The sequence below is a fragment of the Trachypithecus francoisi genome, unplaced genomic scaffold, assembly GCF_009764315.1.
Source record: "Trachypithecus francoisi isolate TF-2019V2 unplaced genomic scaffold, Tfra_2.0 Lachesis_group5, whole genome shotgun sequence".
NCBI classification, from domain to species: domain Eukaryota; kingdom Metazoa; phylum Chordata; class Mammalia; order Primates; family Cercopithecidae; genus Trachypithecus; species Trachypithecus francoisi.
In genome coordinates this window covers 6,568,608-6,640,696 of record NW_022681470.1, presented here as the reverse complement: position 1 = coordinate 6,640,696, position 72,089 = coordinate 6,568,608, and the positions used below count along the sequence as shown (strand labels likewise).

Sequence of the window (72,089 nt, the reverse complement as noted above, 5' to 3'; positions counted from 1 at the left end):
CTTAAAGTATAATAAAAAAAAATAATAATAAATAAATAAATAAATATGTATATGGTGATTGAAATTTACATAGGCACCAAACCAATATTTATTCTAACCAATAATTTTAGATTTGAAATGTAATAATGAAAACCTAAGTGTTATATTCAGAAAACTACATGAAACAATAAAAACATATGTAATAGGTAACTGTAAATTTGATGAACAAAAAATGTAACTATAACTTCTACATGACATATTAGTACACAGACAAATCGTTTTGTGAAAGATGATGTGTTAATACTTATCTTGATCAAAGAAGCATATTAGGCTCTACTTAAACTGACAGGAAATATGCCTTGCTGTTATATTCTGCTCTCTGGTTGGCAGATTATTAGTGTTCAAGGAGAAGAGCTGTAGAGGTGGTCCCATGTGGACTATGGTTTTACTGCACGATCTGTGAAGTGAGTTCCAAGCCTAAGGCTTTATGACATGGCAGTCCTTGAGGTCTGAATTTGGACCTCACTCGACCTCCCTGACCACAAAAGAAAAGCTGATGATGGACATCTCATGGATAATTGAGAATGTGCTCTTTGTCAGCAAAAAAAATCACCTGTTGAAATGACTATTCAGACTCCCTGTCAGGATACAGTCAAGACAAGAGGGCCTCAGTCACAATGCATATGAATGGTGTCTGCAGTGAGCACAGTCCTCATTAATCAAATAAATGGACGTTCCTATTTATAAAGCTGTGCAGTATTATTCCAGCCTGTTAGTCTTCCAGTATCAATCATGTCATTCCTGAATCCAGACATTCAACCCTACCTATATGTTAAGAAAATAATCTTCCATAGTGGCATTTGTGGGGTTCCTCCACTAGACTCCTCCCTGAAAAATTATCCCTGAATAGCACCCTCCTGGATCATCCAGTGAAAACATTGTTTCTGAATGCCTAAGTGTTGAAATTGACATATGCCTTTACATAGAACCTTCGTCCCTGTCCTGTGAACACATACAGAAGGATTAGTTTGTCAGACTATCTGATACTTCAAAAGGCTGAAAAGAAAGTATAAAGCACAGTAAATTAGGTGAGAGAATGGAGTGGGAAAGTAAGTGAAGTGTGTGTGTGTGTGTGTGCGTGTGTGTGTGTTGAGGAAAGAGCTCAAAAAGAAAACACAGAAAGAACAGAGCAGAAAATTTTAAAAGCTCTCAGGAGCAATGGTAAGGAAGGAAAAGCTTCAAATTCAGGTCAGATTACAATTAGCCAAGTTATCCTGGTAAGTAGGGTACAGAGAATCTGATATTCCATACATTATTTTTATTTGACCCTAAAAATATACATTATATTTTATAATGGATACACCTTCTGAATTATGTTATAGGTTAACACCGAAGACATGTTTCATCTACTAAACATATAACTGCTGGATAGTTGGGGTAAAATGGCTAGAAGTTTGCTAGGTAGCAGTAGAAAATCTGGTTGGGATTCAAAATATTTCAGGAATAACACATGATACAAATATTGCCTACTTAATTGTGAAATAGACTGCATTTGTATGGCTTGTGTTTTTGTACAGGATGGCTGTAGTTATTTTGGTAAATAGATACTCATACATTGTGTACACACGTGCTTTTGAGCCCTCTCTTTTCATTATTCTAGAGGTACCTTAAACAAAGGAACCATGTCTAGTGCTTTCTTTATACCTCCTTTAACTATCAGTAGTATTATACTGTGGATGCCCAAAAATGTTAACTTACCTATTTGTGAGTTGCTTACATTTATATTTTTCTTAGAGACATCAGTTTTTTACTCAATGTATAAATAACTAGGTAAGGAATGGGATGGGACATTAATTTTCTCAACAAATAGTGTGTAAAAAACTAGAAATACACAGGAAAAAAACAACAAAAAAGATGAACTCTGCCCTTCAGGTACTTACTGCCTGAGAAAGGAAACAAAGATAAAATCAGATATGGACAACCACATGTTACAGGTGCGATGATGGAAGTCAATACAAGCACCATGTAGGCATTGGAAACATTCCAATTCTAACAAATATATGCCTCTTCTTGCCAGTTACAGGCAATCATCTGCATAGGATTCAGAAAGAAAGATTTGTCTTAAGCTGAATGAAAGCAAATCTGCAATTTTTATAGGAAACTCACATGACATTAAAAATAGGAAAACAAAAACAATGCATACAGGGTCTACAAGATTTAGAAATACAGATAGGTAGAGATGAAAGGGATCAACAAAAAGGATTCATGTTTATATAACCAGTCCCAGTCCCCATTTTTCTATTATTAAATAATAGATGATTGCATGTGGTATCTAAGTCAGAAGAAACTTTAATTTACAGCTATACCATCTGTACTACTTACTACTTCTATTACGGCAACTTCTTTGAAGAAGGATTTGATTTTAAAAGGAATGGCATACCTACTTTTAGAATTTTTTTTTTCTACAAAAAAAGGCCATAGACTGGAAGAAAGTACAGAGGCACAGGTGGCTAAATAAAATTTTTCAATGAATAGAAATGAGCTAAAAGTCTCTAACATTTCCTTAAAATGTCTTATGATGTCAGAACAAATTGAACAAATAAGTTTATGTATTGCTCATGCATGCACATAATTTATTTGTGGTATAATGACTCAGATGCAGTGTTTGGCTAGTCAATTCCACTTCTGCATTTCTGTTCATTGCCTGGAAATATTATTGTTCTGCCATACCGACTTAATTATTCGTAGATAAAAAGAGATACATATTTGGAAGAAGGCAAAAACGAAAGATTTTTACAACGTGAAACAAATGATCTTGATATTAGGTGCATCTTATAGATAGCTGGCCATGTATGGGGAAAATTATATGCTGAAGCAAGAGTTAACATAAATGGGTTTGTTAATTTTACTACTTTATGTTCTTGTGAAGATAAGAGCAAAATGGTAAGGAATACTGCCACTGGTTGTTTGTAAAACTGGATCAGAAATCAGACCAATAGAAAAATATATGCTTCATACTTACCAGTACCATGTGACAATTTTATGGTGTCCACAAAACAGTCCAATTGATAGAATCTCTCTTCTGTTCAAATGGCCAGACCAATTTAAGTCAGAACCAGAATTTGTTTTCGATCTGGGTTTCTAGGACTGTCTCTGGTTCGTCCATAGGTTTTTCTAGAGGGGACTGACCAATTGGATCTACTTTCATGTGAAGATCATACTAGCCACCCACACTTACCTCAAGTGGTGCTGAATCCTCAAGGACATTCCCTGACCTCTCACTCCTCACCATCCACAGAGCTAAATCAGACTTATCTTTGTGGTAAAGAATGCAAGGTCTAGAATTAGCCTCTCCAGATCAAAATTCTGGCTCCGGGCTGGGCACGGTGGGTCACGCCTGTAATCCCAGCACTTTGGGAGGCTGAGGCCGGTGGGTCATGCAGTCAGGAGTTTTAGACCAGCCTGGCCAATATGGTGAAACCCCGTCTATACTAAAAAATACAAAAATTAGACAGGTGTGGTGGTGTGTGCCTGCAGTCCCAACTACTCAGGAGGCTGAGGCAGGAAAATCGCTTGAACCTGGGAGGCGGAGGTGGCAGTGAGCCGAGATCATGCCACTGCACTCCAGCCTTCTTGAGACTCTGTCTCAAAAACAAAACAAAACAAAAAAACAATTCTGGCTCCAAACATACATGGTTTTCGGAAAGTTATTTAAGTTTTCTGTGCGCAAGTTGACTCATCTACAATGTGAAAATCGTACTAGTACCTGCATCTTAGGGTTTTCAATGAAGATTAAATAGTGCATGGAGAAATGCTTAGCAATATATGTATATATATTTGTTTAGTGTATATTTATGTGTCTAAATAAATATAAATATACACACATATATCTGCATTTGTATTGTTCACCTTCTTTGCACATAGGCATTCACACGACTTTGTTCTTACCTTGCAAATGTTATATACAAAACATTTTCTAACATTTTCCCCATCCTTCTTCTCCATTCTATGCTGCCCTTTGCCAACTGAACACAACTAGCCTAACCAGAGAGAAAAAAACAAACCTCACATCCCAGCAACTGTCAATTTTTTGCCCATATTCATTCTTCTGACATTTCTTCCACTCTTGCAGTAGCAAAGAGAAAATTAAAAACAGGTTGGGCAACTGACAATGTGCTTTTTGCGTCACCAATTAGAATTTTGAGACTCTAGGTCATAAGGTAGGAACAGCTTCAGATGTGTTTTCAGAAAACAGAAACAAACCCACATAGCACTCTGCCTGGGGAGAAAATCATTTCTCCCATGAATACTGACTCAGTTCAAAGGCACACCTAACTCTAATCCATAACAGAATAAGATGAAAAGTTTATTCGAAGAGAATCTAAACATGGAATTGAGAGGGGGAAAGAAAATAGTCACACACAGAAAATTTATTCTGGGCCAGGTATGGCAGCTTACGCCTGTAATCCCAGCACTTTGGGAGGCCAAGGCAAGAGGATCGCTTGAGCTGAGGAGTTCGAGAGCAGTCTGGGCAACAAACTGAGAATCTATCTCTACAAAAAATAAAAATAAATCAATTAGGCAGGGGTGGTGGTGTGCCTATAGTGTCAGCTACTTGGGAGGCTGAGGTGGGAGGATCACTTGAGCCCGGGAGATAGAGGCTGCAGTGAGCCGTGATCATGCCACTACACTCCAACCTGAGTAACAGAGACCTTGTCTCAAAATAAATAATATATAAAAATAATAATAAAGTTTACTCTTACGTGTATGCTTCCACCTTCCTAGGAAAGAATCACTACCTGTCTATCAGAGTTGAATGAAAAGCATCATTACTAGCTGAATGGGAAAGGCAAAAATGGAGCTACACTTTAGGCCTCCTAAATTTGCATTCAGTTCACTCCATCTTCACTGTAGCCACTTCTGGATCATCAAAGCCCACAGTAGTGCTGAATATCCTTAGCAAGGCAGGGCCTGTAATGTGATGTGGTAAGTGGGGATAGGCCTGGTGGCCATTTTGTTTGCTTATTGGTCTAGCCTCAAAAATAAGACAAGGATTGGATGTCCTGGGGCTAATGGCTGGTTCTAAAGGCAAAACAGCCCTTGCAGGACAGTTAGGAAATAACAGTCCTTCCTCCCTTCAACACTGTGTAGTGTATCAGGAAGCCACTCACTCAGGTGAAAGAGGGTCTAGGGCATTCCAGGAACGGAGAGGACAGGGCATCTGTGAGAGACATGTTTCAGTGCTGCACAACCAGTGTCACTCAAATTGTCTCCCACCCTAGGCCCAAGGAGTTGTGCTCCCTCAGTTCCTCCTTACAGTTGCTGGGTAAAGGAGGCTGCATGGATTCTGAAAAGCAAGTCAAGAGGAAGAGCTGCTGACCTAAAAGTACTGTAGAAAACTGAGAGCAAAGGCTAAGGAAAAGGATGGCAGCATTTAACACAGATAGAAAAGGATACTTCCTGCCTTTTTCCCAGCTCACACTATGACTTTGACATGAAGTTTTGGACTGAGTGATTCTGCCCGGAAGCATGCCATCAGAGGACATGTCAAGGAGCCAGTGAAAGAGAAGCGATGACCCAGTGTGGGAGAAAGCAGTGACATATTCACATGTCCTCTTCTCCTCTTTACTGAGGCGGTGGTAAACCAGTGGCACCAGGAGCTGGGATTTGAGGGGCTGGAACTAGGTTGTGACTGGCCTGAAGAAGCAAAAGTCAGGAAAGCTTAGAAGGTCAAGTCCAAGCCACTGTCCCTTCAAGAGGGTAAGAATCCAGCTCAGGGAAGATAAACACCAGCAAGGGGTAGAGGCAGTCCTGGAGCCACAGCTCAAAGATGGAGCAAGAGGGCAAAACAAGGCAGGAGCAAACAAGAATGAGGCAGGGTGACAGCTAGAAAATAGCCCGCCTCCCTTTCCAAGCAAACAAATCATACAAGGCTTCTATGCCCAGTGAAACTTCAAGATGAAGGGAAGGGACAGGAGGTGGGGATGTGGGAGAGGGGTAAGGACCTAGGATCAGCCGGCCAGCCACAGGGTATAAAGCCAACAGATACCCAGGAATCCAAGACAATTCAAATCAAACATCACATTCAAAGGGTGCATTGAGATGATGTCTGAGGTTTGCTTCGAAAAAATGGAAGGAGGACCCACATGTATATATTAAACAAAACTAGACCTTTAACTTCAAACACTGGTATAAAAAGCTATTTTTTAGCTGGGCATGGTGGCGGGTGCCCGTAATCCCAGCTACATGGGAGACTGAGGCAGGAGAATTGCTTTAACCTGGGAGGCGGAGGTTGCAGTGAGTCAAGATCGTGCCATTACACTCCAGCCTGGGTGACAAGAGCAAGACTCCATCTCCAAAACAAAACAAAACAAGCTATTTTTTTTAAAATTCAGAACACTTCCTTCTAAATGGAGATGACAACGCCTAGAAATTGAAAATGATTTTCATGAAACATACCAGTTAGTGTGGTTAGTGAAGAAGGACACTTCTCATTCTGTAGTTCAAAATTTTCTCTCAATTTATATCTAAATAGAAGTAAGGGAATATTCAAGAAAGAGAGATGTGGTAGCAGAGCATCCTTTATGCAGTGTTTGAAAGCAAAATCAAATGATGTTTCTTTCCCAATATTAACATGCTTAAATAAAGGATAATTCTATCCTTACAGCCTAGGATCTCTTCTTTATAGCTTTTATTATCAATATTTTACTTATATTATCTTACAACACCCCTGGGGGAGAAGCAGAGCAATACTACTACACTTATTGTATTGAAGAAAATAAGGCCAAATGAGATTGGAAGAACCTGGCCAAAATCCAACGGCCATAGTGAATGGAAGAAAGTGAAAGTCAGAACTTCAAACCCAGGTCTTCTGACTCCAAACCCAGGCCCTTTTCACTATCCTGGGCAACTTTAGTCCCATCTCCTGGGTTTCCTCCAGTTGCTAGCTTGGTGTTTCACACTGGTAATTTGCCTGTTAGTCTGTGCAACCTTGACTTAACAAATGATTGAAATGTAGTCTTGTGGTATTCTGGTATTCCAGAATATGATGCTATTTTTAAAGAACCAAGTATTCTTTTGGTATTTTTCTTGATGTAGTGCCATTATTTTGGTATTTAAAAATCTAAACTCTGAATTATGTGCATTATGATATATATTCAGAGCGCTATATACCACATTTAAATTTCATATCAAATAAAGCTGCTTTTAAATAGAAAGCATTCTGACTACACCACTTCCCTTTTAAAACTTGTTCAAAATGTTATCTGGCATTAATTCCAGTTTCCTAAATGACTAGTAAGACTGAGTGTGTTAATCCATTTTCTTTGTTATAAAGGAATACCTGAGACTGGGTGATTTATAAAGAAAAGAGGTTTATTTTGGCTCACAGTTTTGCAGACTGTATAGGAAGAAGGGTGGCAGCATCTGCTTCTGGTGAGGCCTCCAAAAGCTTCCAGTCATGGTGGAAGGTGAAGGGAGAGCAGGCATATTAAATGCTGGGAGAAGAAGACAGCGAGGGAGGTTCCAGGCTCTTTTAAACAATCAGGTCTCAGGTGAACTAACAGAGCAAGAACCCACTCATTACCAGGGGGATGCCACCAAGCCACTCAAGAAGAATCTGCCTAAGTCCCACCTCCAACACTGGGGATCACATTTCAACATAAGATTCAGAAGGCACAGATCTCCAAACCATATCCAAACCATATCACTGAGCATTCTTTTTTTTTTTTTTTTTGAGATGGAGTCCTGCTCTGTCACCCAGGCTGGAGTGCAGTGACATGATCTCGGCTCACTGCAACCTCTGTTCCCGGGTTCAAGGGATTCTCCTGCCTCAGCCTCCTGAGTAGCTGGGGTTACAGGCGTGTGCCACCACGCCTGGATAACTTTTGTATTTTCAGTAGAGATGGGGTTTTGCCACGTTTTCCAGGGTGGTTTTGAACTCCTGACCTCAGGTGATCTGCCCATCTCAGCCTCCCAAAGTGCTGGGATTACAGGTGCGAGCCACTATGCCCGGCCTCTTTTTTTATTTGTAGTATTTCTATTTTCCTCAGAGTCAGTTTTAGCCTAATCAACTTCCAGAAACCTCAGATGGAATTTGATTGTTGTGGGGGTAGTGGGTGAGGAAAGGGCCTTAAGGAAAATGTAGAAGGATAGAAGTATTAGGGAGAAGAGGGGAAGAAAAGACAAAGAAATGTCCAGATTAGTGGTTTTTCTTCTCTTATTTCCTGAGAGCACCAAATTCATTTTCTTAAAAATAGACTGTTCTCTCCTAAGATAATTTATTTTAACTTCTTCACCAATTTATCCTTTTTAGAGAGATTCAGGCTGGCAGGGCAGAAGAACAACAGTCCTTGGTCTGGCCGTCTCTCAGGTTCATTATTTGCTCAGAACAAAGCGCAGAAAATGATGGCACCATGCTGATGGTATCTTCTCATAAAATACTGCTAGTAATATCAGCACTAGTGCCAGTATTTCAGGGTTATGAAAATAAATATGACCAGTTTTGTCATTTTGTTCCAATGTTGCAGCTACTCAACCTGACTGCTGGAAGTTCCAAACCAAGTACCATGGCTTCTCTCCAGGCCTCTTGTGCCAGACTAGTCACCAAAGCTGTCAAAGCCAAACATGTATGTCCCTTACCAGAGCTCCCAATCCAACTGCCACAGGCCACAGGGTGACTCCTGCTCTACTGTGACAGGTTCTTGCTCTGGCTGGGGGAAACTCAAATTCTGGCATTACTATCCTCATTCTCAATTCTGGACACTTTCATAAGTTAAAGAGAGTTAAGGCTGGGCACGGTGGCTCACACCTGTAATCCCAGCACTTTGGGAGGCTGAGGCAGGTGGATCAGGAGTTCAAGACCAGCCTGGCCTATATGATGAAACCCCAACTCTACTAAAAATACAAAATCAGCCAGGCATGGTGACAAAAGCAGAATTCATCTCAACAACAACAAAAATTAATAAATAAATAAAGTAAAGGGAGTTAAATATAGTGCAATAAATTTTGACAGAACAACCCAAATTTTCATCAGTAAGGGAGTGGTACATATTGCAGACACTGTAATTGTAAGTCATTAAAAGAGTGAGTTCCATACCTGGTTGATCCTGAAATAAAAAAAGAAATAAAGAAAAAAAAAGAGTGAGTTCCATTTACATGTACTGACATCAAAAGTCAAGATAGGTTGTTAAAGTGAAAAGGAGAAGTCTACTGTAAATGGGGTAGTTTTCTTTTTTTTTTTTTTGAGACGGAGTCTCCCTCTGTCACCCAGGCTGGAGTGCAGTGGCCGGATCTCAGCTCACTGCAAGCTCCGCCTCCCGGGTTTACGCCATTCTCCTGCCTCAGCCTCCCAAGTAGCTGGGACTACAGGCACCCGCCACCAGGCCCAGCTAGTTTTTTTGTATTTTTTTAGTAGAGATGGGGTTTCACCGTGTTAGCCAGGATAGTCTCGATCTCCTGACCTCGTGAACCGCCCATCTCATCCTCCCAAAGTGCTGGGATTACAGGCTTGAGCCACCGCGCCCGGCCGGTAGTTTTCTTGATTTCTTTCTTAGATAGCTATTAGTGTATAGAAATGTCACTGATTTTATATGTTGATTTTATATCCTGCAACTTGGTTGAATTTGTTGATTAGTTTTAACTCATTTTTTTTAGTGGAATCTTTGGAGCTTTCTATATATAAGATCATGTCATCTGCAAACAAGGATAATTTATGTAACTAAAACTCTATCACTGGTATCTGTCTGTCTTCTATCTGGTTGGTTGACGATGAATAAAAAGAGGGCTGGAGGAGTTATTGGACTAACAGAAAAGCTTAAATGCACATAAAATGAATTTAGCACATAAATAGACATATTTAGCATCCAAGTTTTTAGAAATGTAAAAATAAATTTGGAAGCAAAACGTGAATGGAATGTAAAATACTTTCAGATAGGGGGAGCAGGCAGCCTGCCAGTGCAGCAATACCAGTGTAAAGCAAGCCAGCGGAGCTAGGAGGGGCCTCCAACAGAGTGAGGCAAACTGCCTGGCCTATTAGAAGGTGACTCTTCCCAACAGTGATGACACGCTCAGCATTCTCCACCTTGACAATAGCAAAAGGCTTGTCATCTTTTGCTGACAGCCAGTTCATTACTGAGTCATATCCTATTACATCCAGTGGTGCTCTCATACCTTTTTTCCCCTTCCTTTTATTAAGAGACAGTGAGAGTTCTTTCATCTCCGGCCGGGGGGATATCAGAAGCAGGCAAGCGTGATCACTGTCCATTAGCAGCAGCGTTTGCTGACAGCAAGAGGGGCAGGGGCCCTCTGTCTTCCTGAGCTGCTGCAGCTGTGGGCTTAAAGGACATGCCCACATAACTTGATTGATCATGTCAGTCACAATTTTAAGATTTTAGCCAGGAAGTTCAATGTAGGCGCCATCATCGAAAAGATTTAACAGATGTTAATATCCATAATGTTCACGTTCATTGTATGTATTTGACTCTTAACTAGGTTTTCTAATTATCCTTTTTAAGGTAGTCTAGATATTAATCTCTTGGGTTTCTTTTAACTTTTAAGTTCAGGGGTACAAGTACAAGTTTGTTACACGGGTAAACTTGTGTCATGGAGATCTGTCGTACAGATTATTTCATCACTCTGCTAATTTTCTTAATAACCGCCAAGAGCTCACTATTCTTTTTTTCTGATAAACTCTCTCTCTCTCTCCTCTCTCTTCCTCACCCTCAACCTTGACTATTTTAATATACACCCAACCTTTACTCTGATTCCAAATGTTTATTCTGTAAATATCGGTTCTAGGTACAACAAAGATAACTTTTGCAACTTTACTCTTTTTTTTTGTTTTTTTGTTTTTTTTTGAGACGGAGTCTCGCTCTGTCGCCCAAACTGGAGTGCAGTGGCCGGATCTCAGCTCACTGCAAGCTCCGCCTTTCAGGTTCACGCCATTCTCCTGCCTCAGCCTCCCGAGTAGCTGGGACTATAGGCACCTGCCACCTCGTCCGGCTAGTTTTTTGTATTTTTTAGTAGAGGTGGGGTTTCACTGTGTTAGCCAGGGTGGTCTCAATCTTCTGACCTTGTGATCCGCCCGTCTCGGCCTCCCAAAGTGCTGGGATTACAGGCTTGAGCCACTGCGCCCGGCCAACTTTGCTCTTAGTATATTCTTACTTCTTAAAAATGAAGACGGAAAAACTTTTAAATGCTATTATTATCACATGATGTGACTGTAATACCTGGAAATCCCAAGAGAAGTAACTCAAAAGCATTATAAATAAGAAAAAAATTCAGTAAACTGGCTAGGTACAAAGTTAGTGTAAAATAAAGTAGTAGCTTTCCAATACACAAACAACAATCAAATAATAGATATAATGTAATAAAAGATGTATATAACAGTGATTAAAATATTCTTAGGAATATGCTTAACAATAAACATGCAAGATCTGTATTAAATAATTTTAATCCTGTATAAAATTTTAAAATCTGCATTTTTTTTTTTTTTTTAATTAAAAAGGTAAAGTGAGAAGCCGGATATGGTGGCTCATGCCTATAATCCCAGCACTTTGGGAGGCTGAATCGAGTGAATCACCTGAGGTCAGGAGTTCAAAACCACCCTGGAAAAAGTGGCGAAACCCCATCTCTACTGAAAATACAAAAGTTATCCAGGTGTGGTGGCACAGGCCTGTAGTCCCAGCTACTCAGAGGCTAAGGCAAGATAATCACTTGAACCCAGGAGGCAGAGGTTACAGTGAGCCGAGCTCACGTCACTGCACTTCAGACAACAGAGCAAGACTCCGTCTCAAAATAAAATAAAATAAAATAAATTTGAACAGAGATAAACAAGACTTCAACAGAACTCAATTTGGTTTGACTCAGGAGTCTTAGTATTATTATATAATGACAAACATCCTCCCTAAACTAATATACACATTTTAAGTGATCAATAAAAATAACAACAAATCTTTAAATATAAGCTGTGCTACAGTTCATAGGAGAATAATAATAATAATATTTATGTTTTTCAGAAAAAAAAATTCTAAAAAAGAAGGTACTAGTCCTTTCAGAAAGTTAAACATATTACAAAGCAATAGTAGCCAAAATGTCTAATGCATCAATAGATATAAAGACCAATCAACAGGCCGGACACAGTGGCTCACACCTGTAATCCCAGCACTTTGGGAGGCCTATGCAGGCAGATCACCTGAGGCCAGGAGTTCAAGACCAGCCTGGCCAACTAAAAATACAAAAACAATTAGCTGGGCATGGTGTCATGTGTCTGTAATCCCAGCTATTGGGAAGTGCTGAGGCAGGAGGATCACTTGAGCCCAGGAGGCTGAAGCTGCAAGAAGCACAATCTTGGTGCAACTGCACACCGGCCTGGGCAACAGTGAGACTCTATCGCCAAAAAAAAAAAAAAAAAAACTAATTAACAAAAGAGTCTAGACAGATGTACATGCATATAGGAAGGCAGGTTGTGAGAAATGGCTCCTTTGAATCAATGGGAAAGATGAACTGTCAAAGCCTAAATTGGATATTATTGAGGAACCATCTGGAGAAAGAAAATAATTCTAGGTATCAACTTCATTTCTTACATTAAAATGAATTTTAGCTGCATCAAAGATTTAAAAGTAAAATAAAAATTGGCTACTTAAAACTTTTAAATTCTTGCTAATAAACTCAGGAAAATAATTTTTGTACCACATAAAACAGACAATGGGCTAATTTCTATGTTACATAAGGATCTACAAATACTTTTTGTAAGTTTTACAATCAAAATAGGTAAACAGGAAAATGGGCAAAAGCACGATAATCCACTCACCAAAAATACAAATAGTTTTAAAATAGAAAGATGTCAAACTTTTACCCACAATAGGAGAAATGTAAATTAAAACCACAAGATTCTTTTTTTTTTCTCTCCCATCAGATTGGAAAAGAACAAAATATTTGATTAAAAGCAATCTTGGGGAGAATGTGGTGGGAAAGGCATTCCCCTTGGGAATACAGACTGGTACTATCCCAGGGAAGGGCCATTTTGACAGTATCTGTACACAATAAAATGCTCATACCAGACCAGGCGCGGTGCCTCATGCCTGTAATCCCAGCACTTTGGGAGGCCAAGGCAGGCAGATCACCTGAGGTCAGGAGTTCAAGACCAGCCTGGCCAAGATGGTGAAACTCTATCTCTACAGAAAATACAAAAATTAGCTGGGCATGGGGGCGGGCACCTGTAATCCCAGTTACTCAGGAGGCTGAGGCAGGAGAATCGCTTGGAGGCAGAGGTTGCAGTGAGCCAATATCGTGCTATTGCACTCCAGCCTGGGCAACAAGAGTAAAACTCCGTTTCACGAAAACAAAAACAAAAACAAAAAAACTCTCTTTCCCATCTTGCAAGATGGCAGGTGAAAAAGTTGAGAAGCCAGATACCAAAGAGAAGAAACCCGAAGCCAAGAAGGCTGATGCTAGTGGCGAGGTGAAAAAGGGTCACCTCAAGGCTAAAAAGCCTAAGAAGGGGAAGCCCCATTGCAGTGCAATCCTGTCCTTGTCAGAGGAATTGGCAGGTATTCTGCACCTGCCGTGTATTCCAGAAAGACCATGTACAAGAGGAAGTACTCAGCCGCTAAATCCAAGGTTGAAAAGAAAAAGGAGAAGGTTCTTGCAACTGTTACAAAACCAGTTGGTGGTGACAAGAACGGTGGTATCCGGGTGGTTAAACTTCGCAAAATGCCTAGATATTATCCTACTAAAGATGTGCCTGGAAAGCTGCTGAGCCACGGCAACAAACCCTTCAGGCAGCATGTGAGAAAACTACGAGCCAGCATTGCCCCAGGACCATTCTGATCCTCCTCACTGGAGGCTGCAGGGGCAAGGGGGTGGTTTTCCTGAAGCAGCTGGCTAGTGGCTTGTTACTTGTGACCGGACCTCTGGCCCTCAATCGAGTTCCTCTATGAAGAAAACACCAGAAATTTGTCATTGCCACCTCAACCAAAATTGGTATCAGCAATGTAAAAGTCCCCGAACATCTTACTGATGCTTACTTCAAGAAGAAGCTGCGGAAGCCCAGACCAGGAAGGTGAGATCTTCAACACAGAAAAAGAAATAGAAGATTATAGGGCAGTGCAAGATCGATCAGAAAGCTGCGGACTCACACATTTTATGAAAAATCAAAGCTATTCCTTAGCTCCAGGGCCACCTGCGACCTGTGTTTGCTCTGACGAATGGAATTTATCCTCACAAATTGGCGTTCTAAATGCCTTAAGAACCTAATTAAATAGCTGACTACAAAAAAAAAACAAAACAAACAAAAAAAACGCTCATGCCTTTGACCCATCAATTTCTCTTCTAGGTTTCCATTCCTAAATCATATTTCCACAAAGAAAATAGAAGTATACAGAAAATCACTGGATTATTTTTTATAGCCAAGGACTGAAAATAATCTAAACGTCTTTCAGTAGGAGACTAGACAAATCAACTATGATACCTTCATCTGGTGGAATACTTTGTAACTTAGAATAAAGCATACCTCCTTCTGACCTAATTGACCTGAGTTGAAGAGCAAATCATGTTATGTTAAGTGCTTACTGGTGATGGTTATGGCATCTTTAGGCAAGATGTGGAACAATTTGTATGGCATATTAGCATTTCTGTAAAAAAAAAAAAATCAGACATACCGATGGCAAGAAACTGGCAATGACAGTTAACTGTGGATGGTGACACTGGTAGATCAGGGAATGGAAATGGGTTTAGGAGAGCAGAGTGCTTTCCAATGAAACCCCTTCGTTGTATGTGCATGTTCTATCTTGTGCACATACTTCTTATAAATGAACATAAATTTAATTCATTAAAAGTTAAATACTCTTTGTGAAATAACATATGGTATTTTTTAGTCCATCCTTGTAAATGTGCCCTTCCTCCTGTATGTACTCAGTTTTTATAGGTATTAAATCAAAAGCCAGCAGAAAACATATGCATTTGGAAGTTCTTTATAATATAACTTGGCATGTCTAAGATGCGTTTCCGTTTGATTTTTAAAAATTGTACCTTGTCTTCAATACAAACGTAAATCTTTTATGCATTTATTTCGATTGATGTAAAAATAACTTCTTTTTATAGCATCAGCTTTCATATTTGATATGACGTAGCTGCCCTACTTATGAAAGGGCACCCAGAAGCCAAGATCCCTGCTGGCAGGTGCACCTTTGTAATCATAATAATAGTACCTTGCTTTTTAGAGTGTTTTGCGTGTGGGCTATCATTTGAGCTTGATCATTTTTTTCTGGGTCTAAATTATAAGCACCTCTGTCTATATGGAAAGAACTGTTTTTCACAGTTCTTTATGTTTTCATAGATAAGAGAATTCCATTCTTGGTACTGATCCACCCTTCCTCTTTCCCTCCTTCCTTCTTTCCCTGCTTCTCTTCATCCCTCCCTCTGCAGACGTATCTGCTTTTGAGTGATAAACATGATTTTTGTCTCAAAAAAAAAAAAAAAGAATAAGCCACAGAGAGGAATCACTTTTCAATGTCTGCTTGTAAGCCAGCTTGGTTCTTATACAGGGTTATTTCCTATAGATCACCTCATTGGAATTAAAACAATGGATTTTTTTCAGTTTGGGAATTGTTTTCCACCCAGTTATTTGTACAGGAACCCTAGAGAATGGGAGGCAGGTTAGCCCCATCTCCTGGTTTTTCAGAGCATAGAGGAAAAGGGAGAAAAAGCCATTATTGTTTGCTGTTTCTTGTCACCTCCTTTTTTTTTTTTTTTTTTTGATGGAATCTCACTCTGTCACCCAGGCTGGAGTGCAGTGATGCAATCTCAGCTCACTGCAGCCTCCGCCTCCCAGGTTCAAGTGATTCTCCTGCCTCAGCCTCCCAAGTAGCTGGGACTACAGGCACCCGCCACCACACCTGGCTAAGTGTTTGTATTTTTAGTAGAGACAGGGTTTCACCATGTTGGCCAGATGGTCTCGATCTCTTAATCTCGTGATCCACCTGCCTCGGCCTCCCAAAGTGTTGGGATTACAGGCATGAGCCACTGCGCCCACCTTCTTGTCACCTACTTCTTATTTAATGACACTAAATGTGTATTTTGAGTAGAAGCTGGACCTTTTTTATTTCTATTTTAGTTTTCTCTTTCTTCTAAGTTAAATTTTTAAAATATTTTAAACTGTTTTATTTAGATTTTCTGCTTTCATTTTTTTTCCCACTAAAAACAGCTTTGAATTCTCTTTATATAACGTGTTGTCTTTGAAAATAGCCTTTTATTTTTGTGCAGATTCTTCTTTCTATATCATTTCTAGACATCTAATTTAAATAGAAATTAGTTATTTTCTGTAAGGCTTTATTTCAGCCACTTTCTTCCCATTCAGAGAGCAGAAAAATAGGAAATTTAGGAAGGCATGCCAGTTTCTTTCAAGCAAGTGTTGGCCTCTAGTGGATCAAAAGTGCAACACACACTTTGTCTACTTGGGCATTCCGTGAAGAACTCTATATTTTGGGGAAACAATAGAACAGGTTGCTAGTACTGAAGAAAAAAAAGGAAAATATACTTCCTTTTGCCAAATAGCACAAATTCATAGATACAATGAAAAAATAGCATTAACAGAAGTTGCTACCTGATAAATTTAAAACTTAGAAGTGTAAAAACACATCATAAATAAAATTCTAAGTCAAATAACAAACTGGAAAACACTTCTAATAAATGTGACCTACAGATAGCAAAATACTTTTAATATATTAAGAGTTTTTACACATCAACAAACTATAAGAATGGATAAGCTTTCGCATGGCTTCCACTTATAAGACCAACTTACAAAAGCCATAGCATTTCTCTGTAGCAGCAATAATCAACTAGAAAACTATAAAAGGAGATACAATCTACAGAAATAAAACAATAAAATATATGGGGACTAACCGAACCAGAATATACAATATCTCTGGGGTGGGGGAAGCTTCTAAATGCCAATAAAGGACACAGATGAGTATATAAATATATGGTTTAAAACAGGTTGATTTAATTTTCCAAGATGTCAAAGTTTTTCGAGTTAGACTTAATTCGCCTAAATAGAATTCAATCTCATTCAAACTTCCAGTTTTCTTTTAGATACACTAAAATAAATGTATTCTAAAATTTTTTTTTTTTTTTTTTTTTTTGAGACGGAGTCTCGCTCTGTTGCCCAGGCTGGAGTGCAGTGGCCGGATCTCAGCTCACTGCAAGCTCCGCCTCCCGGGTTCCCGCCATTCTCCTGCCTCAGCCTCCCGAGTAGCTGGGACTACAGGCGCCCGCCACCATGCCCGGCTAGTTTTTTGTTTTTAGTAGAGACGGGGTTTCACTGTGTTAGCCAGGATGGTCTCGATCTCCTGACCTCGTGATCCGCCCGTCTCGGCCTCCCAAAGTGCTGGGATTACAGGCTTGAGCCACCGCGCCCGGCCAATGTATTCTAAAATTTACCTGGAAGAATAAATGTCCACAAATAGGCCAACCCTTTAAAAAGAAGAGTATAAAAACAGGACGTGTCCTGTCAGATACTAAGACATAGAACAATGTCAATAATAAAAAGTATGAATTGTGAAGAACAAATAACTAGACCAATGAAACAGAAGAGAGAGTTCAGAAACAGATCCATACACTCATGGGAACTTATATATAATAAAAATAGCACCACTAATCAATGGAGAAAAGACATAGATTTTAAAACGGACAATGTTGGTGAAACTTATTCATGTATGGAAAAAATAAAACTAGATTTCTACCTAACACCAAAAAACAAAGGTGAACTTCAACAGATTGAAAACCTAAATGTAAAAGGGAAGAAACTATAAAAATTAATGGAAGGTAACGTAACAGAATATACTGGTGATCTAGGGTTGGAAAAGACTTCTTAAACAAAATTTGCAAAGCACAAATCATAAGGGAAACAATAAATGTATTTACCTCAAACTTGGAGATTGCTATACAATAGAGGAATAATGGGCAAATTTAGCAGACACATGACAGAACAGGAGAAGACATCTCAAGGTCTGTAATTGATCTGCATCTAATATCTAGAATAGTTTTCTCCAATGGAGCTTTCTACAATAAAGAAAATGTTCTAAATCTACACAGTCCAATATAGTAGCCACTAACTACATGTGGCTATTGAGCACTAAATGAAAATAAGAAGTAGAATTAAATGTAATACACAGTACCATTTGATTTATACAAATTGAAAATGCATGTTTACAATAACACACATTTAATAAGAACTCATATAACTGAAAGAGTATTCATTGAACACAGTAGGAAGCTTGCATATGTGTGTCTGTGGGGCAGGGGGAGAGGAAAATGGGAATCAGGAATCAGGGTAAAAGGGAATGATGCTAATAATTTCCATGAAAAGAGGAGTATCATTTAACTCAATCCTCTGTAGCTGAGGTCTAACAAAAATGAAAAGAAGGAAAAGCCTTAAGAATCTAATAGAAAAAAAATGAACAGAATAGAAAGAATTAACATACAAAATATATGTAAATAAGAAAAAAACACATGAAAGTCAATGTTCAATTTCTTATTATCCAAAGAAATAAAACGGAAAAGAAGAGTGAACAACATTTTCACCCATCATATAGAGAAATAAAATTAGTAAAAATATCATTCATTTTGGGGAGAATTTTCAAAGAAGCAGGCATGAGAGCTGGTACTTAAATTGACAATCCCTTCCTGGAGGGCGATCTGTCAGGATGTATCAAGAACATTAAAGATAAAAAGAAAGCTTTTAACTCTGCAATTCCTCTTCAAGGAATTAATCCTAAGTAGATTATTGGATAAGAAAATAAAGATATAAATATGCCCACCATTAACAATAAAAGATAAATACAAGCCAAACACCCAATGATAGGGGCACAGTTAAATCATTATGATTCATTCATAATGAAGGAATATATAATAGGACATGTTCAAAGAAAATGTACTGCCCAGGAAAACACTCATGAAATACTGACATATGAGAAAATACACAACATTTTAGTTATATCTATTATAAAGCCAAGTTTATTTTTTAAATATGCATACACACACAGGCATTAAAAACAACAATGCCAGGAATACAGAAGATGTTAATAGTAGTTATTTCTGGATATAACAGTAGTATTACAGGAGACTTTTGTTTTCTTCTCGATATATTTCTGTATTTTCCTGTAGTCACTACCTAAAAATATGTGTTTCTATTATAATTAGAAGATACACATTGATTTAGGAGGCATGGAGGCATCTTAACTTGTAATAAGTGGGTAATTCGAGAAAGAAGGATGTGACATTTAGTCTAAGCACAGATACTACCTAAGGGTGACAAAGTAAGTCCTAGCATCAGTAGGAGCCAGCCCTTTACAAAATACACAGGACAAAAGAAAAGTGGGCAGGACCCATGGTCCATGAGGACTCCCACTGCAACAGCCAGATCTTTCAATGAGGCTGCAACGGACCAGCAAAACCTAAGCCACAGATGGTCTGCATTCTGCTCACGTTCACTCTCAAAAGGTCACCTAAACTGAGGATTTTCTGATGAATAGAGCCAGTGCCCTTTTCAAGAATAAAGGTGCTTTATATATAACTACAATTTCTACCCCAAACAAGATTTCTAGGTAGTTCTGATCATTTCTAGAAAGCTGTATAGTGGCATTTCACCAGTATGAGTTACAGACACCTGAAGGTTACCTGAAGGTTTGAAAAAGTCATTATAATAGTTGCAGAGTTATTGAAGATCGGCTTATAAAGATAAAATGACAATGAGATTAAGGGACTTATAACTGAGCTATGCAAGCCCAGAAATGCTTTTGCCAAAAAGAATTTACAGAATTTCAACTGCCTTACAGGAATTTTGATATGAAAAATCTAAGTTCATGCCTAAGGGAGACAGATACCCAGTGGAATGTAGTGGGTTCACTGTGACTAAGACATTTCTTGACCCAAGCCTCTGTAGCTGATGATCTGGTCTCCAGTGAGCAGAAATATCTCAGCCTAGAGAGACCAGCTATAGGTGGTGTGTGTAGAAAAGGAATACAATTCCTAAACAACTCTCAATGAGCTCAATTTTTCATTTTGGAAGAGTAATTGGGTTTATCAGCAGTAGTGGACAAAGGTCCTACCAACAGGGATACTGGACATCATAAAGGTACTCATAAAACAGTAGTGGAGGCCAGGCGTGGCGGCTCAGGTCTGTAATCCCAGCACTTTGGGAGGCCGAGATGGGAGGATCACTTGAGGCCAGGAGTTCGGTACTAACCTGGTCAACATAGCCAGTACCCCATCCTTTTTAATTTTTGACTATACATATATATATATATAAAACACTGAGTATATCTTAGATGGAAAAGGGAGATTCCAGAAACTAGGGGAGGGAACACAGCAAGGAAGACCAGAGGGCATCAGTGTGAGAATAAGTCAGCTACCCATCCTTGTCTTGTGATAAAACTTGATCATAAAAAATTAGTAGAATAAATGAGATTTACTTCTAGTTTCATTTTAAAAAAGAAAAAAAATCGATAGAATAGAAATTAAAAATACATATCACTTTCTTATAGACTGAGACACAAAGATGTATGAAAACCTACATATTTTATAAAATCATATATTTTTTAGTTTATGAAAACAAATAAAGCAGAGTAAAAGTGAGCTCTATCACAACCTGGTAAGATTTTTTTTAAGTTACATGAAACCAATATCTAGAAAACAAATTTTTATTAATATAGGGAGATGATTCATAATGAAACCACTCAAAAAAGCAGAAGAATGTTGCTCAAAGTTCAGAGGAAAAGACAGTGGGAACTTTAGAGCTATGAGTCCCTCTGTTTGCAAATCTGAAGCAAAATGGCACCCTAAGATATCATGACTGCCCACAAAGCTGGAGACCCAGGACCTGTAAAGCAAGATCACGTCCAGTGACATTTAGCTTCATTGAGTAAGACCTACTTAATCCTTGTAATCACTCACTCTGTAACTGTCTAATAAACACTATCCATGTTCCGGGCCCTTTGCAAGGTTTAACAAGATCACGGTTTCCCAGTGCTCTGATGTTGGAATTTGCCACAAGTGTAAGAAAGGTGTTTTTAGGGTGTGAAGAAAACCTTTCCCAACGCCTGCTTCCATGCTGGGTCTCCCTTCCTGCCGAAGCAGACTTAATCGTTTTCATCGTACTACGTTCCCATTTCTGTTGTGGTACCCTTTTATTTTATAGTAAGCCGTTTGGTGCTTTGGGTCTATCTCCCCTCTAAGCTGAGCTCCTCAGGCACAAGGACAATATTCATCCTTGTATTTGTAGACCTCAGGGGGCGTCTTGCACATCGCAAGCACTCTGTAACCATTTGGCAATATTCAGCTCTGCCTACAGGTCTGTGGCTCTTCCAGCCTCAGTTTCCTGATGAATCAAGTGGATCTGACAATACCTCCTGCTTCACAGAGTTGTAATGAGAATCAAGCAAGAGCCCTGTGGCAGCCCTTGGCACAAGCAGGTACTTGTGGTGACACAGGTCTTCTGGGCATTCAGCCCTTCCTCTCCTGGTAAAAACACTTTGTTTTCTTTTGGGAAATCCCCTTTTTACTATTCTTAGGCCATGTGGTTTCAGTGTGCTGAAGTCTACCTGCCCCTTCCCCAACCCTGCTTTCCAGGGTTGAGTATGTGCAAAGCCAGGTCAATTATGGCCAGTGAACATTAGCTCAGGGCTTTCTGCTGAAACAACTGGGAAAAGGTTCTCTGGAGTAACTGAGTAACTTAGATATTAAGCTTTGAGCTGCAAATTTGCCCACATAAATAGCCTGCCTGTGAACACTCTAAGGTTTCCTAAGATGCTGTTAATTACAAGATAAACCATTATTTTCTACACTACTAACAATAAAGAAATGTAAGAAGAAATTGTACATTGCATTTTGATTTCAGACATGTGAAAAAGAAAAGGAAAACATGCATTTTTAAACTGATGAGATATGGCAAAAGCAGCACAGAAGAAAAAGAGATGAAGAGTCGCCAGTTCTAATAATAATCGTTTGATCCCTCAAGTGCATCTGAGCCGAAATTCTTGAGTTATTCCTGAACTTTTCAGGAACAAGAGAGTGTATTTGTTTGCTAGGGCTGCTAACAACCACAAACTGAGTGGCTTAACCAATAAGAATGTATTGCTTCATAGTTCTGGAGGCCAGAAGTCCCAGATCAAGGTGCAGGGTTTGTTTCTCCTGCGGGCTGTGAGGAAAGGCTTCTCTCCCTGGCTTCTAAATGGTTGTCTTCTCCCTATGTTATCTCACAGCTTCCCTCCATGTGTATCTTTGCCCAAATTTTTCCTTCTCATAGAAACATCAGTCAGATTGGATTAGCTCCCCACCCCCAACCCTCCAATAACGACCTTATTTTAACTTGATTACCTCTGCAAAGACCCTATCTCCAAAACAGGTCACATTCTGAGGTACTGGGTTTGTTATATAACCTATCACAGAGGGAATGCATTCCCTTTATACAAAAACCAAGTTGAGGCCGGGCGCGGTGGCTCAAGCCTGTAATCCCAGCACTTTGGGAGGCCGAGACGGGCGGATCACGAGGTCAGGAGATCGAGACCATCCTGGCTAACACGGTGAAACCCCGTCTCTATTAAAAATACAAAAAAATTAGCCGGGCGTGGTGGCGGGCACCTGTAGTCCCAGCTACTCGGAGGCTGGGGCGGGAGAATGGCATGAACCTGGGAGGCGGAGCTTGCAGTGAGCCGAGATCGCGCCACTGCACTCCAGCCTGGGTGACAGAGCGAGACTCCGTCTCAAAAAAAAAAAAACAAAAACCAAGTTGAGGTGGGTTTCTGTCATTTGCCACCAAGACTTCTGCTCAGTAAAATTTAATTTCCTTCCCTTAGGTAACTAAAAGTTCTTTAAAATCCCAGCAAGTTTTCAGAAATGAATGATAACATGCATGAGCAAAATTTTAATTTAATCAGTTCCGTTCCCTCTGAGTCATTCCTGAGGGAGACCAGAGGTTCAGGACGAGATACTGCAGGACGAGACCCGGGCTCTAATTTTGATTCTTCCATTACAAATGAAGTTGGCCAAATCACTTACAAAAAAGAACAGCAATTTCATTTTAAAGGAAAGTAGTATGAGATTGTGAAGAGGACATTAATCTAAGGATGAAAATATCTCCTTTAGATAAAAGATTCTGACTCTACCACTTGTTCTGTGACTCTACCACTTGTTCTGTGATATTAGGTGAGCCACCGAATGATCCAGGCCTCATCTTCTGACGACCAAATGAAAATGCATGTGAAAGCTCTTGACAAACTATACATCGCTGTCCATGACTACGTTTTGGAGTTTTTTTCTCACTTCACTATTGAGTGTCACAACCCAGACACTAGACTCTATACAATTCAAATAGATTATCTCATTTAATCTTCACGATCTTATGAAGCAGTTCAATTAGGTCTATTGTTCCTCCCAGTTTTCAAATAAGGAAAATGGAAAATAACTTATTTATTTTCGTTTTATTCTGTTGATCAAATTATTGGGTCAATGTGCAATGGCTCATTTAGATTAGTGCGGTCTTGGTTTAAGTTGTTTCAGAGGTTGCATTATGCTCCGAGGTCACCGCAATCAAATGAAGAGATGGGGAACGTTTTCTTTTTTTTTTTTTTTTTTTGAGACGGAGTCTCACTCTGTCGCCCGGGCTGGAGTGCAGTGGCCGGATCTCAGCTCACTGCACGCTCCGCCTCCCGGGTTTACGCCATTCTCCTGCCTCAGCCTCCCGAGTAGCTGGGACTACAGACGCCCGCCACCTCGCCTGGCTAGCTTTTTGTATTTTTTTTAGTAGAGACGGGGTTTCACCGTGTTAGCCAGGATGGTCTCAATCTCCTGACCTCGTGATCCGCCCGTCTCGGCCTCCCAAAGTGCTGGGATTACAGGCTTGAGCCACCGCGCCCGGCCGAGATGGGGAACGTTTTCTAAAGTCAGCAAATTAACAGCTAATACATTACACAGCCCAGATTTGAATTCAAGCAAGGTAGGCTAGAGATTAAGCTCTTAACTGAGCTGGTATATAAGGGATAATGTAAGCTAGCTATGGAGATATACTGATAGATGTATATATAGAGATACAAAAGAACAATGGAAAAACTGGCCACAGATGTTTGTTAAAAATACTTATTAGATTTTAAATTATGGAATTAAAGCATGTGTTTTTCCTCTGCTTCTGAAAATAGAACTGCTGGCTGAGTAAGTCCCCCGGAGGCTGAAACACCAGTAAGTGGACAGAAATTCATTACTCTTTGATTCTGAGACCAGCTGCTTCATGCAGAATCTGGCACTTACCACACAAGGACCACTCTTAGCTTTATAATCAATGTGATGCCTTTGTTTAGCTGAGCCTCTCCATCTTGTATTTCTCCTCACTAAGCATTCTGTTGCTGGTTGTTTTTCTCACTGTGTTGATGTATTGATGTCTGTTTCATTGTTCCAGATTATATTTCACTGCGTTTTCAATAGAAATGTCCCTTTTTGCTACCTAGTGAGTGGGTGTCCTTCAGCAGCTTACCACTTTGGAACTGTTATTCTGATATCCCTTTGCAAGTCACACTTTGTCATTAAAGTCAAAAGAGCAATATCCATTTCACACCTATGACTAAGTCCCAAGTTCACCAAGAAAGTAGATAGCATTCTCTGCACGTTTTGTATTTTTAATTTTTTTAAAAACAAAAGCAAAAAGTTGAAGCATAGAGATAAACGAATTCACTTGGGCCATGAGAAAGTTGTGGTAACACTGAAAATCGTGATAGGCAAGTGTGGCACCAACAGTAAGAAGAGAAGCTTCCTCAGTCTGAACCACTGGGCCCAGGATGTATGATTTATTGAAGATCTCATACAAGAATGAAGAATTAGCCTGGCTGTGATTGCAGAGGCCCTCTCCCGCTCATTCACCTTGAGCTCATCTGGGAGTAGCTTTGAAGACCAAGGTCAGAAAAATGTATTGTTGGATCCAAACATTCTCAGTTAGGATTGTGACTATTGTCTTTTTGATTCCACAACTCCATGACAGCCTGCTACCAGCGGGAACTATGTATTCCTCCCTTCTCTGGATCTTTGCTATTCACTGGGTACATTCTTCCCACTATGTGTCACAGTGAGGAATACAGCCATTTGGAGTCAGACAGACACCAGCTTGAATCCCATTTGAATCACATCACATAAAAGCTTTAGGTCTATGACACTATTACCTGCTTCTCTCTGCTTCCATTTTTTTCTTCTGTAAATGAGGGTAGCAATAGTTATCTTCCAGAGCTATGACGAGGATTATACAAGGTAGCGCATGCAAAACACAGTAGATTCTAAAAAAAGTTGTTCCTTTTCTCTCTTTTTCCCAAATCACCCAAAGGGGATTTAGTCAACTGGTAACTTTGAGAATGTTAACATAATATCTCTCTCTCCACAGATAAATACGTATGCTAGCCACCCAAAAGTAAGTTAAAAGCACAGATTCTACAGCCAAACTACATAAGGTTCAGATCCTTTGTACTTCGCTTGTCTCACTTGTAAAATGGGGATAACAAACGTGCCATCCTCACACTATTGTTATGAGTGGTAAATAAATTAAGGATGTAAACATATACAACTAACCTGAAAAATACTAACTGTTCTCTAAATATTATAATTCAAGACTCTAACGGTAACACTTATTATTTAGACAGATATGTAATGTCAATGCTAATATATCAATCACCTCCAAGAGAGCTTTGCCAAAGACCTACGCCAGTTTCCCTCAAATGCATATTTTTGGAGCCAGAGATAATATTTTTAGAATTGTCATTCTGCATAAACACTTTTTGTAGTTTTTTTTTTTTTTGGTGAAGGACAAAAACAGAGGTTATTTAAAATCATTTTCCCTCTGCAGTAGGGAATGAGGACAGCATTTATTCCTTCTGCATTCTCTGTCCTAGATTATTCCAATAATACTCATCCTGATAACTTTGGAGTTGTTTAATTTCACTGTAAAACAGCTTTGAAAATAGCTATATTGCCCAAACGTCTAAGTTCTAAAAACATCAGTGTCTAAGATCCAGGCTGTTAGCAAATTTCCGTATTCATTTGTCGATTCAACCAGAGTTTACTGGAGTTTACTATGTGCCAGACAATGTTACAGAAGATAGGCAAAAATTCCTGCCCTCATAGAGCTTTCATTATAGTGAGGTGAGAGATGTTCCATAAACAGATAACTAGAATATGTAATTTGTCCAATTATGGTACGTATCATGGAGAAAAATAAATCAAGGAAAGGAAAATTAGGTATCCTAAAGTAGAGATAGGAATTGCAATTCTAAATAGCATAATTGGAGAATATCTCACGGAGAAGAAACCTATCTGTATGACTGAGAGAAGTAAAAGACCAAGCTATGGGGCTATCTGTTGGAAGAGCATCCTAGGAAGAAGGAACAGCATATGCAAAGCCCTAGCGGGGGGAGTGTACCTGGCATATTCAAGAACGGCACAGAGGCTGGATGGCTAGAGTGGTCGAGAGCAAGAAGAGTGGGAGTGGAAGTCACATGCACATGAAGTTACAAGAATGTTCATAGAAGCAGTAGTAACAGACAGAATCTTGGAACTACTCAGATATCTATCAATAGTAGAATGAATAAATTATAATGTACTTATATAATGGAATTCCACATTGAAACGCAAACAAAAAACAAACTATAGGTGCTCTCGATAATACAGATGAATCTCACAAACATGATGTTGAGTAAAAGAGGCCAAATGCTAAAGGATAAAAACTGCATCATTTCTTTTACATAAATTTCACAAACAAGGCAACACTTGCATTAATAAGGCAGATTAGTAGTTAGGACAGAGATATGTGATTAGAAATGAGCTACAAAGTGTCTTCTGGGAGGGACCGAGTGGAGGTAATACATGTTCATTTTGTGATAATTTTCTTAGGAGTTATGCTTTCCGTATGTATGTTTTACATATATAATCTAATGTAATAGTAATATAATATTACTATTTATAATAGTAAATGGAGGAATTTGAGATAGCAAGTACAGGCATTTTTTTCAAAAAGTTTTACTGTAATGGGAGCAGAGAAATGAGGTGAAAGCTGAAGGACTATTTTAAAGATGGGATAAATGACTGTTTCGGAAGGTTCGCTTACTCATATTTACCACTGTTGCAAAACACCTGTTCCATTGTTTACTTAAAGGTTTTCAACTTAAATTTACTTAAAAAGCAAATTTCATGTTAACATTGTGTCACCTGCCATAATAGAAATAACTGTAAAAATACAATGCACACAAGAGTCATTCGACTGAAATAATTAAAAAAAAACATAATTGAATGCAAATCAAAATCAATCAAACTGAGCTACAAAAATGAGTGCCTAAAAATAAGTTACTTAAACAGAAAAACAGAGCTGTTGATGATCAGTCAGAAAAAAAAGGATATTCTGTTCCGTGTTTATGTAATAGTCACCAGCACTGTGCACAATTCCTTCATCATCTTAACCTTTGCACTGCATACATACCGTTTTGAACACTTATCCATATTCATTTCAACAGAGGAGCAAAAGAAAAACCTAGTCACACACGAGGTGACAAGAGGATGCTGACTTGCCCAGCACTTGCGGTTGTCCCCTGTTCCCATGTCTCTGATTTGGAAGGAAGTTGAGCTTTAGAAAAAGCCTCCTCATGCTGCTGACTAAAAAGAACCCCCACTCCTGTGTCTGTTCTTAGAAATAACTGGTGTATGCGTGTGTGTGTGTGTGTGTGTGTGTGTGTGTGTGTGTCTGTGGTGGGGAAGGTGCTCCTCAGCTGTGCTTCTAGCAACCCTGCCTGAAATCAGGCAAAGGCAGGAGGCCATCCAGAGAGCACCTGCAACTGTCACTAGGCCCCAACTCATTGTCTATGTTCCATACTTTAGAAAACACTGACCTATAACAATGGAGACAACATTTTTGAAATTAAAAATCAGGCAACCTGATATTTCAACAAGATACAGTATTTAAAGATAAGAGCTGGCGGGGCGCGGTGGCTCACACTTGTAATCCCAGCACTCTGGGAGGACGAGGCGGGCGGATCATCTGAGGTCAGGAGTTTGAGACTAGCCTGACCAACATAGAGAAACCCCGTCTCTACTTAAAATACAAAATTTTAGCTGGGCGTAGTGGTGCATGCCGGTAATCCCAGCTACTCAGAAGACTGAGGCAGGAGAATCACTTGAACCCAGGAGGCAGAGGTTGCAGTGAGCTGAGATCACACCATTGTACTCCAGCCTGGGCAACAAGAGCAAAACTCTGTCTAAAAAAAAAAATAAAAAAATAAAGAAAAGAACAGCAAAATTGACAAATGGGATCTAATTAAACTAAAGAGCTTCTGCACAGCAAAAGAAACTATCATCAGAGTGAATAGGCAACCTACAGAATGGGAGAAAATTTTTGCAATCTACTCATCTGACAAAGGGCTAATATCCAGAACTTACAAACAACTCAAACAAATTTACAAGAAAAAAACAAACAACCCCATCAAAAAGTGGGCAAAGGATATGAACAGACACTTCTCAAAAGAAGACATTCATACAGCCAACAGACACATGAAAAAATGCTCTTCATCACTCGCCATCAGAGAAATGCAAATCAAAACCACAATGAGATATCATCTAGCACCAGTTAGAATGGCAATCATTAAAAAGTCAAGAAACAACAGGTGCTGGGGAGGATGTGGAGAAATAGGAACACTTTTACACTGTTGGTAGGACTGTAAATTAGTTCAACCATTGTGGAAGACAGTGTGGCGATTCCTCAAGGATCTAGAACTAGAAATATCATTTGACACAGCCATCCCATTACTGGGTATATTTCCAAAGGATTATAAATCATGCTGCTATAATGACACACGCACACGTATGTTTATTGCAGCACTATTCACAATAGCAAAGACTTGGAATCAACCCAAATGTCCATCAGTGACAGACTGGATTAAGAAAATGTTGCACATATACACCATGGAATACTATGCAGCCATAAAAAAAAGGATGAGCTCGTGTCCTTTGTAGGGACGAGGATGCAGCTGGAAACCATCATTCTCAGCAAACTATTGCAAGAACAGAAAACCAAACACCACATGTTCTCACTCATAGGTGGGAATTGAACAATGAGATCACTTGGACACAGGAAGGGGAACATCACACACCGGGGCCTATTGTGGGGCGGTGGTGGGGGAGGGATAGCATTAGGAGATATGCCTAATGTAAATGACGAGCTAATGGGTGCAGCACACCAACATGGCACATGTATGCATATGTAACAAATCTGTACGCTGTGCACATGTACCCTAGAACTTAAAGTATAATGATAATAATAAAAAGAAAAAAATATATGAGGCCCATAATTAACAGAATAACTCACAATAAAGGAAATGCTAATTGACATTAAAAAAAAAAAAAGTAAGAGCAGCCCAGAAAACCCATAATAATAGCGCCATACCTAGGACATTCATGTATTACTCCATACATCTGAAATGTTTAAAATCAACACTAATGCTACAGGGATGTGAAAATTCATAGACATAATCCCTGCCCTCGAAGTAAGGATGCCAGATAAAATTACAGAATGCCCAGATAAATTTAAGTTTCAGATAAACGAGGACTTCTTTTAGTATATGTCTCAAATATTGCATTAGATATACTAAATATTTATCTGTTGTTCATCTGAAATTCAAATTTCTGGGTGTCCTGCATTATTATTTGCTAAATCTGGCAACCTTACCTCAAAAGGTTTTCAGGCTATTGAAGGACAAAGGCAATTCAAACACAGTGAGAGTATGAGAATCCTCAGGGCAAAAGAGTCATCACAGAATGCGTGTGCCTATCAAACAAATATCCAACTTAGGGAAGACATCTGGAAACTGGTAACATTGGAACTGAGTCTTAAGCTGGAAACGTATGGGATACACCATTTATTTCAGCATTTAATAACATGTCATCATGATTTGTGACTTCACTGTCTGATAAACATGTGTTTTGTCTACAGAACTAGATCGTAAGTTCCTTGAAGACACAAGTCGGCCGGGCGCGGTGGCTCAAGCCTGTAATCACAGCACTTTGGGAGGCCGAGACGGGAGGATCACGAGGTCAGGAGATCGAGACCATCCTGGCTAACACGGTGAAACCCCGTCTCTACTAAAAATTACAAAAAACTAGCCGGGCGAGGTGGCGGGCGCCTGTAGTCCCAGCTACTCGGGAGGCTGAGGCAGGAGAATGGCGTAAACCCGGGAGGCGGAGCTTGCAGTGAGCTGAGATCCGGCCACTGTACTCCAGCCTGGGCGACAGAGCGAGACTCCGTCTCAAAAACAACAACAACAACAACAAAAAAGACACAAGTCATCTCTTTATGTCCCCCATACCACCTGGAACTGACAGGCACACTTAAGGCAGTAGTAAATTACTGCACACAGTGATGCAGTAATTTACTATGCAAATTTAGTAATTTACTAAATGGTTTTGTCCTCCCAAAGAGTGAAAATATTCTGTTAGTGAAATGTATTGTAACTAGTGTTTCTTTTTCAATTTTAGTCTTTGAACACCGCAGCCAAGAATCCAGTTTGAAACCTTGGGAGTCAAATTCATAGTAAATACAAGAGCTATTCACAGTGCAGCAAACTCTCATGTTAGTTTTATGACAGATTCAGTGACACTGGAATGGACACCTTTTTGATTTTGGGGTTCCTTCCTAAGACCCCTATGTGTGACATATTCATGGCTGGATTCTAGATACCGAAGCAGTTACTACAGCTGGATAGTCCAGTGATTATAAGAAGGCTTTTCTACAAACACACGCTGCCCACATCGAAGTTCCTCTTTAATCCACTGCAGTTTGAAACTGTCCCCCACTTTCCCCAAGAGTCCACTCCAAGCTAGTTTAGGGTGAGGTCTACCACAGCCTTTGGAAGAGGGAGGGAAGATAACTTTTCTCATCTCTCCTAGTCCCAGCTCTAAAGACCAGAACCAGGGAGGAGGCAACGCGACTCTTCCAAACACATTCCCCAAACGTGGCACCTTTTCAACAATTTTAATAACAAATTTAAGGCATCAGAGATGCCTTAAAAATTGGCATGACAGATGTTACACTGATCATGAAAAGACTTTAAAAGAAGGGAGAAAGATGTAAAGAAGGTAATCAAATGGGGAGCATTTTTAATAATGTGCTCACTTCTTCCCCTTCAATTCCTTGAATTGAGTCTGAATTATCACTCCTATTGATCTCTGAGCCCAGAACATTACTTTGTGGTCTGGCCTCAGGTTTCTTCCAATTTTTAAAATCACAATATTCCTAAGAGGGCAGCGACGAGGTCTGGGGTATTATGAGGACTGGAAACCTAGCCACAAGTGACCATGAAAGTCCAAAATGCCTTTAAAGTCTTTGTCTCTAAGGCCCATTTTCAAGGTCTTGTTATATAGTTAATTTTCCCCCGACTTATGTCAAAAAAAAACGAAGCTGTGTTCTAGCTAAAATGGTAGGGGCAGATTGTAATCACTACTACTACTGCAATGGGGAAAAGAGCCCAGCGTGAACTGAATTCAATTTCGATTTGTACAGAGGCGACCGGGCGTTTTAAAGAGAATGAAGGAATTAGGATGGGACTCATGACGCCAAGGGGGACTGAGCAACTTTTCCAGGTTTGAAAAACCTCAACACAAACGCGCGACGGCGCTCTTTCAACGTCAGCCTCCCGAACTGGGGCTGTACCCAGGAGAGAACTACAACGCCCAGCAGCCCCAACGGGCGTAAACACTCCCAACTTCCGGGGCGTTGCTCACCATCGGCCAGCAGCGCCAGTGTCACGCGGTCCCTCAAGAAGCCGCTGGGGTTCGGGCCGGCAGCAGAGGCTGAAGTCGTAGGGCAGTGGGCCGCTGTCTGCCCAGCGAGACGGAGGGCTCAGGTCGAGACCCTATGTGTTGGAAGCCGCAGGAGGCGGAGCCGGGTTGCGGGGTACGCGTTGACGTCACATCCGCTGGGCGGGGCCGCAAGGAACCCGCGCAAATTGAAAGGTCAGCCTTTCGCGCGCTGTGTAGCTAGGTTGCCCGTGTTCTGCGTCGCTGGCCGTGGGTGCTCTGGCCACAGTGAGTTACGGGCGTCGGGGCGGGTTTCTCCAACCCCAGTCGGCTCCGTTCAAGGGGAGGAGGAGAGTCCCTTCTTGGAAGGTGAGAGGAGCGGGCTGTGCGGAGGCTAATGGGTGGATTCTCTTGGGGGTCGACCTGCGCGTCACCTCCGACCCTCCTCTCGGGATTCGGGGTCTTCCAGGAGGGGAAGGAGAGAGTCTGGTGTGACCTTCCCATCCCGACAGCAGAGCCCTTAGCCTGAGTGGAGTATGTGTTGTTTTGTTCCGAGGGGACGTCTGGCCACGAGAGGTCTGCAATTCAGTGAACGGAGGGAGATAGAGAGCAGACGATTCCGGGCTGGAGCAGGCGCCAGGGTGGCCAGACTTCTCTCATCTTTCCGCAGAAGCTGGCAGTCCAGGTTTTACATGCAGTCTCTGCACCTTTAAATGTTGACAAGTACATTTCCCATAATGTTGTGCAGACCTAAGGAAACGTGTCGTCTGGAATGGGCTTGGGGGCCACGCCTGCACACCTCCGCGAGACAGAGGGATAAAGTGAAGATGGGGCTGTTTTTACCGCGAGTGCCACATGCGATCTCTTTGAGATATGTGCTCCGTCATTCTTACTCTTGCGCTCAGCCATACTTACTACGCTAAAGAAGAAATACTTATTCGAGGATATTTGCCTGGCCCAGAAGAAGGTTATGTAAATTTCATGAACTATTATATCCGTTTTCCTCGGAGTGAGAGAAAACTCTTTTTAGATACCATCTGAGAGGTAAGAGACTGTTTTTCTGAAACTGTGGCTTGAGGACCACCTGAATCCAGATTAACTGCTTTGTTTAAAATTTATTCACAGGCTGGGCGCGGTGGCTCACGCCTGTAATCCCAGCACTTTGGGAGGCCGAGGCGGGCGGATCACGAGGTCAGGAGATCGAGAGCATCCTGACTAACACGGTGAAACCCCGTCTCTGCTAAAAATATAAAAATTAGCCGGGCGAGGTGGCGGGCGCCTGTAGTCCTGGCTTATCGGGAGGCTGAGGCAGGAGAATGGCGTAAACCCCGGATGAGGAGCTTGCAGTGAGCCGAGATCACACCACTGCACTCCAACCTGGGCGACAGAGTGAGACTCCGTCTCAAAGAAAAGAAAAAAAAAATTCATTCACGGCAGAACTAGTGAATCCCAGTCACAGAGTGGAGTTGAGAGTCTAAGAACCTCTGAAATTTGAGAACTGGACTAGAGCCTTTAGAGCTCTGATAAGGTGTCAACAGGGTAAAGCTGACTCCTGATCCTGTACTTTTTTTTTTTTTTTTTTTTTTTTGAGACGGAGTCTCGCTCTGTCACCCAGGCTGGGGTGCAGTGGCCGGATCTCAGCTCACTGCAAGCTCCGCCTCCCGGGTTTACGCCATTCTCTCGCCTCAGCCTCCCAAGTAGCTGGGACTACAGGCGCCCGCCATCTCGCCCGGCTAATTTTTTGTATTTTTTTAGTAGAGACGGGGTTTCACCGTGTTAGCCAGGATGGTCTCGATCTCCTGACCTCGTGATCCGCCCGTCTCGGCCTCCCAAAGTGCTGGGATTACAGGCTTGAGCCACCGCGCCCGGCCTATTTTTTTTTTTTTTTTGAGACGGAGTCTCGCTCTGACACCCAGGCTGGGGTGCAGGATCCTGTACTTTTCTTTCTTCCCTTCCTTCCAAACTTAACGTTTGGTAGGAGAGATTTGTATTATGAAGTGCTAAGCAACTGCTCAGTGCCCATTACTAACTTTTTATTGTAGAGTTGTGGGAGGGAGGTCGTTTCTTCAGAAAGGGCTGTGACAGTTCCAGAATCTCTGTATAGAAAGGGCTTAGGGGCCTGGAATGGAAGGGGGTGGAAAGTTAAAGCATTTGTCCTGAAGCTGTGTTTGCATAGCAGACGCAGTTTCACAATTCTTTGGGGCAGCTTTCAGAGAGACTGATGGAATTGCCCCTAGACACCACCACTGTTTATTACCAGAATGTTCGTGCTTAGAATAATGCATTCTAATAGCAGTGAATTTCAGTCCTAAACAAGTACAGGATCATTTCTGTAATCCTTTTTGAGTTTTTCCTTTGTTTTTTGATTGAAATGCTTACCTTCCTACAAACTGTTTTGAGTTTCTGCTCCTATTTGAATTTGCATGTTGACTCTTATAATTAATGCCCTTTGTAGAGGCAATGTGATGCCATCGTACGCATGGTTTTGTTTGTGCCTGGCTCCTTGAAGCATGTGTTAGGAGTGAAAGTGCCAAAGCACTTTGGAAAGAATAAACGAACATTAAGCAAATGTCAAGTGGCATTAGAAGTAGTATTAGTGATTAATGTAAATTCTACCCTATGGAAATTGTTTGACAGGGAGGAGCCCAGCTAAAATACTAAAGAGCAGTGATTCTTGAATATCTGAACAATTTCTGCCTTGGACTCCAAGCTTTCTCTTTATTTGTCTAAAATGTTTTGATAAATGTATTTTTCTTTAAATATTACTGTTCTCCCTGTGTCTTTTCATATCAGGTGGTTAATTTGGCACCATGGGGATACATGGATTGCTACAATTTATCAAAGAAGCTTCTGAACCCATCCATGTGAGGAAGTATAAAGGACAGGTAGTAGCTGTGGATACATATTGCTGGCTTCACAAAGGAGCTATTGCTTGTGCTGAAAAACTAGCCAAAGGTGAACCTACTGATAGGTAGGTCTAGACCTTATATTAATTCTTTGACAATTAAGAATGAGAACTACAGTGCCTTTTTTTCCCTCAGAAACGGATTGTTTTCACTCAATGCCAGAACTTATCACGAAGTGAAAGTTGAATGTTTTAGAATATTCCCAAACCAGGGATGACTTCCTTCTGTAATAATAGGCCTAGTTTTCTTTCTTTATAAGCTGGAGTATCAAGACACTGATGGACAAAGACTATTCATATCTCCTTTATTTTATTTATTTGTTTATTTTTTTGAGACGCAATTTCTGTTGCCTAGGCTGGAGTGCAGTGGCACAATCTCGGCTCACTGCAACCTCCGCCTCCCAGATTCAAGCAATTCTCCTGTCTCAGCCTCCCAAGTAGCTGGGATTACAGGTGCGCACCACCACGCCGGGCTAATTTTTATATTTTTAGTAGAGACAGGGTTTCACCATGTTGGCCAGGCAGGTCTCGAACTCCTGACCTCAAGTGATCCACCTGCTTTGGCCTCCCAAAGTGCTGAGATTACAGACATGAGCCACCGTGCCTGGCCCAATTCTTAACCTAAGATAAATGTTTTAACAAATGCTTTGAAATCCGTGATGACTCCCACATTCTTGGGTACAGAAAACATACTGCTAATCCTGGCTAGCAAAAAGACAAATATGTTGTAAATTTCATTATTATTTCTTATTTGCTTTCTTCTAAATTTTGCTTTATGATTAGCAGGTCCCAATCATTGTTCCATGCCAATGCAAGTTCACTGTCACTGATCTACAACAAATAAAAAAAATAAGGATAACAATGTAGTGAATCTTTCATCAAGATGACTATATATGATTTAAAAGGTCATCTTTTATTTTCTTTATTTTAGCTGCTAAGTTTGTGTTATGCAAAAAGATTATCTTTAAAGATTATGTTTTCCCCTTCCTGTTTTTAAGCTAAAATGTCCTTTTCTTTATAAAATGATAGAAGTTGTAAATGCAGTTGTTTTTGTCACAATACCTAATGTAATACCTGACCCTCGATTGGATCCTGGATTTGGAAAAAATAGTAGCAGTGGTGTCCTGGAGCCAACTCATGTGGGCTCTTTATACACCATGTCTTCTCAGCTCAGCATTCATTGAGTTCACCTAGGTAGCTCATCTGCCATTGAGGAATATTTATCTCAAGGAAATCAGGCACCTCTTCCCCAAGAACTGGTTGTTAAACATTTACCAGGACACCACTGAATATAAGAAACATTATTGAGACAACTGTACCAATTATAATATAAACAGAGTATTAGATAGTATTATGTCACTATTAAATCACTTAGCCGTGATATGGTATTGTTGGAAGAATCCAGTGTTTACTGTACTATTCTTTCAACTTTTCAATAGATTTGACATTTTTTAACATAAAAAAACGAGGGGAAAAGACCAGATTTGAAACCAAAGATGTGAGAATTAGAAGGGATATCAAAGCTTTTTAATTCACAGGTAAGGAAACCAAGGCTTGGAGGATCAAGTAGTTCACCAGACATCACTTGGCTCCTAAGTATCCAAGGCAGGATTTGAATCCAAGTCTAGTAAGTTAGAGTTCCAATTCCTATGAAAACATTTGCTTAAAATAACAAAATAAAAAACCTTCTGTTTTCATCACTTTCTCATCTGGCTTAAAATAGAGCAGAAGTATTACCTTAAGAAAGGCGAAGCACTGAAATGTATTTTTCTTTTTTTCCATAGGTATGTAGGATTTTGTATGAAATTTGTAAATATGTTACTATCTCATGGGATCAAGCCTATTCTCGTATTTGATGGATGTACTTTACCTTCTAAAAAGGAAGTAGAGAGATCTAGAAGAGAGTAAGTTAATTCTCTACTTAATCTCTAACTTAATTGCACTAAGGTCAGACACTATAATCTATATAATACCAATTTTTAAAATTTTAAGCCAGGCTTAGTGGCTTGCGCCTATTGTCCTAGGTACTCAGGAGGCTGGGGCAAGAGGATCACTTGAGCCCAGGAGTTCAACACTTTAGTGCTCCATGATCATCTCTGTGAATAGCCACTGTACTCCAGCCTGGGCAACATAGTGAGACCCAGTCACTAAAAATTTTCTTTTTCTTTTTATTTTTTGACAGTCTCACTCTGTCGCCCAGTCTAGAGTGCAGTGGTGCAATCTTGGCTCGCTGGGACCTCCACCTCCCAGATTCAAGAAATTCTTGTGCCTCAGTCTCCTGAGTAGCTGGGACTATAGGTGCATGCCACCACGCCTGGCTAATTTTTGTGCTTTTAGTAGAGATGGGGTTTTGCCATGTTGGCCATGCTGGTCTCAAACTCCTGGCCTCAAGTGATCTACCCGCCTTGGCCTCCCAAAGTGCTAGAATTACAGGCATGAGCCACTGTGCCTGGCCTAAAAAAAAATTAATAAATAAAATTTTAATTTGTTGAGGCTTATTTTATAGCCTAGTATATGAACAGATTCCCTTAAATGTTATGTATCTGCTACATTATTATCACTTTTGTTTAAAAGTATCTTAGTTACTATATTTTCTTTGACATAAAGAATTGCTATGGAAAAGTGTAATGGTAATCTTGTGTGTGTGTGTGCATATAATCATTCTAAATCACTTGTTCTTTTTGCCTTAGAAGCCCAAAGCATCTGGGTTAATGTTCTCAAGGACCTGGTGTGTACTTTCTAATGAGTCAAAAACTTTTTTCAATTCTAGGAAAGCTTCTTGAATTATAGTTTTGTTACAGTTTCTTGAGTCAGCCTCTTAAATGTTTTATATTTTAAAAATGTTCTTCCCTTGCAGAAGACGACAAGCCAATCTTCTTAAGGGAAAGCAGCTCCTTCGTGAGGGGAAAGTCTCGGAAGCCCGAGAGTGTTTCACCCGGTCTATCAATATCACACATGCCATGGCCCACAAAGTAATTAAAGTAAGCCACTAGAAAATGAAGACAAAGATGGGCACGTTCACCAAAGCTAGTTACAACTTGTTTATTAATGGGAGAGGAAGAAAATCAAGGTTGGAAAATTGTTCTAGGTCTAACTTCAAGTAAAGGGCAGATGTCAGAAGAAGAAGGGAACAGCATCATTAGTTAGAGAAGACTTCAGCAATTTCCGAGGAGAAATCCTAAGGCATAAATAAGTAAGGCTCTCTCTTTAGTCATATTGTTCCATAGCAATGGAAGGAACAGGGCCAGACACGGTGGCTTACACCTGTAATCCCAGCACTTTGGGATGCTGAGGCAGGAGGATCATTTGAGCTCAGGAGTTTGAGACCGTCCTAGGCAACATAATGAGACCCTGTCTCTGTTAAAAATAAAAAAAAATAAAGAGATGGAAGGAACAAATTCCTGGAGGCATCGGTCTCACCCAACTCTCCTATAGTCTTCAACACTTACTGTAACTGGCACTCTTGAATGACAGAGATCTGTGATTTAGCTTAGTTGCCCCAGGCACCCTACAGACTTCTGCTCCCTTTCACCTCCTCCTTGCAGCAACTTCTTTCCTTATTCCTGTAAATCTTAGTGTCAAGGTGCCCACAGTCCCAGCCCTCACTTTCCCCTTTTTAGAGCCTACTTGGTAAAGATGTTGTGTTTTTTTTGTTCGTTTGTTTGTTTTGAGGCAGAGTTTCACTCTTGTTGCCCAGGCTGGAGCGCGATGGCACGATCTTGGTTCACTGCAACCCTTGCCTCCTGGGTTCAAGCGATTCTCCTGCCTCAGACTCCCAAGTAGCTGGGGTTATAGGCATGTGCCACCACACCTGGCTAATTTTGTATTTTTAGTAGAGACGGGTTTCACCATGTTGGTCACACTGGTCTTGAACTCCCAACCTCAGGTGATCCGCCCACCTCGGCCTCCCAAAGTGCTCAGATTATAGGGGTGAGCCACCGTGCCCGGCCTGTTAAAGGTATGATGATAAATGGAGTCAGCTTTTTCTAGCTTACAGTTCTGACATCCAGTTCCTGAGCTAAAATAGGCACTACAGTTCCAATTTTGGCTTTGTCATTTGAGTCTCTGGCTCTTTCTGTATGGGTCAAGCTAGAAGGAAAGGATGGGATGCAGGAGAAAGTGTGACGTATAAGGAAATGTGTGCTCTGTGTAGTCGGGTGAAGAGAGGCTGCATCGACTGCGGAAGTAGAGGAGAAGCCCTGATTGGACATAAATAGTGGTGTAAAAGGATGAGAGTAGGACTATTGCTGGACAAAAAAAGAAAAAAAATGAGAAAAATAGCAAATTGCCACCAAAATTGATAACAGCAGGATCTTGATACCTCTTTCCTCCTCTTTTTTTTCTTCCTTCTTTTTTTTAACTTCCCAAAGCCTCTCTTCAGGCCTTGGGAACCATTTTCCCATAATTTAGAACATGGAAGTTCCAGTTCCAACTGGCTAGATTTTGACACAGAGGCTATGATAGGGACTGTTTTTCTTAGCAAGGTTATTTTAAAAGTATTTTTTCATAATGCATTGGTTTAAATATAGTGCTATAGTCTATAATATATATGTAAGATATATTATTAGAGGAGAGTTATATATGTGTGTATACATACACACGTGTGTGTATATGTATACACACATACACATATGTATATATTTTCCCCCAAGACATTGCTGAATATGGTCTATAATTTTATCAATACTATGTCAGTACACTGACTTTCGTAGCCTGAGAGGACAACCTGTTATTTTTATGGTGAACATATATTCAAAACTCCAAACAAATGTATATTTTTGGAACATAGCCATTCTTAAGATGGAAGCTTTCTGTAATATAAAATAATTGGGCCACGCACAATGGCTCAACTCTTACAATGCCAACACTTTGGGAAGCTGAAGTGAGTGGATCACTTGTGTCCAGGAGTCTGAGACCAGCCTAGACAACATGGCAAAACCTTGTCTCCACAAAAAATACAAAAAAATTAGCTGGGCATGGTGGCATGCACCTGTAGTCCCACCTACTTGGGAGGCTGAGGTGGGAAGATCACCTGAGCCCAGAGCCCAGGAGGTCAAAGCTGCAGTGCGCCCTGCCAGCTGGCACCACTGCACTCCAGCCTGGGTGACAGAGCCAGAACCTATCTCCAAAAAATAAAATAATTACTTGTGTAACTTGTAGGATTCTTTTTTCCTCTGGCTGTGTAGCAGTATTTCTTTTCTCCAAATTTTATAAATTGATTTTTTAAAAATGTCTTAGTGGCCATATAATTAGTTCAACATATACTGAAACTTATAGTAGAAAAACTCTACTTCAAAGGAAATGATTTCTCAAAGTAATATTAGCATGTGTGTGCTGAGGCTAGTAAAAAGGGGGTTTGAAACAAGAAGTTGTTTAGTACTTTCCAAATGCCGTGCTAGACATTCGCTTCGATTCTCTTCCAGGCTGCCCGGTCTCAGGGCGTAGATTGCCTCGTGGCTCCCTATGAAGCTGATGCTCAGTTGGCCTATCTTAACAAAGTGGGAATTGTACAAGCCATAATTACAGAGGACTCGGATCTCCTAGCTTTTGGCTGTAAAAAGGTACTCATCTCTGACTACTATATAGTACTTTTCTATGTAGATAGGAGTAGTGTAAATCAAGAAGCTGCAGTTTTTCCTGTCCAGGAAACTATTATAATTTATAATACTTATAATACTTATAAAGTTTTTTTTTTTTTTTTGAGACGGAGTCTGGCTCTGTCGCCCAGGTTGGAGTGCGGTGGCCGGATCTCAGCTCACTGCAAGCTCCGCCTCCCGGGTTTACGCCATTCTCCTGCCTCCGCCTCCCAAGTAGCTGGGACTACAGGCGCCCGCCTCATCGCTGGGCTAGTTTTTTTTGTGTTCTTTAGTAGAGACGGGGTTTCACCGTATTAGCCAGGGTGGTCTCGATCTCCTGACCTTGTGATCCGCCCGTCTTGCCCTCCCAAAGTGCTGGGATTACAGGCTTGAGCCACCGCGCCCGGCCTAAAGTTTTATAAAATAAATTATTTTAATAGAATATTTGCAACTGACATCTATTTTTATAATGTTAATAATTATTTAAAATGAAAAGAAGGGTTTTGCTGCTTGATGTTTATGTACTCTGGATACTTTTTCAAAGTAAGCCTTAAGGTTGGAGGGGTTTGTTATTGTTTTATGGAAATTCTTTAGTAGAATGTGGACCTATCAGTTTTATTTTTTAATAATGACAACATATGCTTTATCTTTCTTGATTAGGTTAGGTATGCTAACTTATGTACTAATGGGTTGCGATGCAGTTATTTAGAATTACGTATAAAACTATTTCATGGAAAACTTTAGGGGAGAATTAAGATACAAAACTACAGGATGTTCTCATTTTTGTTAATGCCTGTATTTATGACTAGAAGGGTCTCTATCAAAAGGTTAATTAATGCTAGGTTACAGTGATAAATGAGGGAATATGGATGACTCGTTTTCTTCCTGAATTTCTATATTTTCCAAATTTTCTACAGTAAACATGCATTGTTTCAACAATAAGGAAAAAGATTACTGAAAAGGTACAAGTGACAGAGAAAGAGAAAATGTTTTTTGTATGCATTACTGTTTGATTATCATGTCAACCCTGTAACATAAGTAGGAAATAAAGAGATGCAAAAAGATCTTTCTTTATACCAGAATTGTGACAATTGAGTCCTGGCTGCATAGCCTTGTCTAGTTGTATCCTGTGCTTCAGCATAATTTATTTGTAAACTTTGTAGTCATCAGCCTGTCTATCTGTGTCTCCTCTCTTTCAGTGTTATGGTGAAGAACAAGAAAGATTTCTTAAAATTATTGCAGTGGCTTAGATAATGACAAATAAAAGTGGCCCTTCTAGGTATTAACAATTTCCCTTCCTTTTGAAGGTGATTTTAAAGATGGACCAGTTTGGAAATGGACTTGAAATTGATCAAGCTCGGCTAGGAATGTGCAGACAACTTGGGGATGTATTCACAGAAGAGAAGTTTCGTTACATGTGTATTCTTTCAGGCTGTGACTACCTTTCATCACTGCGTGGGATTGGATTGGCAAAAGCATGCAAAGTCCTAAGACTAGCCAATAATCCAGATATAGTAAAGGTAAGAGTGAATTGCTAAATGTCATATTCAGTTTCTGAAGCATTTCCTTAATAAAATAATAAATCAGAATATGGATTTAAATATTCTGTTATGTGAATCACCTATATTACATTACTAAAAGGAGCAAATGACTGAGGCACTAGAACTTTGCTTTAGCAACTACCATATATTGGGAAAATCATGTTTTCTGCAATTGGCAAAAAAGTAGTGATTTTTAAAATAAAGACTAGTATAAAGAGTCTCAAGGGCAAAATATTATAGGGTAAAATTAAACTCAGAGTCTTTTGACTTCTGTGCTATAACTCTATAGTAGTGGTTTTCAGACTTTTTGGTCTCAAGATCCATTTACCCTCCTCAAGCTCTTTATGGTAATATTTTTTGTTTATGTAGGCAATAGCTATTGATATTTACTGAATTAAAAATTAAAACAAATTTAAATGTTTATCAATTCACTTAAACTTTATAATAAACTCATTACATGTTAGCATAAATAGCATGCTTTTATGAAAAATAAAAATTAGAGAGAGGAATCATGCATTTATGGAAATCTCTTTAATGTGGCCTAATAGTAAGACAGCTGTGTTTGTATACAAGTTGAACATCCCTAATCCAAAAATCTGAAATGTTCAAAAATCCAAAGCTTTTTGAGTCCTGGCATGGCAAGTGAAAAATTCCACACCTCATCTCATGTGAAGGGTACACAAAATTATTAAAAATACTGTATAAAGATACCTTCAGTCTATGTGTGTAAGGCTTATATGAAACATAAATTGAGTTTTTTTTCCTTCACCCTCTTGCTGTCAGTGTGTAGAAATGTAAATGAGTTTTACGTTTAGACTTGGGCCCCATCCCCAAGTTATCTCATAATGTGTATATGCAAATATTCCACAATCTGAAAAAATTCAAAATCTGAAATACTTCTGGTGCCAAGCATTTTGAATAATGTGTACCCAACCTGTATCTGCTGCCTCATTAAGTCTCATTTGATATCATGTGTCATATATCCTCTGGAAAATTCTGAGACTCTGGACATCACTACTTTGTAGTTTCTCTTAAAAAATAAACATCAAAAAAGCTCATCTTCCCCCTTGGATATTCTCTAAAGCCCTTACAGTTTGCAGAGCAGAAATTCCATTTTTCTGTTTCCAAGAGTACAAGGCATGAGTCTTCAGGGCTAAGAGTGATGTAATGTAATGGAAAGATCTCCAGGTTGGAAGATAGTGTGTCCCAGGTGGGAATAGGACCACATGCCTTAACTAGCCTGTGACTCCAGGATCCCTTTGGTTCTCTGGGTCTTCCCTTTTTCATCTATGAATTTACTGTGCAATGTTTAGGATCCTTTCCAGTTTTAAGCATCCATGACTGTCACAGAAATCAGAATGTCAACTTGGTTTAAAAATATGATCTCGGAATATTTGGATTTTTTTAATTCTCAGGTTTTGGATGTTCTTTGTTTTTTCCTTTCTTGATAAAAAGGACTTTGAAGTTGAATGAATAATGTATCTCAGAGTTACACCTAGAAACACAAACTCGATGTATTATATAACTGTATGTTTTTATCCTTCAAATTAGTAATAGAAAAAACAAAGAAAATACTAGTTATGAGACTTAGAATTTTAAGTGATACAACATGGTTGTGTTAGCTGGTAGAATTTTTTAATGTAGATGAAAGCAGTTAATGTTTCAATCCCTCTTCATGACCCTGTAATGTAAATCAATCAGCCTTGAGGATAATATGTTCCCTGTTCTTTAGTTGCAGATAAAATATTTTTGCATGCATTGTTAGGTTATCAAGAAAATTGGACATTATCTCAAGATGAATATCACGGTACCAGAGGATTACATCAAAGGATTTATTCGGGCCAACAATACCTTCCTCTATCAGCTAGTTTTTGATCCCATCAAAAGGAAACTTATTCCTCTGAACGCCTATGAAGATGATGTTGATCCTGAAACACTAAGCTACGCTGGGCAGTATCCTTTCTGAACCAGAATGGTAGAATTTGAGTATTTTTCTTCAATATTTTTATGGTGATATTTTTTGTGAGGCATTTAGTAAAAAGCTTGCAGATTATTTTTTGCTTTTTTTTTATAGTGAAATCTGTATATTGTTCATTTAAATTACCATGCTAGTAAAAATTTAGAACAACTTTTTGTTCATAAACTGAAGGCTCATCCGCTATGCATTCTCCTTAGATTGACTGACAGGAACATACACAGGGTCCGTCACTTACAGTACACATTCTAAAGGTGGCTCTTGAGAGGACCTCCTTGTGGCAAGCAAGCTCAACTTACCAGGAGGAGCATTCTAGGCATTTGAGTGCACCAGGAGAGGATGCCCTTCCCATAGCCACCGGCCATGTGCATGCAGGCTGATTCGGAGCCCTGAGTCACTTAGGTGGTGGCTAGGACTTTCCCCTGTTTCTCTTGAAAGGGAGGGAGTCAGTGATGGCATGGGCCCTCGTCAGAAGACACCAACTCCTACAGGGACAGATAGAGACTAGCAAACTGTGTCTTTGCTTTCAGTAATGCTGATGCGTAAAGTAAGGAGACTCCATTTTAGCCATAAACGTATGGATTTTCTTTGACAGTAGACAACATTTTTCCATCTTAGTTTAGTATCATTTGGTTGGTTGTTAATAAATACCTTTTTCCTTAATCTTACTAACCTAGATATGTTGATGATTCCATAGCTCTTCAAATAGCACTTGGAAATAAAGATATAAATACTTTTGAACAGATCGATGACTATAATCCAGACACTGCTATGGTAACGTTTTGATGACCACTCTATGAAAACACATTTTAGTTATGTCTCAAGAGCTGTGATTAAAGGCAAATCTTCATACACTAAAGCGTCTTTTAAGCATTTCTATATCCAGGCTCTGTGTAGAGTGTACATTAAAAACAACTTGATCCTAGAGAAATTACATGTATTAGAGCATAGGGATATTGGTTAATTTTTTAAAATTTAAGAAGTGACTGTTATTTATTATCAAACCCTTATCCTTGAGCATTTCTTTGACTATACCAAGTATTTGATGCCTTTTTTTCTCATCTCACCCCCGTTCAGTTTCTGTGGTATTTGACTTTATTGAAGACCCAAACCTAGGAATGCTCGGGAGTTAAAGCTGTTTTTTCACCTATGCACAATGTAACAAATATTTAATGCATGCCCTGCTGTTTCTTTAAACAATTTGCTCTTTTCTTTTTTTTGAGACAGCGTTTCACTCTTGTTGCTCAGGCTGGAGTGCAGTGATGTGATCTCAGCTCACCACAACCTCCACCTCCCAGATTCAAGCCATTCTACCTCAGCCTCCCGAGTAGCTGGGATTACAGGCATGCACCACCACGCCCAGCTAATTTTGTATTTTTAGTAGAGACGTGGTTTCTCCATTTTGCCCTGGCTGATCTGAAACTCCCAACCTCAGGTGATCCGCCTGTCTTGGTCTCCCAAAGTGCTGGGATTATAGGCGTGAACCACCGCGCCTGGCCACAATTTGCTGTTTTCTTCTGCTTCTTTCTTCAGTATTGTATGTATTCCTTAAGATACTGTCTCCCATCATTCTCTTTCTCTTTGTATTCCTGTTTATCCTCTGTTCTCTTTTCTGTTTACATTTCTTCCTTAGGTAAATCCATAGGGCTTTAATCCCATTTACGTAAAGAACTCACATCTCCATCTTTACTCCAGTCTTTTTCCTGTACACCAGCCACAGAATTCTCACTGTCTCTTGCAGCTCTGATTTCCTCAAGTCTATTCATAGGCAAAACTAAACTCTTCATGTTTTTAATCAACTTTGAATCACATTTCTCTTTTATGTTTCTACTTAGCACTTATTACTGTACAACATTATGCTTCTATTCTTTTCTGTTTCTTTGCAATAGAATGTGGTCTTCATAAAGGCAGAACTTGGTGGTCCTCACTGCTGTATGTTTTACTATGTTTATATGTTGAGTGAATGAGTGTCACCTATAGGTCTCACACCGGAAAACTTGGAAATAAACTTTGGCTTCCATTTCATTGCTACAACCTCTTGCCTCTTTGAGTTGTCCTTCTGGTTAACATTTGCTTCTTTCCCCAAGCTTCCAGTTTAATTCTTGCTCACTACTTTATTGTTTTACTAAACATTTGTCAAGCACCGAAACAATGTAATTAGGTTAGCTAGGGTTCTGGAATATGAAGAAAAATGAGAAATATAGGAAAAGTAAGATTCTTGCCGGTCAAATGCCCATTGCCTAAATAGGAAGGAGATGTGATTCTATGGAGAGAAATGGGGTAAGTGCTACACTAAAGATGTATTCTAGGCTCTGTAGAAACAAAAAGCATGTCCCTCACTCCACCTAAGAGAATGCTTCATAATAATGGCAAACATTTTCTGAGCATTTACTATGTTCCAGGTGCTCTTTTAAACACCTTAGACATAGTCACTCATTTACTCTTCAGAAAGCCTCTGAAGTCGGCACCATTCTCATTTTACAGATGAGAAAACAACTAGAAGACACTTAAGTAACTTTTCCAGCTCACCATTTTAATAAATAGGGAAGCTGTGACTCCAAGCCAAGCTCTCTACTGTCTGCTCAAGGAGAAACTGATGTGTATCCTCAGTTTGCCAGGATTAGTAGAGTTTTTCAAGATGGGTGAGTGATTTCAGGCTAAAAAACAAAAAAGCAATGTATGTAGAAAAAGTGATATATTAAGGGAATTCTTAGATTGTTCATTATGGATGGACTAAGAATGTCTTAGTGTTTACCATGTAAAGGAACCAGATCTTGAGAAAAAAAGAAGTAAGCCTAGAAAAGATGACCCCTAACAAACTGGTGATCCATTGTAAGCGGAAATAAGCCAGGCCTACCAAGAGAGCACAAATCCATAACAACACTAAAAATGAACTTTATCAACTTCAGTTATGTAAACTTTCCACTCAGGTTGCCATTTCCCTATTTTCTCACTTTGCCCCCCCTAATATGGTAGCCACTGGCCATGTGTGGCTATTTGTTAAAATTAAATAAAATTGCTATTTTAGTTCTTCAGTTAGAGTAGCCACCTTTCAAGTGCTTAGTGGCTAACACTGAACAACACAGAGCTGTTCTATCAGTGCAGGAAATTCTGTTGAATTGTTTACTTCTATCATGTTTTTATATCTAGGGACTCTAGTTGTACTTTTTTTTTTTTTTTTTTTGAGACGGAGTCTCGCTCTGTCGCCCACGCTGGAGTGCCATGGCCGGATCTCAGCTCACTGCAAGCTCCACTTCCCAGGTTCACGCCATTCTCCTGCCTCCGCCTCCCAAGTAAGCTGGGACTACAGGCGCCCGCCTCGTCGCCCGGCTAGTTTTTTTTTTTTGTATTCTTTAGTAGAGACGGGGTTTCACCGTATTAGCCAGGATGGTCTCGATCTCCTGACCTTGTGATCCGCCCGTCTTGGCCTCCCAAAGTGCTGGGATTACAGGCTTGAGCCACCGCGCCTGGCCATAGTTGTACTTTTTTTGAAGATTTGGATGTCATCTCTTATCTTTCTCTCTCAGAATATGATAATTTTTTGAGTTTTCTTCCACTCTCTGTAACTGCTGTGTCCTTTTCTCCTGTGTTGGTATTTCCTCCCTCATGGTGGAAACTTCTGTGCCGCCATATTTGAAGGGGCCCCGAAAAGCTCCTGGGGGGCGCTGTGGGAGTGAGTGGGGCTCCTGATGTTGGACCTCATTCTCGGGTGATGTGGTTGGTGACACATTAGATTTGCTTTGTGAATTCTCCAGTGTTGGAATGTTCTCTGCACAGTTACATTTTTCCAAAAAGAGATGTCTGCCAAGGGTGTCTAAACTTCTTCCGCTGGCTGTATTTTGAGAGCAGGATAGGGAAAGTGAGTTGGGACAGGCCAGGAAAGGGTAGCATGCATGGTTCCTTGCCATTCAATATTTAGCCTTTTGTTTCATCTCTGTTTTCAGACAAATGAATCTCTCTACCTTCAGAAATGCCTGCTACGTCTGTTACTCTTTGTGGGTTTCAATTGTTCTAGTTCTGAAGGCAGGTAGATGTTTGTTGACTTGACTGTGTGGTCAGGTTGGAGATGGGGACAAGGGGTCAAATAATCCTCTCTTTAGTGAGTTATCCCCCCACCAGGGGCTTCTGTAATTCCCAGGCTTTAATTCTCAAGCCTTTCTCCAGGTTTCTGTAGATGGAATTGGCTTCTCTTTGATACTCTCTTCTGCCAACAAAGTCTTTTAATTTCTTCCATCTATATTCTCTCTTCACTGTGGTTTAGACGTTACAGATTATCTCCTAATTTTATTGCAGATGAAGTTTGTGTTTCTTATTCTTACTGTTTTGAGGAATGATTATGGAAAGAAGGAGACTGAAAAGCCCTATCTTTACACATCTGAACTATTGATAGTATTTATCATTTCTTTCTTTCTTTTTTTTTTATTTGAGGCAGGGTCTCTTTCTCTGTCCTCCAGGCTGGAGTACAGTGGCACCATCAGAGCTCCTGCGCTCAAGCGATTTTCAGTAACTGGCATCAAACCTCCTGAGTAACTGGAACTACAGGCACATGCCACTATGCCTGGCTGATTTTGTGTGTGTGTCTGTGGGGTCTCGCTATGTTGCCCAGGCTAGTCTTGAACTCCTGGCCTGAAGCAGTCATTCTGCCTTGGCCTCCAAAACTGCTGAGGTCACACATGTGGAGCCACCACACCTGGCCACAGCATTATAATTTTTTTTTTTTTTTTTGAGTTAGAATCTCGCTCTGTCACCCAGGCTGGAGCACAGTGGCATGATTTTAGCTCACTGCAACCTCTGCCTCTGAGTTTCAAGTGATTCTCCTGCCTCAGGCTCCCAAGTAGCTAGAATTACAAGCATGTGCCAACACGCCCGACTGATTTTTGTATTTTTAGTAGAGATGGGGTTTCACCATATTAGCCAGGCTGGTCTTGAACTGACCTCAGGTGATCCGCCCACCTCGGCCTCCCAGAGTGCTAGGATTACAAGTGTGAGCCACCACACCCAGCCTATAATTTCATTAAGAATGATTCTTAAGCTTTTCCTTTGTCTCACAAACTCAAAAATAGTTGGCTGTGTTGAGTATGTACCATTACCAATGGCAATGTTATGGAACGCTAAGATGGCCATCCTTCATTAGCTCAAATCCCTGTCAGATTTTTATCCTTCTCAGAGAAATTTCTGTAGGAACCATAATTGTACACCAAATGAATTTTTTTAATCTAAAATTTATTTTTCCCAGTCTGGTTTTCTACTTATCTATTTCTCTTTTATTTAGTAAAACCATCAGTGGGATCTAATGCCATGAGCCATACTGATAAAGCTATTTTTTTACATTCATTCCCTCAATTAAATTACCTTCCTTATTAATTCTCAAAGGGTGTTCTGAATAATGTCATCTGTTTTATTTATTTTTATTTTTCCCTTTCTTTAAGTGAAAGGCTTAGATTAGATTCTGAGTTCATGTGGGATTTCTGTCAGGTGGGATTGTAATTTTTTTTGTATCTTTGCTAATTTTTTCCCTTTGGCTGTCCTTCTCTATTAGAATATCTTTGACATCCTCTTAGATCCTTGTCTTCCAAAATATGTAGTAATTGTGAGTAACTTTTTTTTTTTTGAAACGGAGTCTCCCCATCGACTCCCTGCAACCTCCGCCATCTGGGTTCAAGTGATTCTCCTGCCTTAGCCTCCCAGGTAGCTGGGATTACAGGTGCATGCCACCACACCTGGCTAGTTTTTGTACTTTTAGTAGTGGCGGGGTTTCACCATGTTGGCCAGGCTGGTCTTGAGCTCCTGACCTCAAGTGATCTGCCTGCCTCGGCCTCCCAAAATGAAGGGATTGTAGGCATGAGCCACCGTGCCTGGCTGCTTTCCATTTTAAAGACACCTTTTTCCTGACCACATTTCTTCAGTTACAGTCTTATTTCTTGCACCATTTGTATTAGGAAGATTTTTATTTATTTGTTTGCTTTTAATTTTTTTTTCTACACCTGCTCCCGCTCTTGATTTTTTTTTTTTTTAAATGAGCTAACAAAGTTGCTTGACTCTCTTCAGAAGAAAAACAGGCCTAGGAATATAAGAAACATTTAATGGAAAAGTATAGGACCAGCAAAGTAGGAAATGTTATTCAAGGACGGCTGTTTCATCAACAGCTGTTCTTTTTAAGGGTAACTTAAGATGTTTATTTATAATTTATGTTGATACAGAATGAAATAAATTGATTATTTTCTTTCTGCAAATAACCTTTTTCCTTTTCCTTTTCTAGCCTGCCCATTCAAGAAGTCGTAGTTGGGATGACAAAACATGTCAAAAGTCAGCTAATGTTAGCAGCATTTGGCATAGGAATTATTCTCCCAGACCAGAGTCGGGTATTGTTTCAGATGCCCCACGATTGAAGGAAAATCCAAGTACTGTGGGAGTGGAACGAGTGATTAGTACTAAAGGGTTAAATCTCCCGAGGAAATCATCCATTGTGAAAAGACCAAGAAGTGGTACGTATTTCAGTTTTGCAAAATGCTGGTGAATATGGGTCATATTTAAGAAATTATTGCCCAGTGCAAAGTCGTGAAGATTTTCTCCTGTTTTCTTCTAGAAGTTTTATGGTTGTATTAGTCCATTTTCACCCTGCTGATAAAGACATACCCGAGACTGGGCAATTTACAAAAGAAAGAAGTTTAATGGACGCACAGTTCCATATGACTGGGGAGGCCTCACAATTATGGTGGAAGGTGAAAGGCACGTCTTACATAGTGACAAACGAGAAGAGTGAGAGCCCAGTGAAAGGGGTGTCCCCTCATAAAACCATCAGATCTCATGAGACTTATTCACTACCATGAGAACAGTATGGGGGAAACAGCCACTATGATTCAGTTACCTCCCCCCAGGTCCCTCCCACAACACATAGGAATTATGGGAGATACAATTCAAGATGAGATTTGGGTGGGGACACAGCCAAGCATCATCATTAGTTTTAGCTCTTACATTTTACAGTTTTAGCCTGTGAGCCATTTTGAGTTAGTTTTTTTTTTTTTAATATGATGTGATGTAAGGATTATGGCTTTTTTTTACCTTGTGTATATGGCTGTCCAATTGTTCCAGCACCCTTTGTTAAAAAGTTTTCCTTTCCCCATTTAATTGCCTTGGCACATCTGTTTAAAATGAGCTGACCACATACATGTGGATCTTTTTCTGAACTCTGTTATCCTATACCATTGCTCTCCATACCTATCTTTACATCAGACAAACTTTTGATTACTGTAGCTTTATAGGAAATCTTGAAGTGGGACAGCGTAAGTCTCTTAAGTTTGTTTTCTTTTGAAAAGTTGTTTTGGCCATTCCGTGTTTTTCACATTTCCAGTACATTTTAGAATTTAGCTTTTTAATTTCTATAAAAAAAAAGGCCAGGCATAGTGGTTTGCACCTACTTAACTGCAACGTTTTGGGAGGCCGAGGCAGGTGGATTGCTTGAGCCTGGGAGTTCAAGACCAGGCTTGGCAACATAGTGAGACCCTGTCTCTACAAAAAAAATTTTTAGGACCAGTGCAGTGGCTCACACCTATAATCCCAGCACTTGGGGAGGCCGAGGCAGGCAGATCACTTGAGATCAGGTGCTCCAAGACCAGCCTGGCCAACATTGCAAAACCCCATCTCTACTAAAAATACAAAAAATTAGCCGGGCATGGTGGCACACATCTGTAATCCCAGCTACTTGTGAGGTGAGACAGGGGAATCACTTGAACCTGGAAGGCAGAGGAAATTAAGAAAGCTATCAGCTGGTTATTCTCCAAAGCTGCAGCTTCCCTGCTCAAAGGGTCTTACTAGTTCAGAATACATTATCGTAAAACAAAAAATAAAAACAAAAGAAATTTTTAAAAAGTTAGCCGAATATGGTGATGCGTATCTGTAGTCCCGTCTATTCAGGAGGCTGAGGTGGGAGGATCACTTGAGCCTCGGAGTTTGAGGCTGCCGTGAGCCATGGTCACATCACTGTGCCCCAGCCTGAGTGACAGAACAAGACACTGTCTCAAAACAGATAAAAAATAAAAATAAAAAGTCTATTGTGATTTAGTTGAATCCATACATCAATTTGGAGAAAGTTGACATTTTAACAACACTGAGTTTTCTGATTCATTCATTTAAGTCTTTAATGCTTTGTAGTTTTCATTGTACAGATCTTAACATATCTGTTGTCAAATTTATCTTTATCAGTTTTTTTTTTTTTTTTTTTTTTTTGAGACGGAGTCTGGCTCTGTCGCCCAGGCTGGAGTGCGGTGGCGGGATCTCGGCTCACTGCAAGCTCCGCCTCCCGGGTTTACGCCATTCTCCTGCCTCCGCCTCCCAAGTAGCTGGGACTACAGGCGCCCGCCTCGTCGCCCGGCTAGTTTTTTGTATTCTTTAGTAGAGACGGGGTTTCACCGTATTAGCCAGGATGGTCTCGATCTCCTGACCTTGTGATCCGCCCATCTCGGCCTCCCAAAGTGCTGGGATTACAGGCTTGAGCCACCGCGCCCGGCCTATATATCAGATTTTTGATGCTGCTGTAAACAGTGTTTTCAGTTTTGTTTTCTAGTTGTTAATTGATGGTTTATAGAAATACCGTTGATTTTTGTACATTAATCGTATATTTGCAAACTTGCTCACATCACGTATTAGTTCTAATATCTCTTTTGTGGAATATACAGGATTTTCTATATAAATGACTATGTCTCCTGTGAATAAAGACAATCTTGCTTCTCCTTTTCCAGTTTAGATACCTTTTATTTATTTTTCTTAGTATAAGAATCTAAGCTTGTTTTCTTTTGAACTGCCTGACTTCAGGATTTCCTATAAACCACAGTGTGTGATGTAACAGTGTGTCTGATGTAAAGATAGGTAAGGAGAGCTTTGGTGCAGAATAACAGAGTTCAGAAAAAGATCCACATATATGTGGTCAGCTGATTTTGAACAGATGTGCCAAGACAATTAAATGGGGGAAAGGAAACTAGAATCTCTAGTACAATATTGAACAGAAGTGCTGAGAGTAATATACTAGGTATTGGGGAAACATGGGAATATTTTCACCATAGAGGATGTTTAACATGGAAAGAATGATTATAATTGCTTCCTTCTCTCTTAACTTCCTTCCCTCAGACATCTACTCAGTGAATGAAATAGCAACAATTAAAGACTTGCAGATTTTAGTTCATGCTTTTATTTTTCAAATTTAGGTATAGATTATACATATTCAGCTGAAATATCCTGATTCCTTATGAACCTAAATGATTTTCATGATAATTATCTCTGAACCTTTGTTTCTTCATATGAAATAAAAGGTTTTTGTGTATATTATATAAGATAATATATACTTGTTATAGAAGAAGTACACTGTACATACATGTTCGTTCTTTCTTTCTTTTTTTTTTTTGAGACAGAGTGTGGCCTATGTCACCCAGGCTGGAGTGCAGTGGCGTGTTCTCGGCTCACTGCAGCCTCCACCTCCTGGGTTCAAGGAATTCTCTACCTCAGCCTCCCGAGTAGCTGGGATACAAGCGTCCACCACCACACCTGGCTAATTTTTGTATTTTTAGTAGAGATGGGGTTTCACCATGTTGGCCAGGCTGGTCTTGAACTCCTGACATCATGATCCACCTGCCTCGGCCTCCCAAAGTGCTGGGAATATGGGTGTGAGCCACTGCCCCTGGCCTGTACATGTTCTTTCATTTTCTTCTGCTACGATCAAGATATGCTGTCCCTTTTATGTAGATAGCTCACTATCAGCAAGTTTACAAGTTCTTTATGTCAGACTAAGTCTACTTTTTCATAACTACAACTTATCAATAGGTTTTATCCCCTTTCTACACTCACAAACACAGAAACAAAACAAAAGAACTAGAGCAAGTTTAATTCCTATTTTATGTACCAGCCCCTCAGATGATTTAAAGATAGCCATTGTGACACTCCTAAATTTCTCTTCCAGGCTGTTATGTTCCTTGGACAGTCAGGATATAATACAGGTTTTTAATAATAGCATAATTGTTAAAGTGAGTATGATTATTGAAATGTGGTCTGCTTACCACAGAATAAATATTTAGAATTGTGGCACTATTTCAGTCCTGTGCTTGTATTATTGCAAACTAAGATTGCATTCACATTCTTGCAATCTGGCCTTTTGCTGGAATTTGCTGAGTTGATAATTGATATTTGCCATTTGCTGTTAAGCCAGGTCTAGTTACATTTTAAACTTAAATGTGGGTTAACTCATTCCTCTTACAATAATCTTAATTCATTTTAGTTCATTGTTCTGCCTGTTGATTTTTTTTGTTTGAACCTTTGTATTTTCTAACGAATGGGTATTATCTATGTCGTCTGGAAATTGATGAGTCTAAAAGTTTTGGTTGCAGTATGTCTGCTTTCATAATGTTTAACTGAATCAGAGCAAGTACAGAAATCTGGAGTATGTGACACAGACTTCCTTTTGACTAACAGTTGCCAGTAGTAGTCTTCTAGGCCTGCGCAACTTGCTGCAAATCCCCAGAACTAACATACAGTAGATATCGCTTTGCATCGTCTGCGAGGATGATGCGAGAGACACTCAAGTGTCTTGCCAAATTCAAGACATGCTTCACTTACGGAGTCCCCAAACAGCTATGCTAATAACCTTATTGAGAAAAAAAAAAAATGAGGTTAATCTGGTGTGGCTTCTGAAAGCCTTGTTGGGGAGCCTGGAACACTTGTTTTTCTTCTTCTGCAAGGACTCACAATTCCCTGCATAATAAACAGATTTCACTTTTGCCAGGAGTCAACATCTAATTTGCTGATACAGCTTTTTAAAAATCTGTGCCTTAAAAATATGAGACATCTTGTTTCTGGTATTTTGGTAGCCCTAACCTGTCTTACCAACTTCACAAAGATTACGGTAGTGTGCACTTACACCTTTGTGGAGAAGCTGTACAGACTCAGAATCAGTCAAAGTCATTCAAAGAACCTTAGTGCTGACTCTATGTACTTACCTATCTCAGACTTTAAACTTTTGTTATTATTTCGTCTTATGATTTATTTTAGTACAACAGAATATATTTGACATACAGCAATCTTCTTGGGCCTCATAGTGAAGTAATGAGGATCAGAGCTACAGCACAAAATACTTAGGACTATTTGACAGTCACAATATACATCAAAACCCAGAACACATAAACCGTATGTATCAATAGCTGCTGGTTTTATTGGAACATTTTAACGATTGATCATTAACCATATATTTACATATAAATTTTCCTGGAGAATTTTTTATATTCAAAATTAGACCCTTAGTATAATGAATACATCGCCACACAGGATTGATTATGCTCTGAAATTTTGATTTGGGTAATTTTAACATGAAATTGTATAAACAGCTGATATTAAACCTTAAACTAATGTGTGAAATTATAAAACGGAGCTAAGGGAATTTTTTTGAATCATCCTTATCCTTATGTTTTCTTTTATGAGGCATGGTTTTTTTTAAAAAAATAAGTCCTTATTTTTAGGACAATGTGATGTAGAATGAAGTTAAGGCCAAATCTCTAAGTACATGTGAAACAAACATTTATAGATAATTTTGTTTTTATTTAGAAGAGTTGTCAGAAGATGACCTGTTGAGTCAGTATTCTCTTTCATTTACAAAGAAGACTAAGAGAAATAGCTATGAAGGCAATAAATCATCGAGCTCTTCTGAAGTGTTTGTTCCTGACCTGGTAAATGAACCTGCTAACAAAAAGAGCGTAAGCACTCCACCTAGGACGAGAAATAAATTTGCAACATTTTTACAAAGGAAAAATGAAGAAAGTGGTGCAGTTGTGGTTCCAGGGACCAGAAGCAGGTATAGTTACGTCTCCAGAATGTTGATTGTCTGTTGTATTATGTACTCTGTTGGTATTTATTTTGTCTTTTTTTAAAATTAATTTATTATACGTTAAGTTCTGGGGTACATGTGCAGAACGTGCAGTTTGGTTGCATAGGTATACACGTGCCATGGTGGTTGGCTGCACCCATCAACTCGTCACCTACATTAGGTATTTCTCCCAGTGTTATCCCTCCCCTAGCCCTCCATCCCCCAACAGGCCAGGGTGTGTGATGTTCTCCTCCTTGTGTCCATGTGTTCTCATTGTTCAACTCCCACTTATAAGTGAGAACATGCAGTGTTTGGTTTTCTGTTCCTGTGTTAGTTTGCTGAGAATGATGGTTTCCAGCTTCATCCACGTCCCTGCCAAGGACGTGAACTCATCCTTTTTTATGACTGTATAGTATTCCATGGTGTATATGTGCCACATTTTCTGTATCAAGTCTATCACTGATGGGCATTTGGGTTGGTTCCAAGTCTTTGCTATTGTAAATAGTGATGCAATAAACATACATGTGTATGTGTCTTTATAGTAGAATGATTTATAATCCTCTGGGTATATGCCCAGTAATGGGATTGCTGGGTCAAATGGTATTTCTAGTTCTAGATCCTTGAGGAGTTGCCACACTGTCTTCCACAATGGTTGAACTAATGTACACTCCCACCAACAGTGTAAAAGCATTCCTATTTCTCCACATCCTCTCCAGCATCTGTTGTTTCCTGACTTTTTAATGACTGCCATTGTAACTGGCGTGAGATGGTATCTCATTGTGGTTTTGATTTGCATTTCTGTAGTGACCAGTGATGATGAGCCTTGAATAAACATTGAGTCTAGAGGGAAGCAGGTGTAGAACCCGCCTTAATCTGATTATAGTTTTATCATGTATTGTCTTAGTTCTGACATAAACCCCTTTAACTTCTAGTACTTTTGTAATCTCTCTGTACAGAATGAGAATAAAAGAGTATTGTAGCCCCTATTATTAATTTTGCATTACAGACTTCTGTTTTTTGGAGAGTTCCCTTCCCCCCTTTTTTTTTCCTACTTTTTTTGTTTCTTTGAGGGCTTAATACTGATCTTTCATTTTTATTGGAATTTTTTTTTCAAAGCTGCTATGCTAAATAAGTGATACCTCTTTAGTAATATAGAGTTTAATGATTGATTTGAAAGAAAGTCTTAACCTGTATATTTAAAAGAGTGTAGAAGTTTATAGGGTATATAACATGCTGCTAGATTAGTATACTATTACGTAAAAGTTCCCAGATGGTATAATGCTAGGAGCAAAGCTAAGATGAAGGGTAAATAGCTAATTTCTTTAATTTTGCTTCCCACAAAATATGAGAGAATAGCTGTAAATTGTCCTTTTGGTTGCATATTTCTACATCTGTTCATATGTTTGACCGTCTTTTAGCCCCATCCTAGGTACTGTGGAAGATACAAAGATGTGGGAAGTACCTGCCCTCAAAGAGTTTATCTTCTATTTGAGAGTCCATAAGTTTAGGGAAAGAACAGCTATATGATGATTAGGCATAAATAAAGTACAGAAGTTCCAAGTACATGTGTATATAGAAGACTGCTTTTAGAAAGTCCTCTCTAGACTGGGCGCTGTGGCTCACGCCTGTAATCCAAACACTTTGGGAGGCCGAGGTGGGTGGATCACCTGAGATTGGGAGTTTGAGACCAGCCTGACCGACATGGAGAAACCCGTCTCTACTAAAATGCAAAATTAGCCCGCGTGGTGGCGTGAGCCTGTAATCCCAGCTACTCAGGAGGCTGAGACAGGAGAATCACTTGAACTCGGGAGGCGGAGGTTGCAGTGAGCCGAGATCGTGCCACTGCACTCTAGCCTGGTGACAGAGAGAGACTCCGTCTCAAAAAAGAGAAAGTCCTGTCTAAAAATTCATTGCATAAATAGAATTCTAAATATGTGAATGTTGGCATAATCAAAATTTGAATTTTGACTAAAATTTAAGGTTTGTTATGCCTTTATGAAATTATGTATTTATGAGACTTTTTGCAAAAAGAAACTAATTATTCCATTTTGAATCTTGACACCCCTTGAGAAAACTCTAAAATACTTACACTTATTGTTTCTATTCCTTTTTTTCTGTTAGGTTTTTTTGCAGTTCTCCAGATTCTATTGACTGTGTGTCAAACAAAGTGAGCAGCCAGCCTCTGGATGAAACTTCTGTCACAGATAAAGAGAACAATCTGCATGAATCAGAGTATGGAGACCAAGAAGGCAAGAGGCTGGTTGACACAAATGTAGCACATAATGCAAGTGATGACATGCCCAATAATCATATTCCAAGTGATCATATTCCAGACAAGGCAACAGTGTTTACAGATGAAGAGTCCCACTCTTTTAAGAGCAGCAAATTCACAAGGACCATTTCACCACCCACTTTGGGAACGCTAAGAAGTTGTTTTAGTTGGACTGGAGGTCTTGGAGATTTTTCAAGAACGCCAAGCCCCTCTCCAAGCACAGCATTGCAGCAATTCCGAAGAAAAAGCGATTCCCCCACCTCCCTGCCTGAGATTAGTATGTCTGACGTGTCTCAGTTAAAGAGCGAGGAGTCCAGTGATGATGAGGCTCATCCCTTACGAGAAGGGGCGTGTTCTTCACAGTCCCAGGAAAGTGGAGAATTCTCACTGCAGAGTTCAAATGCATCCAAGCTTTCTCAGTGCTCTAGTAAGGAGTCCGATTCAGAGGTAAGTCAAATCCTGAAGGCTTCCTTTTCAAATTTATATGTAAGAAAAAATAGATTGTTACTCAAATCATTGAGGAAATTTTTCCTATTTGTAAATGACGAGCTATATTAATTTTTTTCATTCTCAATTCTACTGTGCAGAAAGTTCACATTTTATTCATTTGAAGGACTTCTCCGTATCTTTCACATTTTAAACTCCAATACATGTAAATTAACTCTGTGTATTTCCTGAATCACTGTGTGTTCCACTGGTGGGTATCTCAAGGTGTGCCACAGTTAAAGCCTACGCAGAGTGATAATCTGTGAAATGAAAAATTATCATCAGTTTGTTTAAATCCTTAATATGCTCTTGAATTCAGATAACATTTAAGACCTTATAAGGGGCCAAGTGTGATGGCTCATGCCCGTAATCCCAGCACTTTAGGAGGCCGAGGTGAGCGGATCACTTGAGGTCAGGAGTTTGAGACCAGCCTGGCCAGCATGGTGAAATCCTGTCTCTACTGAAAATACAGAAATATTAGGCAGGCATGGTGATGGGCACCTGTGATCCCAGCTATTCGGGAGGCTGAGGCAGGATAATCGCTTGAACCTGGGAGGCGGAGGTTGCAGTGAGCCGAGATTGAGCCACTGTACTCCAGCCTGGGGGACAGAGCCAGACTGTCTCAAAAAAGAAAAAGAAAAAAAAAAAGACAGAGACCTTATAAGGAAGTGGCCCTGTTAATGCAATGTATCCATCTTAAGTTTTAGTTCTTCAGAAATGGATTTTCATTTACTCTTCTTATTCCTGCTAAACGCCTTATGACAAGACAAAACAGTAATACAAGTGATTTTGTAATTCTGTTTTAAATTAATAAAAGCATCCTAACCAGTTTTTTCTTCTATTAATATATAATGTATCTTGTATTCTGACATAAAATCAAAATTCCAAATAAGTACAGTCGTGTGTTACTTAACTGTGTGTTCTGAGACATGCATTGTTAGGTGATCTGATCTGGTCGTTGTACAAACATCATAGAGTGAACGTACACAAACCTAGATGGTCTACCCTGCTACACACCTAGGCTAGATGCTAAAGCCTTGTTGCTCTGAGGCTACAACTGTACAGCACGTTACTGAACTGAACATTGTAGGCAACTCTAACACAATGGTAAGTATTTGTGTGTCATACATAGAAAGTTATAGTGAAAATACTGAATATGCATTCCAAATATGCAGACCACTGAATACACGGTCTGCTGTTGAATGAAACATCGTTACACAGTACGTGACTGTACTGCTCGTAAGATCCAGTGATATATTTTTAAATGACATGTTGGCAGTAGCTTTTTTTAAACCTGAATTATCTCAGATTAACCAATATAACATTCCTTCTTTATCTTTATGAACTATAATAACCGACCAAGTTGCAGGAACAATTATAGCCATGGTAATATTTGACAGAGTTTTGATACCTGATAATTCCAAATATTGAACAGCATCTAATAAATCAGTATAGCTTTTATTTATTAAAGAAGAAAATATTTTATTCAAGTTCCCAAAGGAAAATAGAGATCTACTGGACTGAAATTGAAGAAAAAAGCCAAATTAAAATGTGTAAATAAGTTGTTTTCATTTGGAGAAAGCTGAAATGTATTCATATATTTGAACCCAAAATCTGTCCCCTGTGCCTTTTTTTACTTTTTTTTTTCCCCAAATCGGGTTAGGCTCAGAGACTTCCTTCTTATGTTTGTTGTTGTTGTTGTTGTTGTTTTGCGGCAGAGTCTCGCTGTGTCGCCCAGGCTGGAGTACAGTGGCACAGTCTTGGCTCACTGCAACCTCCGCCTCCTGGGTTCAAGTGATTCTCCTGTCTCAGCCTCCTGAATATTTGGGATTACAGGTGTACACCACCACGCCTGGCTAATTTTTGTTTTTTTGGTAGAGATGGGGTCTCACCATATTGGTCAGGCTGGTCTCGAACTCCTGACCTCAGGTGATCCACCCCCCCACCTCAGCCTCCTAAAATACTGGGATTACAGGCGTGAGCCACTTCACTCGGCCCTTAGGTTTTTAAGAGGCTGCCGAGCCATACTCTTGGCCGCCTTGGAGGCTTCTGCTTTTCTTTTCCCTTTCTTTCGCTTTGCCTTCGGTTGGTCCATCCTGCGTACTGTGCATACTGAACTAGAAGGCTGTTTCTTTTACTATGAACCTCCATCTTTATCTCGTCTTTGTCATTTCTACTTGGTACTGCATCTTCTCTTACTGCCGCTTGGGTACCACAGCGTTGGCTGTCTTGAACATCTTTCATAAAAACATCACTGTTAATTTGTAAGGATATTAAGTCTGCTGAGTTCCTTTGGGGTTATCTTTTTTATATTTCCAGCATGCATCTTACTGTTTCATTTACTTCGGAAGCGTTTAGCCAGGTTTTCCTGGGAAGCCTTATCAGCTCCCACGGTAGGCTGGTCATACTAATAGAATTCCTCATTTTGTCTTCCGGGCTAACCTTTTTTAATATACTAACGGTTATAGAAATATGAATCCTCCTCCCCTAGCCACACCCCCCCGAAAATTAACAAACTAAACAAAACTAGGAATCATTCATTAAGTCATCTCTTTTGCTGCCAGATATAGTAAACTCTTATTAGAATAAATAGTTTATTCTCAAAGAATTTGATGCTGACAGTTAACGTAAAATGATATAATCTTTCTTTGATTCAGAAATATTTCAGAAAGCTGTGATGCCCTTAGGGCATCATTTTGAATATCAGTTTTTATCCTATAGTTCAGAAGAAAATGCTCCAATATTAGAGCCTTCTGTTGGTAGTTCACTGTGAAAAGCAACACTCATAGATTCTGTGTTGAGTTCCTTGACAGTATTTGAGGTTGAAGTCATCTTAGGACCTTCCTTGTGATCTTCAGGAAATGATTTAGCCCAGAGTCACAATACTGTTAGCTATGAGCAAGGAATGTTAGGGTTTCTGTAAGGTATAACACAAGTTAATGGGGTGCTTTTCACTATTGGGTTTTTTTACTGCCCTTTGTTTTTTGTTTTTTTGAGTCTGTTCTGTTGCGTAGGCTGGATTGCAGAGGTACAATCTCAGCTCACTGCAACCTCCACCTCGCACGTTCAAGCGATTTTCCCCACCTTAGCCTCCCAAGTAGCTGGGACAACACACATGTGCCACCACGCCCAGCTAATTTTTGTATTTTTAGTAGAGACAGGATTTCACCATGTTGGCCAGACTGGTCTCAAACTCCTGACCTCAAGTGGTCTGCCCACCCACCTTGGCCTCTCAAAGTACTGGGATTACAGGCATGAGCCTCCACACCTGGTCTCATTGTCCTCTTTTTTTTGACTTTCATGGGAATGCAGATTGTAAGAGAACTCTCCGTCTATAGAAAAGTCTTATCTGATAGAAAATTGGGGGCAGAGGGTAGGTCTGAAAGTCATCACTAAAGGTGAAGTGCGTTTAATACAATACAACTCCACTTTAAAGTGGATACCTTTTTTTTCTCTTTAAAGTTAAACATGTTACTTGATTAAAAGAAAGGATGGAGCTGCACCTGTTCAACTTATTTTAGCTAGTAAGATGAAAACTGTTAACCACACATGTGTAACTCAACATTTTTACAGTAGGAGACTCGTGTTTTATCTGACTCAGCATTTTTACATCCTCTTCTAACAGTTCATAAAAGACTTTAATTTTAAATAGATATTTTATATAATTGACCTCTCCAGCTGAAATACCTTGCTAGCTTCTTCAATGAAATTGGCAAACATCATCCTTTCCATATTAGATTCATTTTCTTTTATTAACTCTCTCCCATGTTCTTATTTATTTTCCATTTTGTTGAATATTGGTTTGTTGTCATAAAAATTCTATAGTAAAAGTATAATTTTATTTTATATTTTGATCTGGGGACTCAAGGAATCTGATTGCAATATTAAGTTACTTGACAGTCAAAGTGACCAGACCTCCAAGCTACGTTTATCTCATTTCTCAAAAGACACACCTCTAAGGAACAAGGTAAAACATTTATTTAATTTTTTTTTTAATTTCAGAAGCAGTGTATGCTTACAACTATAAAATGAGAAATACAAGCAGAATTAAAAATTGAAATACCTGTAGTCTCTCATTTATATAAAAATGTCTGCTTTAAAACTTCATGCTTGACTGTAGGTGTTTAAGCTGTGAAACTTATTTTCTCTTGCAGTGTATGAAAGATCATTTTCTGTGTACTTTTAGTCATTAATGTGATGACTTTATAATATGCAGTTGTATGGGTTTGGCCAATCCTCTTATTTTTATCATTTACCCTAAATTGTTTTGCTCTAGCAAATAATACTGCAACCAAGATCTTGTGGATAAATATTTGAGGACATATTCTTGATTAGTTTGTAAGGATTCATTCCATGGAGTGGTGTTGCTGGTCCCAAGGCATGTATGATTTAGCATTGATACATAGTCCCAAGGCGTGTGTGATTTAGCATTGATACATACTGCCAAAAGGCCGCCTAGAAACTGTGTACCCGTGGTTTTTTAAATCCAAATATAGAAATATTTGTGTTACTACATAGTAAAGCATATTTTATATATTAAGCACAAATTAAAGCATATTTTATGTATTAAGTGTTCTTGTTCATCAGTATAAAAACACTATTTCCTAACTTAAAAGATGGATAAAAATCATAAACAGGTCACAAAAGGAAAAGTACCAATGGTTGATTAATAGATGTTTAACCTCATTTGTTTAACCATATGTTTAACCTCATTAGTAATCAAATAGTGCAAATTAAAATAATAAAATCATTTCTTGCCTCTTCATATTTCCAAAAAATGTTTTTAATTATACTCATTTTTTATGAGAGTATAGAATCACATATTTTAAAAGGTAAGTATTGGTCTGCCATTGCTAGAAAAAAATTTGAAAGAGTTCAAATAGGCCGGGCGCGGTGGCTCAAGCCTGTAATCCCAGCACTTTGGGAGGCCGAGACGGGCGGATCACAAGGTCAGGAGATCGAGACCATCCTGGCTAACCCGGTGAAACCCCGTCTCTACTAAAAAATACAAAAAACTAGCCGGGCGAGGTGGTGGGCGCCTGTAGTCCCAGCTACTCGGGAGGCTGAGGCAGGAGAATGGCGTAAACCCGGGAGGCGGAGCTTGCAGTGAGTGGAGATCCAGCCACTGCACTCCAGTCTGGGTGACAGAGCAAGACTCCGTCTCAAAAAAAAAAAAAGGAGTTCAAATAATTCAAACCAGTAAGTGCATTCTAGAACTTTAGCCTAAGGAAACGTTGAGAATTTAAATACAAGAATACTTAATACTGCATTAGTTATAATAGTGAAAAATTGGAAATAATCTAAATAACAATAAGGGAGTGAATTATTAAATAATCTTTGGTTTTAGCTCTTAGTGGTAGAAATATAGGTGAACTTTTTTCTGTTCTTTTTCTTGTATTTTTCTACCATGAGCATATATTATGTTTCTAGTACCATAAAAACTTTGTAAAATTGTAATACAGGCACTGCTTATCCATTTGAAAGAAGATGTCCGTCTCACACAATATAAATATAAATTCTACCGTAGTCAATATGGGTTGCTATAACAGAATACCAGAAACTGGATTTGCTTAAATGATAAATATTTATTTCTGACAGTTCTAAAGGCTGGGAAGTCCCAGGTCTAGGCACCAGCAGATTTGGTGTCTGGTGAGAGCCCACTTCCTGGTTTGCAGACAGATGCCTTCTTCCTGTGTCCTTACATGGTAGAGGGAGAGAACATCTCTTTTGTATCTCTTCTTATAAGGGCACTAATCTCATTCCTGAGGGCTCCACTCTCATGATCTAATCACCTCTCAAAAATCCCACCATCACATTAGGAGTTAAGCGTTAGGACTTCAACATGAATGTGGGGGGCACACAACGTTCAGTCCATAGCAAATTCCAATACATTAAAGATGCAAATATAAAATATGTAAATATGACATTTTTTAAAAATTTTTGAGCAAGAAGGCTTTTGCAGTCATATCTACTAACTTGAAAAGACATTCATTATTAGTGAAAAGGAAAAATATGTTATTAACAATATGTATAGTGGTGTTTTGTTTAAATACTTTAAAATATTCATATGCACATTTGCATGTTTGTGGTATCATATTAAGAAGTCTGGAAAGATACATGCAGAATAATTTACAATGATGGATATGACTGGAGATGTAGAAAGTACTTTTCCAAAAGGAGTTATGTCTAGATAGTAAAGCATCGTATTATTATTATTATTCTCAGAGATTTGCCTTGTCAGGGATTTAACTACCACTTCTGTTCTGGTGACCCTCCAGGTGAGCTCTCCCTGATACCCGTCTTTAATACCTAAAATCAAACTCGCGCCTTTTACCGCTATTTCTTCTCAGAATGTTTTGTATCTATTAAATAACATTATGTTATCTGCCACTTAGTTTCAGAATCCTAAGGTTGTCCTTTTTGTTCATAACTGTCAGTTTGATCCTTCTACAGCAGTTGGAGAAAAACAACCAAACGGCCGGGCGCGGTGGCTCAAGCCTGTAATCCCAGCACTTTGGGAGGCCGAGACGGGCGGATCACGAGGTCAGGAGATCGAGACCATCCTGGCTAACACGGTGAAACCCCATCTCTACTAAAAAATACAAAAAACTAGCCAGGCGAGGTGGCGGGCGCCTGTAGTCCCAGCTACTCGGGAGGCTGAGGCTGGAGAATGGCGTAAACCCGGGAGGCGGAGCTTGCAGTGAGCTGAGATCTGGCCACTGCACTCCAGCCCGGGCGACAGAGCGAGAATCCGTCTCAAAAAAAAAAAAAAAAAAAAGAAAAAGAAAAACAACCAAACATTGATACCTCTCCAAATTCTAACGTTTATTTCTTTGTCTTCTTTTTTTCTCCCCATCACCAACACATATTTAAGGATTTCATCTTTACTGTGTGAAACTTTAACTTTTTCATTCTTTATACACACACTGCCAGATTCGTATTGTAAACCTTTTTTAATATACCTCATTCTTACTATCCTGAGAAACAATAACAAAACTTCATTGTCTCCATTCTGTCCACAGGGTAAAAATCAACCCTTAGTAGAAACAGCCTAAATGTCAGTAGAGGTTTGTTTAAGTAAGTTATGGCATATATATACGATGGAAGAACAGGCAACCTATTCAAAATAAAATTCTATTTCCTGTGAACTGAAAAAAATCTCTAAGATACATCATTAAGTGGAATCAAGATACACTAAGTGAGAAAAATGAAGTGCACAACAGCGTGTATTATGCTGCCAGTTCGTGTGTATGTGTGTGTGTGTGTGTGTGCACGTGTGAGTCTGGATGCACAGGAAGCTGGGAGCAGCAATTGCCTCTGGAAAGGGAGGCAGTGAGAGAGATTCATTTTTTTCTCTGTTCCTTTACAAAAGAGAGAACTTTTAAATTTTATGCCAGGTTTACTGTTACCCGTTAAAATAATTCATGATGACTTCTGTAATAGACGTTTATAAATAGCACATTTTTACCATTGCTTACGGGTTATTTTGTTCTTATGTATAAAGAATAGTTTGACCGGTCGCGGTGGCTCACACCTGTAATCTCAGCACTTTGGGAGGCCGAGGTGGGTGGATCACGAGGTCAGGAGATCAAGACCATCCTGGCTAACACAGGGAAACCCCATCTCTTCTAAAAACATAAAAAATTAGCCGGGCATGGTGGCAGGCGCCTGTAGTCCCAGCTACTCAGGAGACTGAGGCAAAAAAAATGGCGTGAACCCGGGCATTGGAGGTTGCAGTGAGCTGAGATCATGCCACTGCACTCCAGACCGGGCGACAGAGCGACACTCCGTCTCAATAAATAAGAATAGTTTGAAATTAAAGTTAGTTGCTTTAACAGAATGGTCTTAAAATGGGTGTTTAATCTTTAGGTTCCTGGGCTATATAAGTCCATTTCTGCAGACTCTCTTTCTACAACCAAGATCAAACCTCTCGGACCTGCCAGAGCCAGTGGGCTGAGCAAGAAGCCAGCAAGCATCCAGAAGAGAAAGCATCATAATGCCGAGAACAAGCCGGGATTACAGGTCAAACTCAATGAGCTCTGGAAAAACTTTGGATTTAAAAAGTGAGTTGCCTTATTTCTTATTCTGAAACAAGATAAACTATTATTTTCTGTAATTTCCATCCCTTTCTCCCAACTCTTTCTAGTTTCGTATGAGTCAATTTTTGTTTCTCTCACCATAAAATAATTATTTTTCTCTCCTCCCTTTAACTGATTCTTTATACTTAATTTCAATTTCTATACCTTCTTTTCATAAAAAGACGGCAAACTAAAAAAAAACCAGTTTTCAGTCTGGTTTTGGGGTCTCTCTGATGTTGAGCAAATTGCTTTCCTAGGCCTTAAGTCTCTTGCCTTCCTTTTTTTATCTCTCAGGATTGTAAAAAGAAAAAAAATTTATTTTATTTTATTTTATTAAGACAGAGTTTTGCTCTTGTTACCCAGACTGGAACGCAATGGTGCAATCTCCGCTCACCACAACCTCCGCCTCCCAAGTAGCTGGGATTACAGGCGTGCGCCACCATGCCTGGCTAATTTTGTATTTTTAGTAGACACGGGGTTTCTCCATGTTGGTCAGGCTGGTCTCGAACTCCCAACCTCAGGTGATCCCCCCGCCTCGGCCTCCCAAAGTGCTGAGATTACAGGCGTGAGCCACTGCGCCTGGCCGAAAATAAGATTTTAAAGAAGGGGCAGAAGTACAGTGCTATATCATACTTCTCTAATGTATCAGTCTTAAAATGGGGAGACTCATTGGGTTTATATGATGAATTTGCCAGATTTGCAGTGTATGTGGCCAGCACTGTTTTAAAAGAATTCATCCTCTATATAGTTAAATTTTTGTTAACCATAATGCTTCCTTCTGTTAGACCACAAAATTAGCCGCAGAGTAGCATTACCTTATAACTATTTTCTCATTCTCAATAAAAGAAACGTGCTAAGTTTAATAAAAGGTTTTTTTAAATTATATGGAACGATAGGATTAAACCTTACCTAATAGAAATATTGTTATAGATGAGGTGGTATGAGTGGGAAACACTTTGTAAATAAGAGCTGGACAATCGTTTCTTATTTTCCATTGTGTAAAGTCTAGGATTAAACCATATGACAGCAGTTTTCAAATGTTTTGTTTTCAGGGATGCTTTATACTCTTAAAAATTATTAAAGGCCCCAAAACACTTTGGTTTATGTAGGTTGTATTTGTCAACACCCATCATAGAAATTGAAATGAACATTTAAAAATATTAATTTTAGGCCGGGCGCGGTGGCTCAAGCCTGTCATCCCAGCACTTTGGGAGGCCGAGGCGGGCAGATCACAAGGTCAGGAGATCGAGACCATCCTGGCTAACACGGTGAAACCCCGTCTCTACTAAAAAATACAAAAAACTAGCCGGGCGAGGTGGCGAGCGCCTGTAGTCCCAGCTACTCGGGAGGCTGAGGCAGGAGAATGGCATGAACCCGGGAGGCGGAGCTTGCAGTGAGCTGAGATCTGGCCAGTGCACTCCAGCTTGGGTGACAGAGCGAGACTCCGTCTCAAACAAAACAAAAAAAAAAATTAATTTTAAAATAACGATAAGCCTATTACATATGAATGTAGAGAGTACCTTTAAAAAATAAATAGCTATATTTTCCAAATCCCCCTAAAAGGTGAGAAAAGTGGCATGGTTTTACATTTCATTTTGCAAATCTTTACTGTCTACTTTGCAAATCTTTACTGTCTGGCTTAATAGAACTCAGCTGGATTCTTATATCTGCTTCTACATTTGATCTGTTATGATTTGGTGTTTTCGTTGAGTATATGAAGGAAATAGACATATTTGTAGTTAGAAAATATATATTTTGATAGCCCTTTTAGATAATGGTAAATTTTCTTCTCTGCTATTATGTCTAAATTCAACAACTTGTAGTTTCTTAAGGTTAGTTGTAGTGTAGAATATGAAACCATATCAACTGACTTTTTATACTCTGTGTCATATTACAGTCCACTGGTGTACCTTTCTTCTGTTGCCTAGGGTGGAATGGCACAATCATGGCTCACTGTACCCTTGACCTCCTGAGCTCGAGCAGTCCTCCTGCCTCAGCCTCCTGAGTAGCTGGGACTACAGGCGTATGCCACCACCCCCAGTTAATTATTTAATTTTTTGTTGCAGGTGTGAGTCACTTTGCCTGGCCTACACTGGTGCACTTTTAATGCATCCTTTACATGTAACATCATGAGTTGGTCCTTTGGAAAATATTGGTTCATTGAGATGTACTTCCAAATATTGATATATTTTATTATACAATATAAGAAAAAAGTCGCAATCAACAAAGCCTTTAACATTGGAAAACCGTTGCGTGGCAGATATGTTTTCCAAAATTTTAACTTTCATTTGAAAGCTTGAATTTTATCATTAGCAACAAATGCTGTTAATGAGCCAGCACGCCTGGCCCCTTTTTGTTCATTTTAGAGAAGTCCTGAATGACCTTAATGTCACATGCTTTTACTTGAGATAAACTATCATACTTCTATACACAATAGAAGTGTTTTGTTTGTGCTTTCCATTTTGCCACAGAATATTAAAAAGCATACCAAAAAATTAGCCGAGCGTGGTGGCATGTGCCTATAGTCCCAGCTTCTCAGGAGGCTGAAGTGGCAGAATTGCTTGAGCCCAGGAGGTGGAGGTTGCAGTGATTGCGGCACTGCACTCCAGCCAGAGTGCAATAGAACGAGACCCTGTATGAAAAAAAATTTTTTTTAAATTTTGAAGTATACCAAAGTGTTGAGATTTAATGAAATTAGTGATTTTTACTGCTTCCATCAATAACATTTTTGAGACTTCTTTAACTACAAGTGCACGGAGGTGGAGAATACAAATAGTCCTGGTATGACTTGTACAGTGTGATGCCACCGTCCTGATTCACACTGAGTTGTCAGCAGTTTCACTCAGTTCTGCTTTAGCAACATCCATACAAGTGTCAGCACAGTGGAAAGGAGGAACAGAGTCTGAATATTGTAAGAATAGTTTTGATCTTGGAAACCTGTTGAAAGGATCTTGGGACTCTCCAGGGGTCATGGAACATGCTTTGAAAACTGTTGCTAGAGAGAAATTAAGGGTGCAACAGTATTCTTAAATGCTTTTGAGAAAAAAAGACTTACTGCTATTTAATTTTTGTTGACAGGAGATAGAATTACCTGTAATATCTTCATAACAGCATTAATTTTTATAGATAGCTTCCTTCCAGAAAAGAAAAAAGAAAAAACAACTGAGAGGAGAATAAAAGATAGAGCTTAGGCCAGACACGGTGGCTCACGCCTGTAATCCCAGCACTTTGGGAGGCTGAGGCAGGCTGATCACTTGAGGTCAGGAGTTTGAGACCAGCCTGACCAGCGTGGTGAAACCCCATCTGTAGTAAAAATATAAAAATCAGCCAGACGTGGTGGTGCAGGCCTGTAGTTCCAGCTACTCGGGCTGAGGCAAGATAATCGCTTGAACCCGGGAGGTGGAGGTTGCAGTGAGCCAAGATCATGCCACTGCACTCCAGCCTGGATGACAGAGCAAGGCTGTCTCAAAAAAGAAAAAAAAAAAAAGGTAGGGCTTCACCAGGGCTTAACCATTTGTTCCTGCTTCACTTATATTGGTTCTTAACCATACTTGAGAAGGGCACTAAGGAGAAAAGAATTAAAGTATTGGAATCATTCTGCCTTAGCTAATACATTGAGTGGTGGCCCAGTACCTACACTGAATGGTGATTTTGAAAGCAAGAAGAGGCGCTAAGAAGTGAGACTCCAAATTTATGGGGAGTGCTCACAGGAGAAGCTGATTGTGTTATATAATGCACTGAATGAGATTATACAGTAAACGGTCTTATCCTCTTCATATCCCTCTATTTTGTCCAGGTAGAATATTTCTTCTCTCATAATCAGTACCCTAAAAATACCAAATTTATTTTATTGTATTTTGCAGAGATTCCGAAAAGCTTCCTTCTTGTAAGAAGCCCCTGTCCCCAGTCAGAGATAACATCCAACTAACTCCAGAAGCAGAAGAGGATATATTTAACAAACCTGAATGTGTGCGTGTTCAAAGAGCGATATTCCAGTAAATACAGACTGCTGGGATGCTTTTGCCTGCAAGAGAATCTGATCAATTTGAAGTCCCTGTTTGGGAATGAGGCACTTATCAGCCTGAAGAATTTTTTTTCAATCTGTGCCATTTTAAAAATAGAATACATTTTGTATGTTAACTTTATAATTGGGTTGTGGTTTTTTTGCTCAGCTTTTTATATTTTTATAAGAAGCTAAATAGAAGAATAATTGTATCTCTGACAAGTTTTTGGAAGTTTTAATGTTAATTGGGAAAATCCCCTGGGGTTTATAAAAATCTACTCTAAATATTTCTGTAATGTTGTCAAGTAGAAAGATAGTAAATGGAGAAACTACAGTCCTAGAGGAAATCACTGTGTTTCTCCAGGCTTTAAAGTTTTCCACTTGCCTTTCCCATCTGTCCTTCAGGGTTGAATTGAAAATAAAGTTGAGATGGGAGGGGTAATTGGAAGGGTTAAAGATCATTACACAAATGAGACATTGCTCTCTTATCCCTGAAGGTTTTGGTTGGATTATAGGTTGACACTGAAGGAAAATTTTCAGCATCATATGAAAGGAAGTACTTCTTATATCATTAATATTTTTAACTTCAAAATAGCCTCAGTTTTAATATATATATTTTGAAGTGTGGGCTAAAGCTTCCTTAACATATATTTAAAACTAGTCCCCTGAACACTGCATAAGATACTAAATCTGCAAGGTCTGTGACATGTACTCTCTGCAAAGAAATGGGCAGATGCATGGAAAGAGAACCAGCTGCTAATTGAGGATTTGAAGTGACAGGAATTAAAGGAATTCTAAAAGTATTTGTGATACAGAGGATAAAGGAAAGAGCCAGAGTATTTATATTTTTAAGTGAGATTCGGTAGAGGACTCTAGGAAAATGAGATCAGAATGGAATAAAAGCTAACTAAAGCTATTACAAAATAAAAATTAAAACCCAAAAAGGCCCAATCTAAAAAAGACCTAATCCAAAGAACAAACGCAGATTTGAATTCTCCATGCATGTTTCCTGTTATAAAACAAATTAGGAATGTGAAGCAAACATTGTCTACAAATATTTATCCCCTCACTCACTAAAAATGCTACTTGACAGAAAAGGAATAAGACAAATCCACAAGGGTTAACAGAATGGAAGAAGTGACATCAGGCAAGGAAACTGATGGATGAGTAGTAAGTGACTTAACAAAGAAATGATCATTGTCAGTGGCAGAAGACTAGAAGAGGTAAAAGACAAATGGAGACATGCAGATTCCTCTAAAGCCAGAGGTGCAGAGTAAGACTGGAAATAGGATTGGTTTTGGAAATCTTTAAAAATCGTGAGGGAGAAGGGGCAGATGGCAGCCGTGCCATAGTTTCCAATCTCCAAATCACCATATAATAGCAACTGGATAGCAAAATAAAAATCCATGAGCAACGTAAGTGGGTGAAGATAGCCACAAGACCACAAGCTGGCATTGGCATCAGTTCAGGCAAAGCAGAGTGAGGAAACGGCATCTAATGACCTGAGAACAGAACCTCTCAGGTCATCACTGAAACAGCAGGCCAGGTTGAAAACAGCACTCAAGTGGGAGAGGCTTTGCCCATTTCAAATGTGGGTGAGTCCAAGAGGCTTGTATTAAGGTCTGA

At 39.6% G+C, this 72,089-nt stretch overlaps 1 protein-coding gene across 3 annotated transcripts; it reads left to right on the top strand.

Annotated features, from left to right (window-relative positions):
* The first annotated feature begins 31,768 nt into the window (after positions 1 to 31,768).
* Positions 31,769 to 70,797, top strand: EXO1 (exonuclease 1). 3 transcript variants are annotated; one of them, XM_033200783.1, is made up of 15 exons: positions 31,769 to 32,001; positions 32,534 to 32,829; positions 34,579 to 34,756; positions 36,475 to 36,594; positions 37,548 to 37,671; positions 40,114 to 40,251; positions 41,574 to 41,786; positions 43,573 to 43,760; positions 44,460 to 44,556; positions 50,042 to 50,267; positions 55,366 to 55,612; positions 57,746 to 58,343; positions 62,251 to 62,349; positions 66,252 to 66,445; positions 70,324 to 70,797. In XM_033200783.1, the coding sequence occupies exons 3-15, from the start codon at positions 34,596 to 34,598 to the stop codon at positions 70,457 to 70,459; spliced, it is 2,541 nt and encodes an 846-aa protein (XP_033056674.1). In that variant the 5' UTR covers positions 31,769 to 32,001; positions 32,534 to 32,829; positions 34,579 to 34,595; the 3' UTR covers positions 70,460 to 70,797. The 3 variants fall into 3 exon arrangements, with proteins under 3 accessions (XP_033056674.1, XP_033056675.1, XP_033056673.1); XM_033200784.1 differs by having other exon boundaries at positions 31,981 to 32,154; positions 55,369 to 55,612; XM_033200782.1 differs by having other exon boundaries at positions 31,981 to 32,154.
* The last annotated feature ends 1,292 nt before the right edge of the window (positions 70,798 to 72,089 follow it).

What these genes read in the sequence shown, in the direction of transcription:
- EXO1 (XM_033200783.1), top strand. Translation starts at nt 34,596, where the DNA reads ATGGGGATACATGGATTGCTACAATTTATCAAAGAAGCTTCTGAACCC. An exon ending in ATAATCCAGACACTGCTATG is followed by an intron (nt 44,557 to 50,041) that starts GTAACGTTTTGA and finishes TTCCTTTTCTAG; the next exon opens with CCTGCCCATTCAAGAAGTCG. An exon ending in ACACACCTCTAAGGAACAAG is followed by an intron (nt 62,350 to 66,251) that starts GTAAAACATTTA and finishes TTTAATCTTTAG; the next exon opens with GTTCCTGGGCTATATAAGTC.